We start from the raw sequence: 71150 nt of genomic DNA, 5'->3' as shown, positions 1-71150 counted from the left end.
ACGAACACGCAACCAACCGTATCAATCCTGCAGCTCCCTAAAACAGGTTTGCCACCCACCTTTTCAGGCTTTAACTTTGTTCGAGGCTGGGTCTCCACATTACCTCCCGGCAGTTAAACTTCCCCGAGCTGGTCCAGTTCTTCTTATCGGGGCGCAGGAGGTCTCCAGTCTAGTGCTCGTTTTCCTCTTTTCCAGCACGTCCTCTCTTTTCCAGCACGTCCTCTCTTTTCCAGCACGTCCTCTCTTTTCCAGCACGTCCTCTCACAGCTCCATAGGAATACGTCCTCCTTTCCACGTCCTCCGTTTCGTTAAAAGCAAAAACCAGGCCAGGCTAAAAAAAGAATCCTTTCTATTAAAAATGCGCACACTTTGTCCTGGATCTCCGGGGCTCTCCTGCTTCACCGAGGTCCTACTAAAAACAACAACAACACTTCCTGCTTCCTCTCCCCTTTATAAAGAGGAACTCCAATCAGCCGCTCCCTGTATTCAACTCCGCCTCACTGGCAGCTGGGCTAGAGTAAAATCTCCCCTCCCACACAGGTGCAACAACCGTAAATAAACACAAAAACATGCAATTAATCCAAAACAAACTCAAAAACAAAACCAACAAAACTTAGGGGGGGGGTTTCTCTCCGTCCTTTCCCACCATGCTATACTCCGTAACACCCACCCCAACTTTTTCCTAGCCCGTCCTCGGGCACTCTACTAAGTATATCGAGGTGGGGGCTTCCCGAGATTTTCACGGGCAGATCTCCTTAAACCCTCCTGAGTTGCAGGGGCGGACTTGTTGGAGGACGGATAGTGACCTGGCCCTGGCATCTGCTGTGCCATACTCCATAGAAGTAACCACTGGTCTGAGGCTGTCGCTATATCATGCGCAGCTGCCGTTCCTGGTTCTAAGGCGCCACCTCCTGTTTTATCATTGACGGAAGGCAAGAAAGTACATATGCGCAGGCGATTACGATGGACCACTCTAACAGGCCCATCTTTACCTTCTGGCCGAACTCTGTAGACTGGGTTCATAGGGTTTGGCTGGCCAACTACAATTTGGATCTCTTCCTCCCAGTGTGCTGCCAGTTTGCCCTGTCCGTCCCTTCTTGTCGTATGGACTAGAACCCTTTCCCCCGGGAGCAATGGTGCTGCCCTAGCCCCAACATCATACCTGTCCTTCATCCGGCCTGCAGCCTTCTGGCTGCTCTTTTCCACCATCTGGTATGCCAGCCTCAAGCGCTCATGATGTCTCCTCACCCACTCCTGCGTCGTGGTTGACTCCATGGGTCTCTTCGTCCCCATAAACAGCTCGCCTGGCAGACGAGCATTCCATCCAAACATCAGGTAATGGGGGGTGTAACCTGTAGACGCATGGACAGAGTTATTATAAGCCTGGAGCAGTTCGGGCAAACATTGTACCCACCGAGTCCGCCTCTCTTCCTCTAGGGTGGACAGCATATTTATTAATGTCTGATTGAAACGTTCACAGGCCCCATTTCCCTGAGGATGATAGGCAGTAGTTCGACTTTTCCGACAATTATAATACTGACAGAGCTCCTTTATGAGGGCGGACTCGAAATTAGCACCTTGATCCGAGTGCAGTTGTTCTGGGCATCCAATTGGCTGAATAATATGTCTCAACAACATCTTCGCTGTAGTTGCAGCGGTCTGGTCCCTGGTAGGTATTGCCCAAGCATACTTTGTAAACAAATCAGTGGCGACCAAAATGTACTGGTATGAGTCTGCCGGTCTACCTAATGTCAGGAAATCAACTGCTACGGTTTGGAGAGGTGCGTGTGTAAGAACAGGACTAAGTGGGGCCCGACCGTCACCACGACCTTTATGACGTACACACCGTTCACAGGATGTTGTCCAGTCCCGCACTCTCTTCTCCATTTGAAGCCAATAAAAACTACGGCGCAGCATCGAAAGTATCTTTGCCACCCCCAAATGACCATTCCTTTCATGGAAAGCCTTCCATGTTGGTTGCTGTTCCTCCAAAGGAACAAGGATTTGGTAGTACGCCTCACAGGTGTTGGAATCCACCCCCCTGCGGACCAGAACACCCTCCAACAACTCCAGCCGTGACCATTGTTTCATGTAGTTTAAGACTGCAGTAGGCTCCTGGCGTCTTTCCTCCCCAGATGGCATCTTTCCTCGGGCCATGTAGTATCTCACTCTATGCAGCGTGGGGTCCTGCTCTTGTAAGCCTTGCCAGCATCCTGGATCCCAATCGATGTTCACAGCCTGAACCCATGCTTTTTCGTCCACACTCTGTGGAGGCACCAAATCCTGGGGTTGCACCTGCAATGGCATTCTAGACAGAACATCAGCATTCACATTTTCCTGGCCAGGCCGATACTTAATATCAAATTGATAATTTGCGAGCTGGGCTACCCACCGTTGTTCCACTGCGCCCACTTTTGCAGTCGATAAATGGACCAATGGATTATTATCAGTATAAACTGTGAACAGAGACCCCCATAGATAATCTTTAAATTTCTCAGTCACCGCCCACTTCAAAGCGAGCAGCTCCAGTTTAAAGGAGCTATAGTTTGCATCATCCCTTTCGGCGGGTGCTAAGCTTCTGCTAGCATAGGCTATCACACATTCCTTCCCATCTTGTACTTGAGACAGTACTGCACCAAGGCCAACTTTACTGGCATCCGTATAAAGCCGGAAGGGTAATCTGAAATCAGCAAAAGCTAAAATAGGAGCCTCGAGCAATTTCTGCTTCAGAAGATCAAAGGACTGCTGACAATCCTCATCCCAATTTATGGGGATATTCTGTTTTTTATTCTTCGGTACTCCCACTAGCAGCGAGTTAAGAGGCCTAGCAACACCCGCAAACCCTGCAATGAACCGCCGATAATAACCGGCAAAGCCCAAGAAGGAACGCACCTGATGAATAGTCTGCGGGGCCGGCCACTTCTGTACAGCGGCAATCTTATCAGGGTCCGGAGCCACACCCTCACTGTTCACCAGGTGACCCAGGAACTTCACCTGTTGCTGGAAAAGAACACATTTATCAGGTCGCAACTTCAGCCCATAGCTCTTCAATCTTGCAAACACTGCCTGCAGATGTTCTAGGTGGCTGTCAAAATCCGGTGAATATACTATCACATCGTCCAGATAGACAAAAGCGGACTCTGTGATTTGACTTCCCAAACAACTCTGCATCAACCTTTGAAATGTTGCTGGAGCATTACACAATCCAAAAGGCATTCTTTCAAACTCATACAAGCCAAAAGGAGTACAAAATGCAGTTTTTTCCCTGTCAGCTTCAGAAACTTTCACTTGCCAATACCCACTTGCTAGATCAAGGGTGGAGTAGTATTTTGATTTAGTCAGCATCGTCAAGGTCTCTTCAATTCTAGGTAATGGATGGGCGTCTTTATGTGTCACTGCATTCAACTTGCGGTAATCCACACAAAATCTCAATTCCCCATTCTTTTTCCTTACCAGGACAATGGGTGCTGCCCAGGGACTTGTACTCTCTCGCACCACCCCTGATCGAATCATATTATTCAGCAATTCTCGCACTTCCTGATACATTTTAGGGGGGATTGGCCTATACCGCTCTCTAATAGGAGGTGCCATACCTGTCGGAATAGAGTGCGTAATTACATCTGTGTGGCCATAATCCTCTTCGTCGGCAGCAAACACATCGCCCCACTTCCTCAAGAGACCATTTAACTTTTCCTGCTCCTCCATAGATAGATTCGACCGCCCTTGTGTCATAACTTCAATGTGAGGAGCTTTACCAGATGGTTCCGAGCTCACCTGGGATACGCCCACTTCAACGATGCCTGGCCTGGTTTGCTCAAACGTGACTTCAAAAGGTTCCTGAATGTCGACATTTTCCGTGGAGAATGTAGCCAGGGCCTCATAACGTCGTAACGTAATAGGAAAAGGATTGAGATTCCTTACTTTGATGGGGACCCGGCCTCTATAGACAGTTCCTAGCAATCGAGCAACGGCAACTGTACTAGGCCCTTCCAATGGCTCCACCAAGATACATTGTCCTTTCCTCAGTGTCTGTGGGGCCCTAGCCCAAATCACCTGCTCACTGTGCTCAGGGATCTTCACCGGGTGGCGGTAAGCGGGTCGCAGGGTCCCTACTTGTGGTACGGGGACAGCTGCCTGAATTCTTTGACAGTCCTGAAAAGCAGATGCCCACGCTTGTTGAGCGTCTACAGTCGAGCCAACAGGCCAGGTCTGGGTCTGCGTCTGAGGTTTCAAAAAAAACACATCCCAACATGGAACGATGATGTTCATACCTAATATAGGTAATGCATTAGAATTATTGGGGTCGTCCTTTGAAATCACAATTCCCATATCTTTCAGGGTAATGTCTCCCACCTGTACTTCAGCTAACACATAGCCCACGTAAGGAATAGCCAATCCATTCGCGGCCTTCAGCTTTAGCCAATTAAGATCACTCTCTTTCCCCGGCTCCTGTTCACCAAACAATCTCCTAAAACAGGCTTGTGGCATTAATGTTACATTAGACCCAGTATCCAGCAAAAATGTCACTTCTTTACCATCAATGAATACTTCTACTTGACGGCATGCCCCTAAAAATTGAGGGTGGTTTAACTGAGTTGGACCACTATCATCCTTTCCAATCACCTGGCCCATAGCGACTGGATTTACTCGTTTAAAGCCATCTGAGATGAAGTGCCCCGACACTCTCTTGCCATGTGTCCACTAACTCCACACCTACTACAAATAGGCTGCCCATGCTCATCCCACTTGTGCCGTGGTCGCTCCACTAACCGTGGGGTTTGCTTTGTCACCGGGGGTGGCTCGGACACTTCAACACCTCCCCTATATTGAGGGGAACTAAGGTTCCACCTTTCTCGCTCACCTCTAGGAGCTGAAAACGTCCGTGGCATTGGTGCTGGTCGGACAAATTCCCTCAGCTCCTCCTGAAGAGTATTTTTGAGATCCATAATTTGCTCCTTCATTTCTGCAAGGATCTCCACTTTAAACTTATCTCTCCAATTCAGAGTATCCTGCCACTTTAAATCCCCTCTTACTACAGCACAAGCGGAGTCTTCATGTACGCCATACAGCGCATCCGCTTCCAATTGCAGAGCCTCTTTACGCACCTGTTCAAATGAGAGGTCAGGATCGTGCCTTAATAAACGCCGCAGATCACGCTGTATCTCACCCTCCCTAAGACCCAAGACAAACTGATCACGCAGGTGCAGGTCAGCCCGCCGAAACCCTTGTGGCTCTTTTGTCTGCAGGCGATGGCCCAACTCCCTTAAGCGTAACGTGAACTTTCTAATAGGCTCTTCTGTCCTTTGTCTACATTCATAAAACATGGCACGCAGGGTACCCACGGCTGTTTTGTCCCCATACAGTTCTTTAAGCTGAAGAAAGATTTTATCTGGCGTATCCCGCTCCGCTTGTTCCAGAATAAGAATTTCACGTCGTGATTCTCCTCCTAATGCACTCATTACAAAATCACATTGCTGTTCTATCGACCACTTTTGAGCACGGAGCATTGCGCTAATTTGACTCTCCCAATCTTCATAATTCGTATTAAGCCCACAAAATTTTGGTACCCAGGGCGCACCGATAAAAAATGGTGACGCCATATTCCTGGTTTCAGATAACTCATCCGCCATATTAATCAGTCTAAGGCAGGTAGGTTTGTATACTGGTCACAAATCCTGTCGACAAACGCCAAATGTTAGGGGAAGTCTGTTAAGAGAGCCTCCGTGCAAAAAGAAAAGGAATTCTAGTAGGGACCAGCAACAAACCACCACGCACACACTGCAATGGGTTACACAAAATTTATTTGTTCTTCCTCTAGGCAAACTACCGGCTGAAGACAACCCCGGCCAGGGATCCAAAGCCCAAAGACCACCGCGGTCCGAGTTCTTCGCCTAGTTACAAACAGGGGAGAGAGGGTCACTGCACGAACACGCAACCAACCGTATCAATCCTGCAGCTCCCTAAAACAGGTTTGCCACCCACCTTTTCAGGCTTTAACTTTGTTCGAGGCTGGGTCTCCACATTACCTCCCGGCAGTTAAACTTCCCCGAGCTGGTCCAGTTCTTCTTATCGGGGCGCAGGAGGTCTCCAGTCTAGTGCTCGTTTTCCTCTTTTCCAGCACGTCCTCTCTTTTCCAGCACGTCCTCTCTTTTCCAGCACGTCCTCTCTTTTCCAGCACGTCCTCTCACAGCTCCATAGGAATACGTCCTCCTTTCCACGTCCTCCGTTTCGTTAAAAGCAAAAACCAGGCCAGGCTAAAAAAAGAATCCTTTCTATTAAAAATGCGCACACTTTGTCCTGGATCTCCGGGGCTCTCCTGCTTCACCGAGGTCCTACTAAAAACAACAACAACACTTCCTGCTTCCTCTCCCCTTTATAAAGAGGAACTCCAATCAGCCGCTCCCTGTATTCAACTCCGCCTCACTGGCAGCTGGGCTAGAGTAAAATCTCCCCTCCCACACAGGTGCAACAACCGTAAATAAACACAAAAACATGCAATTAATCCAAAACAAACTCAAAAACAAAACCAACAAAACTTAGGGGGGGGGTTTCTCTCCGTCCTTTCCCACCATGCTATACTCCGTAACACCCACCCCAACTTTTTCCTAGCCCGTCCTCGGGCACTCTACTAAGTATATCGAGGTGGGGGCTTCCCGAGATTTTCACGGGCAGATCTCCTTAAACCCTCCTGAGTTGCAGGGGCGGACTTGTTGGAGGACGGATAGTGACCTGGCCCTGGCATCTGCTGTGCCATACTCCATAGAAGTAACCACTGGTCTGAGGCTGTCGCTATATCATGCGCAGCTGCCGTTCCTGGTTCTAAGGCGCCACCTCCTGTTTTATCATTGACGGAAGGCAAGAAAGTACATATGCGCAGGCGATTACGATGGACCACTCTAACAGGCCCATCTTTACCTTCTGGCCGAACTCTGTAGACTGGGTTCATAGGGTTTGGCTGGCCAACTACAATTTGGATCTCTTCCTCCCAGTGTGCTGCCAGTTTGCCCTGTCCGTCCCTTCTTGTCGTATGGACTAGAACCCTTTCCCCCGGGAGCAATGGTGCTGCCCTAGCCCCAACATCATACCTGTCCTTCATCCGGCCTGCAGCCTTCTGGCTGCTCTTTTCCACCATCTGGTATGCCAGCCTCAAGCGCTCATGATGTCTCCTCACCCACTCCTGCGTCGTGGTTGACTCCATGGGTCTCTTCGTCCCCATAAACAGCTCGCCTGGCAGACGAGCATTCCATCCAAACATCAGGTAATGGGGGGTGTAACCTGTAGACGCATGGACAGAGTTATTATAAGCCTGGAGCAGTTCGGGCAAACATTGTACCCACCGAGTCCGCCTCTCTTCCTCTAGGGTGGACAGCATATTTATTAATGTCTGATTGAAACGTTCACAGGCCCCATTTCCCTGAGGATGATAGGCAGTAGTTCGACTTTTCCGACAATTATAATACTGACAGAGCTCCTTTATGAGGGCGGACTCGAAATTAGCACCTTGATCCGAGTGCAGTTGTTCTGGGCATCCAATTGGCTGAATAATATGTCTCAACAACATCTTCGCTGTAGTTGCAGCGGTCTGGTCCCTGGTAGGTATTGCCCAAGCATACTTTGTAAACAAATCAGTGGCGACCAAAATGTACTGGTATGAGTCTGCCGGTCTACCTAATGTCAGGAAATCAACTGCTACGGTTTGGAGAGGTGCGTGTGTAAGAACAGGACTAAGTGGGGCCCGACCGTCACCACGACCTTTATGACGTACACACCGTTCACAGGATGTTGTCCAGTCCCGCACTCTCTTCTCCATTTGAAGCCAATAAAAACTACGGCGCAGCATCGAAAGTATCTTTGCCACCCCCAAATGACCATTCCTTTCATGGAAAGCCTTCCATGTTGGTTGCTGTTCCTCCAAAGGAACAAGGATTTGGTAGTACGCCTCACAGGTGTTGGAATCCACCCCCCTGCGGACCAGAACACCCTCCAACAACTCCAGCCGTGACCATTGTTTCATGTAGTTTAAGACTGCAGTAGGCTCCTGGCGTCTTTCCTCCCCAGATGGCATCTTTCCTCGGGCCATGTAGTATCTCACTCTATGCAGCGTGGGGTCCTGCTCTTGTAAGCCTTGCCAGCATCCTGGATCCCAATCGATGTTCACAGCCTGAACCCATGCTTTTTCGTCCACACTCTGTGGAGGCACCAAATCCTGGGGTTGCACCTGCAATGGCATTCTAGACAGAACATCAGCATTCACATTTTCCTGGCCAGGCCGATACTTAATATCAAATTGATAATTTGCGAGCTGGGCTACCCACCGTTGTTCCACTGCGCCCACTTTTGCAGTCGATAAATGGACCAATGGATTATTATCAGTATAAACTGTGAACAGAGACCCCCATAGATAATCTTTAAATTTCTCAGTCACCGCCCACTTCAAAGCGAGCAGCTCCAGTTTAAAGGAGCTATAGTTTGCATCATCCCTTTCGGCGGGTGCTAAGCTTCTGCTAGCATAGGCTATCACACATTCCTTCCCATCTTGTACTTGAGACAGTACTGCACCAAGGCCAACTTTACTGGCATCCGTATAAAGCCGGAAGGGTAATCTGAAATCAGCAAAAGCTAAAATAGGAGCCTCGAGCAATTTCTGCTTCAGAAGATCAAAGGACTGCTGACAATCCTCATCCCAATTTATGGGGATATTCTGTTTTTTATTCTTCGGTACTCCCACTAGCAGCGAGTTAAGAGGCCTAGCAACACCCGCAAACCCTGCAATGAACCGCCGATAATAACCGGCAAAGCCCAAGAAGGAACGCACCTGATGAATAGTCTGCGGGGCCGGCCACTTCTGTACAGCGGCAATCTTATCAGGGTCCGGAGCCACACCCTCACTGTTCACCAGGTGACCCAGGAACTTCACCTGTTGCTGGAAAAGAACACATTTATCAGGTCGCAACTTCAGCCCATAGCTCTTCAATCTTGCAAACACTGCCTGCAGATGTTCTAGGTGGCTGTCAAAATCCGGTGAATATACTATCACATCGTCCAGATAGACAAAAGCGGACTCTGTGATTTGACTTCCCAAACAACTCTGCATCAACCTTTGAAATGTTGCTGGAGCATTACACAATCCAAAAGGCATTCTTTCAAACTCATACAAGCCAAAAGGAGTACAAAATGCAGTTTTTTCCCTGTCAGCTTCAGAAACTTTCACTTGCCAATACCCACTTGCTAGATCAAGGGTGGAGTAGTATTTTGATTTAGTCAGCATCGTCAAGGTCTCTTCAATTCTAGGTAATGGATGGGCGTCTTTATGTGTCACTGCATTCAACTTGCGGTAATCCACACAAAATCTCAATTCCCCATTCTTTTTCCTTACCAGGACAATGGGTGCTGCCCAGGGACTTGTACTCTCTCGCACCACCCCTGATCGAATCATATTATTCAGCAATTCTCGCACTTCCTGATACATTTTAGGGGGGATTGGCCTATACCGCTCTCTAATAGGAGGTGCCATACCTGTCGGAATAGAGTGCGTAATTACATCTGTGTGGCCATAATCCTCTTCGTCGGCAGCAAACACATCGCCCCACTTCCTCAAGAGACCATTTAACTTTTCCTGCTCCTCCATAGATAGATTCGACCGCCCTTGTGTCATAACTTCAATGTGAGGAGCTTTACCAGATGGTTCCGAGCTCACCTGGGATACGCCCACTTCAACGATGCCTGGCCTGGTTTGCTCAAACGTGACTTCAAAAGGTTCCTGAATGTCGACATTTTCCGTGGAGAATGTAGCCAGGGCCTCATAACGTCGTAACGTAATAGGAAAAGGATTGAGATTCCTTACTTTGATGGGGACCCGGCCTCTATAGACAGTTCCTAGCGATCGAGCAACGGCAACTGTACTAGGCCCTTCCAATGGCTCCACCAAGATACATTGTCCTTTCCTCAGTGTCTGTGGGGCCCTAGCCCAAATCACCTGCTCACTGTGCTCAGGGATCTTCACCGGGTGGCGGTAAGCGGGTCGCAGGGTCCCTACTTGTGGTACGGGGACAGCTGCCTGAATTCTTTGACAGTCCTGAAAAGCAGATGCCCACGCTTGTTGAGCGTCTACAGTCGAGCCAACAGGCCAGGTCTGGGTCTGCGTCTGAGGTTTCAAAAAAAACACATCCCAACATGGAACGATGATGTTCATACCTAATATAGGTAATGCATTAGAATTATTGGGGTCGTCCTTTGAAATCACAATTCCCATATCTTTCAGGGTAATGTCTCCCACCTGTACTTCAGCTAACACATAGCCCACGTAAGGAATAGCCAATCCATTCGCGGCCTTCAGCTTTAGCCAATTAAGATCACTCTCTTTCCCCGGCTCCTGTTCACCAAACAATCTCCTAAAACAGGCTTGTGGCATTAATGTTACATTAGACCCAGTATCCAGCAAAAATGTCACTTCTTTACCATCAATGAATACTTCTACTTGACGGCATGCCCCTAAAAATTGAGGGTGGTTTAACTGAGTTGGACCACTATCATCCTTTCCAATCACCTGGCCCATAGCGACTGGATTTACTCGTTTAAAGCCATCTGAGATGAAGTGCCCCGACACTCTCTTGCCATGTGTCCACTAACTCCACACCTACTACAAATAGGCTGCCCATGCTCATCCCACTTGTGCCGTGGTCGCTCCACTAACCGTGGGGTTTGCTTTGTCACCGGGGGTGGCTCGGACACTTCAACACCTCCCCTATATTGAGGGGAACTAAGGTTCCACCTTTCTCGCTCACCTCTAGGAGCTGAAAACGTCCGTGGCATTGGTGCTGGTCGGACAAATTCCCTCAGCTCCTCCTGAAGAGTATTTTTGAGATCCATAATTTGCTCCTTCATTTCTGCAAGGATCTCCACTTTAAACTTATCTCTCCAATTCAGAGTATCCTGCCACTTTAAATCCCCTCTTACTACAGCACAAGCGGAGTCTTCATGTACGCCATACAGCGCATCCGCTTCCAATTGCAGAGCCTCTTTACGCACCTGTTCAAATGAGAGGTCAGGATCGTGCCTTAATAAACGCCGCAGATCACGCTGTATCTCACCCTCCCTAAGACCCAAGACAAACTGATCACGCAGGTGCAGGTCAGCCCGCCGAAACCCTTGTGGCTCTTTTGTCTGCAGGCGATGGCCCAACTCCCTTAAGCGTAACGTGAACTTTCTAATAGGCTCTTCTGTCCTTTGTCTACATTCATAAAACATGGCACGCAGGGTACCCACGGCTGTTTTGTCCCCATACAGTTCTTTAAGCTGAAGAAAGATTTTATCTGGCGTATCCCGCTCCGCTTGTTCCAGAATAAGAATTTCACGTCGTGATTCTCCTCCTAATGCACTCATTACAAAATCACATTGCTGTTCTATCGACCACTTTTGAGCACGGAGCATTGCGCTAATTTGACTCTCCCAATCTTCATAATTCGTATTAAGCCCACAAAATTTTGGTACCCAGGGCGCACCGATAAAAAATGGTGACGCCATATTCCTGGTTTCAGATAACTCATCCGCCATATTAATCAGTCTAAGGCAGGTAGGTTTGTATACTGGTCACAAATCCTGTCGACAAACGCCAAATGTTAGGGGAAGTCTGTTAAGAGAGCCTCCGTGCAAAAAGAAAAGGAATTCTAGTAGGGACCAGCAACAAACCACCACGCACACACTGCAATGGGTTACACAAAATTTATTTGTTCTTCCTCTAGGCAAACTACCGGCTGAAGACAACCCCGGCCAGGGATCCAAAGCCCAAAGACCACCGCGGTCCGAGTTCTTCGCCTAGTTACAAACAGGGGAGAGAGGGTCACTGCACGAACACGCAACCAACCGTATCAATCCTGCAGCTCCCTAAAACAGGTTTGCCACCCACCTTTTCAGGCTTTAACTTTGTTCGAGGCTGGGTCTCCACATTACCTCCCGGCAGTTAAACTTCCCCGAGCTGGTCCAGTTCTTCTTATCGGGGCGCAGGAGGTCTCCAGTCTAGTGCTCGTTTTCCTCTTTTCCAGCACGTCCTCTCTTTTCCAGCACGTCCTCTCTTTTCCAGCACGTCCTCTCTTTTCCAGCACGTCCTCTCACAGCTCCATAGGAATACGTCCTCCTTTCCACGTCCTCCGTTTCGTTAAAAGCAAAAACCAGGCCAGGCTAAAAAAAGAATCCTTTCTATTAAAAATGCGCACACTTTGTCCTGGATCTCCGGGGCTCTCCTGCTTCACCGAGGTCCTACTAAAAACAACAACAACACTTCCTGCTTCCTCTCCCCTTTATAAAGAGGAACTCCAATCAGCCGCTCCCTGTATTCAACTCCGCCTCACTGGCAGCTGGGCTAGAGTAAAATCTCCCCTCCCACACAGGTGCAACAACCGTAAATAAACACAAAAACATGCAATTAATCCAAAACAAACTCAAAAACAAAACCAACAAAACTTAGGGGGGGGGTTTCTCTCCGTCCTTTCCCACCATGCTATACTCCGTAACACCCACCCCAACTTTTTCCTAGCCCGTCCTCGGGCACTCTACTAAGTATATCGAGGTGGGGGCTTCCCGAGATTTTCACGGGCAGATCTCCTTAAACCCTCCTGAGTTGCAGGGGCGGACTTGTTGGAGGACGGATAGTGACCTGGCCCTGGCATCTGCTGTGCCATACTCCATAGAAGTAACCACTGGTCTGAGGCTGTCGCTATATCATGCGCAGCTGCCGTTCCTGGTTCTAAGGCGCCACCTCCTGTTTTATCATTGACGGAAGGCAAGAAAGTACATATGCGCAGGCGATTACGATGGACCACTCTAACAGGCCCATCTTTACCTTCTGGCCGAACTCTGTAGACTGGGTTCATAGGGTTTGGCTGGCCAACTACAATTTGGATCTCTTCCTCCCAGTGTGCTGCCAGTTTGCCCTGTCCGTCCCTTCTTGTCGTATGGACTAGAACCCTTTCCCCCGGGAGCAATGGTGCTGCCCTAGCCCCAACATCATACCTGTCCTTCATCCGGCCTGCAGCCTTCTGGCTGCTCTTTTCCACCATCTGGTATGCCAGCCTCAAGCGCTCATGATGTCTCCTCACCCACTCCTGCGTCGTGGTTGACTCCATGGGTCTCTTCGTCCCCATAAACAGCTCGCCTGGCAGACGAGCATTCCATCCAAACATCAGGTAATGGGGGGTGTAACCTGTAGACGCATGGACAGAGTTATTATAAGCCTGGAGCAGTTCGGGCAAACATTGTACCCACCGAGTCCGCCTCTCTTCCTCTAGGGTGGACAGCATATTTATTAATGTCTGATTGAAACGTTCACAGGCCCCATTTCCCTGAGGATGATAGGCAGTAGTTCGACTTTTCCGACAATTATAATACTGACAGAGCTCCTTTATGAGGGCGGACTCGAAATTAGCACCTTGATCCGAGTGCAGTTGTTCTGGGCATCCAATTGGCTGAATAATATGTCTCAACAACATCTTCGCTGTAGTTGCAGCGGTCTGGTCCCTGGTAGGTATTGCCCAAGCATACTTTGTAAACAAATCAGTGGCGACCAAAATGTACTGGTATGAGTCTGCCGGTCTACCTAATGTCAGGAAATCAACTGCCACGGTTTGGAGAGGTGCGTGTGTAAGAACAGGACTAAGTGGGGCCCGACCGTCACCACGACCTTTATGACGTACACACCGTTCACAGGATGTTGTCCAGTCCCGCACTCTCTTCTCCATTTGAAGCCAATAAAAACTACGGCGCAGCATCGAAAGTATCTTTGCCACCCCCAAATGACCATTCCTTTCATGGAAAGCCTTCCATGTTGGTTGCTGTTCCTCCAAAGGAACAAGGATTTGGTAGTACGCCTCACAGGTGTTGGAATCCACCCCCCTGCGGACCAGAACACCCTCCAACAACTCCAGCCGTGACCATTGTTTCATGTAGTTTAAGACTGCAGTAGGCTCCTGGCGTCTTTCCTCCCCAGATGGCATCTTTCCTCGGGCCATGTAGTATCTCACTCTATGCAGCGTGGGGTCCTGCTCTTGTAAGCCTTGCCAGCATCCTGGATCCCAATCGATGTTCACAGCCTGAACCCATGCTTTTTCGTCCACACTCTGTGGAGGCACCAAATCCTGGGGTTGCACCTGCAATGGCATTCTAGACAGAACATCAGCATTCACATTTTCCTGGCCAGGCCGATACTTAATATCAAATTGATAATTTGCGAGCTGGGCTACCCACCGTTGTTCCACTGCGCCCACTTTTGCAGTCGATAAATGGACCAATGGATTATTATCAGTATAAACTGTGAACAGAGACCCCCATAGATAATCTTTAAATTTCTCAGTCACCGCCCACTTCAAAGCGAGCAGCTCCAGTTTAAAGGAGCTATAGTTTGCATCATCCCTTTCGGCGGGTGCTAAGCTTCTGCTAGCATAGGCTATCACACATTCCTTCCCATCTTGTACTTGAGACAGTACTGCACCAAGGCCAACTTTACTGGCATCCGTATAAAGCCGGAAGGGTAATCTGAAATCAGCAAAAGCTAAAATAGGAGCCTCGAGCAATTTCTGCTTCAGAAGATCAAAGGACTGCTGACAATCCTCATCCCAATTTATGGGGATATTCTGTTTTTTATTCTTCGGTACTCCCACTAGCAGCGAGTTAAGAGGCCTAGCAACACCCGCAAACCCTGCAATGAACCGCCGATAATAACCGGCAAAGCCCAAGAAGGAACGCACCTGATGAATAGTCTGCGGGGCCGGCCACTTCTGTACAGCGGCAATCTTATCAGGGTCCGGAGCCACACCCTCACTGTTCACCAGGTGACCCAGGAACTTCACCTGTTGCTGGAAAAGAACACATTTATCAGGTCGCAACTTCAGCCCATAGCTCTTCAATCTTGCAAACACTGCCTGCAGATGTTCTAGGTGGCTGTCAAAATCCGGTGAATATACTATCACATCGTCCAGATAGACAAAAGCGGACTCTGTGATTTGACTTCCCAAACAACTCTGCATCAACCTTTGAAATGTTGCTGGAGCATTACACAATCCAAAAGGCATTCTTTCAAACTCATACAAGCCAAAAGGAGTACAAAATGCAGTTTTTTCCCTGTCAGCTTCAGAAACTTTCACTTGCCAATACCCACTTGCTAGATCAAGGGTGGAGTAGTATTTTGATTTAGTCAGCATCGTCAAGGTCTCTTCAATTCTAGGTAATGGATGGGCGTCTTTATGTGTCACTGCATTCAACTTGCGGTAATCCACACAAAATCTCAATTCCCCATTCTTTTTCCTTACCAGGACAATGGGTGCTGCCCAGGGACTTGTACTCTCTCGCACCACCCCTGATCGAATCATATTATTCAGCAATTCTCGCACTTCCTGATACATTTTAGGGGGGATTGGCCTATACCGCTCTCTAATAGGAGGTGCCATACCTGTCGGAATAGAGTGCGTAATTACATCTGTGTGGCCATAATCCTCTTCGTCGGCAGCAAACACATCGCCCCACTTCCTCAAGAGACCATTTAACTTTTCCTGCTCCTCCATAGATAGATTCGACCGCCCTTGTGTCATAACTTCAATGTGAGGAGCTTTACCAGATGGTTCCGAGCTCACCTGGGATACGCCCACTTCAACGATGCCTGGCCTGGTTTGCTCAAACGTGACTTCAAAAGGTTCCTGAATGTCGACATTTTCCGTGGAGAATGTAGCCAGGGCCTCATAACGTCGTAACGTAATAGGAAAAGGATTGAGATTCCTTACTTTGATGGGGACCCGGCCTCTATAGACAGTTCCTAGCGATCGAGCAACGGCAACTGTACTAGGCCCTTCCAATGGCTCCACCAAGATACATTGTCCTTTCCTCAGTGTCTGTGGGGCCCTAGCCCAAATCACCTGCTCACTGTGCTCAGGGATCTTCACCGGGTGGCGGTAAGCGGGTCGCAGGGTCCCTACTTGTGGTACGGGGACAGCTGCCTGAATTCTTTGACAGTCCTGAAAAGCAGATGCCCACGCTTGTTGAGCGTCTACAGTCGAGCCAACAGGCCAGGTCTGGGTCTGCGTCTGAGGTTTCAAAAAAAACACATCCCAACATGGAACGATGATGTTCATACCTAATATAGGTAATGCATTAGAATTATTGGGGTCGTCCTTTGAAATCACAATTCCCATATCTTTCAGGGTAATGTCTCCCACCTGTACTTCAGCTAACACATAGCCCACGTAAGGAATAGCCAATCCATTCGCGGCCTTCAGCTTTAGCCAATTAAGATCACTCTCTTTCCCCGGCTCCTGTTCACCAAACAATCTCCTAAAACAGGCTTGTGGCATTAATGTTACATTAGACCCAGTATCCAGCAAAAATGTCACTTCTTTACCATCAATGAATACTTCTACTTGACGGCATGCCCCTAAAAATTGAGGGTGGTTTAACTGAGTTGGACCACTATCATCCTTTCCAATCACCTGGCCCATAGCGACTGGATTTACTCGTTTAAAGCCATCTGAGATGAAGTGCCCCGACACTCTCTTGCCATGTGTCCACTAACTCCACACCTACTACAAATAGGCTGCCCATGCTCATCCCACTTGTGCCGTGGTCGCTCCACTAACCGTGGGGTTTGCTTTGTCACCGGGGGTGGCTCGGACACTTCAACACCTCCCCTATATTGAGGGGAACTAAGGTTCCACCTTTCTCGCTCACCTCTAGGAGCTGAAAACGTCCGTGGCATTGGTGCTGGTCGGACAAATTCCCTCAGCTCCTCCTGAAGAGTATTTTTGAGATCCATAATTTGCTCCTTCATTTCTGCAAGGATCTCCACTTTAAACTTATCTCTCCAATTCAGAGTATCCTGCCACTTTAAATCCCCTCTTACTACAGCACAAGCGGAGTCTTCATGTACGCCATACAGCGCATCCGCTTCCAATTGCAGAGCCTCTTTACGCACCTGTTCAAATGAGAGGTCAGGATCGTGCCTTAATAAACGCCGCAGATCACGCTGTATCTCACCCTCCCTAAGACCCAAGACAAACTGATCACGCAGGTGCAGGTCAGCCCGCCGAAACCCTTGTGGCTCTTTTGTCTGCAGGCGATGGCCCAACTCCCTTAAGCGTAACGTGAACTTTCTAATAGGCTCTTCTGTCCTTTGTCTACATTCATAAAACATGGCACGCAGGGTACCCACGGCTGTTTTGTCCCCATACAGTTCTTTAAGCTGAAGAAAGATTTTATCTGGCGTATCCCGCTCCGCTTGTTCCAGAATAAGAATTTCACGTCGTGATTCTCCTCCTAATGCACTCATTACAAAATCACATTGCTGTTCTATCGACCACTTTTGAGCACGGAGCATTGCGCTAATTTGACTCTCCCAATCTTCATAATTCGTATTAAGCCCACAAAATTTTGGTACCCAGGGCGCACCGATAAAAAATGGTGACGCCATATTCCTGGTTTCAGATAACTCATCCGCCATATTAATCAGTCTAAGGCAGGTAGGTTTGTATACTGGTCACAAATCCTGTCGACAAACGCCAAATGTTAGGGGAAGTCTGTTAAGAGAGCCTCCGTGCAAAAAGAAAAGGAATTCTAGTAGGGACCAGCAACAAACCACCACGCACACACTGCAATGGGTTACACAAAATTTATTTGTTCTTCCTCTAGGCAAACTACCGGCTGAAGACAACCCCGGCCAGGGATCCAAAGCCCAAAGACCACCGCGGTCCGAGTTCTTCGCCTAGTTACAAACAGGGGAGAGAGGGTCACTGCACGAACACGCAACCAACCGTATCAATCCTGCAGCTCCCTAAAACAGGTTTGCCACCCACCTTTTCAGGCTTTAACTTTGTTCGAGGCTGGGTCTCCACATTACCTCCCGGCAGTTAAACTTCCCCGAGCTGGTCCAGTTCTTCTTATCGGGGCGCAGGAGGTCTCCAGTCTAGTGCTCGTTTTCCTCTTTTCCAGCACGTCCTCTCTTTTCCAGCACGTCCTCTCTTTTCCAGCACGTCCTCTCTTTTCCAGCACGTCCTCTCACAGCTCCATAGGAATACGTCCTCCTTTCCACGTCCTCCGTTTCGTTAAAAGCAAAAACCAGGCCAGGCTAAAAAAAGAATCCTTTCTATTAAAAATGCGCACACTTTGTCCTGGATCTCCGGGGCTCTCCTGCTTCACCGAGGTCCTACTAAAAACAACAACAACACTTCCTGCTTCCTCTCCCCTTTATAAAGAGGAACTCCAATCAGCCGCTCCCTGTATTCAACTCCGCCTCACTGGCAGCTGGGCTAGAGTAAAATCTCCCCTCCCACACAGGTGCAACAACCGTAAATAAACACAAAAACATGCAATTAATCCAAAACAAACTCAAAAACAAAACCAACAAAACTTAGGGGGGGGGTTTCTCTCCGTCCTTTCCCACCATGCTATACTCCGTAACACATACAAATAAAGTTTTAGAAATTGAAGCCTCTCCTAAAAAAGCAGAAAAACCAAAACTTTTTAGTATTAGCACATGCTAGCAAAAACTTACTATTCTTACTATACTATTTTTATTAGCATGTTCAGGTAGCTTTAATATAAATGATTTATTCATGCTTTACTGTGCAGCAGTGATGTGACGCATCTATTAGGAGAGTTTCTTTTTCCTCTTTTGCAAAGAGCATTCTACAGGGAGTGCAGAATTATTAGGCAAGTTGTATTTTTGAGGAATAAATTTATTATTGAACAACAACCATGTTCTCAATGAACCCAAAAAACTCATTAATATCAAAGCTGAATGTTTTTGGAAGTAGTTTTTAGTTTGTTTTTAGTTTTAGCTATTTTAGGGGGATATCTGTGTGTGCAGGTGATTATTACTGTGCATAATTATTAGGCAACTTAACAAAAAACAAATATATACCCATTTCAATTATTTATTTTTACCAGTGAAACCAATATAACATCTCCACATTCACAAATATACATTTCTGACATTCAAAAACAAAACAAAAACAAATCAGCGACCAATATAGCCACCTTTCTTTGCAAGGACACTCAAAAGCCTGCCATCCATGGATTCTGTCAGTGTTTTGATCTGTTCACCATCAACATTGCGTGCAGCAGCAACCACAGCCTCCCAGACACTGTTCAGAGAGGTGGACTGTTTTCCCTCCTTGTAAATCTCACATTTGATGATGGACCACAGGTTCTCAATGGGGTTCAGATCAGGTGAACAAGGAGGCCATGTCATTAGTTTTTCTTCTTTTATACCCTTTCTTGCCAGCCACGCTGTGGAGTACTTGGACGCGTGTGATGGAGCATTGTCCTGCATGAAAATCATGTTTTTCTTGAAGGATGCAGACTTCTTCCTGTACCACTGCTTGAAGAAGGTGTCTTCCAGAAACTGGCAGTAGGACTGGGAGTTGAGCTTGACTCCATCCTCAACCCGAAAAGGCCCCACAAGCTCATCTTTGATGATACCAGCCCAAACCAGTACTCCACCTCCACCTTGCTGGCGTCTGAGTGGGACTGGAGCTCTCTGCCCTTTACCAATCCAGCCACGGGCCCATCCATCTGGCCCATCAAGACTCACTCTCATGTCATCAGTCCATAAAACCTTAGAAAAATCAGTCTTGAGATATTTCTTGGCCCAGTCTTGACGTTTCAGCTTGTGTGTCTTGTTCAGTGGTGGTCGTCTTTCAGCCTTTCTTACCTTGGCCATGTCTCTGAGTATTGCACACCTTGTGCTTTTGGGCACTCCAGTGATGTTGCAGCTCTGAAATATGGCCAAACTGGTGGCAAGTGGCATCTTGGCAGCTGCACGCTTGACTTTTCTCAGTTCATGGGCAGTTATTTTGCGCCTTGGTTTTTCCACACGCTTCTTGCGACCCTGTTGACTATTTTGAATGAAACGCTTGATTGTTCGATGATCACGCTTCAGAAGCTTTGCAATTTTGAGACTGCTGCATCCCTCTGCAAGATATCTCACTATTTTTGACTTTTCTGAGCCTGTCAAGTCCTTCTTTTGACCCATTTTGCCAAAGGAAAGGACGTTGCCTAATAATTATGCACACCTGATATAGGGTGTTGATGTCATTAGACCACACCCCTTCTCATTACAGAGATGCACATCACCTAATATGCTTAATTGGTAGTAGGCTTTCGAGCCTATACAGCTTGGAGTAAGACAACATGCACGAAGAGGATGATGTGGACAAAATACTCATTTGCCTAATAATTCTGCACTCCCTGTAGTTCTGAACACAAATTTGCATATCCCCATAAAATGGCTGTGAAACAGTCATCAAATGTAAACTATGACTTCAATTGATACAAAAGTATTTATTTGAAATACCACAATACAGCAGTGTAGAGTAGGTGAGCCTGACTCTGTTAAGAGAAAAACAAGGTTGTAACTCTCTCGCCCCCACATGATATGTGGCAGTGGGTAAGTGCTGTGGAATGTTCTTTGTCTCTGTGTTTCTCACTCTGTGTATAAGACAGCGACCATCGTCAGAGACAACAGCTCGGGGCGCCTGACCAAACTGTTCTCTCTGTTAAACTCAGTTAAATGCCTGCTCATCAGGTGTTTAATATATGTTAAAAAAAACCTTCCATGACATATATTGTCCTGCCTCCCTGATGCACAAAGTTACACTTTACTAGATTAATATGTCTGACTGAGGATAACATACAGAGGGTGCAAGAAATGCTCAGCAATGAAATGTGATGCCCTTTAGCATCGCGTTTCAATGCACTCTGCATGTTTTTGACATATTACAACATAAATGTTTAATGTTTGAGGAAACGTGTTTTTTCTCTTTAACTATATGTAATCAAATTAAATTTAACACCTAAATCTGACCAAGTGAGTTTTGTGATTACATCAACGAGTAAAACTGAAATATACAAATCATAAAAAAGGGAAACAAATTAGTGAGTTTAAAAAAAAGCTTATCAGCATGCAAAATACAAAGGTCTCTTGGCTGATATTATAATTACAGTGACTTACATCACTGCCTTGCCTCAAGCCTCCTACAGCAGACCTGGCAGCTTAAGTGGGGTGTTATATCCAAGAGTGCAATATTGCTATGCCTGCCTCCAAGGGACACCTCATAAGGGGGAATGGGAGTTTTTCATGCACTAGGATGAGGATGTGAAATGCTTGTGTTTTCTGCTAAATAAAGATGAATAATAGTCATTATTGTTAGTAACACACAATTGGTTCATAATGGCAACTAAGTGAAATGATGAATTTAATTTCAGCAGACAGATGAAGGGAGGCTGAAGTTATTTATTATACAATATGAAGTGAACCTGGTCATTGAGAAAGACCCACACTAACTGCTGGTGTTGCTGGCACTCTAATTGTGCTTAGCTAAGTTGAAGTTGAAGGCAAGCATCTTCTCCTATACCTGATCATTGGGTCACAGTTATAACTGTACATCTGTGGCTCTGGTGGGGTTTAATCTTTGACTTTAGTGCCACATATGAAAATGATTGAATGTAAACACTTTAAAAGTACTATTCTTCTCATCAGGGAACCATGTAGTATTTTTTTTTATTTAATGAGTTAAGATTCACAAAGGGTCTCCTAGACAGAACATGCAACAACAAGTCTATTCCATTACCAATTCTTCTTGGTTCCAGTTGTGACAGTAAAAGGGATCAGCATACTTATTTAAGGATAGGACCAATGCCCAATTTCATCTCACTATCTCTGTCCCAGCACAGAAATATCCCTTTTTCTTTCTTCTACTAACTCTGTTTTACTCCACCACCATCAAAAATATTGAACTGCACTGCTGTCATTGTCTGTAAAATGTTGTTATTGCCATTTTTCTGCCTCTTCTCTCATAGAGGGTAGCAGGTGTGTGTGCAGGAAATAGGGGGATCAATGGCTCAAATGAGCTTTATTGATTGAAGGAAAGGATACCAAAAGCCCTGAGGCTTTTTGACCACTTCTTTAACCTTCTCTCATTTCTTGTTTGGTTTCTTTTTCTTTTCAGTGTTTTTTTAATCCATGTGCCTTTCTTAACCTATTTTCCCCTTTCTATTTTTGTATGTACAGATATGTCTGACAACATCCCCCCTCACAACCTGTAAGGACCCTTGGGACTTTTCAATCCAGCACTAAGTGGGAGGAGTTACATGAGATCGTCCATCAAGCCGTTTCTGGCACATCATAAAAAATACGAGAGTACCCTGCATTATACAGGGGTGAAACCCAATACCCATGACAAAAACATTTGCAAATCAAATCAAATAAATAATTATTTCTGGAGGTTTTATTGCAGCACTTTCTTTGCAATGAATTAGGGGCTAGGAATATTTGTTCCTAGTGACCAGAGGGTGACCAGCTAGGCCTGTAATACTGAGGCTGAAGGGACTAAATGCTCAAAAAGAACACAAAGTTAATAAATCTCATGCAACTACAAAAGAAGCAAAAATAATAATTATTTATTAGATTGATGTCAAAATACCTTTGCATTTCCTTTTTTGCTAATTCACCCAGTGTGAGGTATATCTCGGATGAAGCAGTCTCGATTAGCACAAGTCATAGCCACCTGCTGGAATCAACCATGAAAGTGAGCTTCGACATGCGTCCCCAGTGGCTGGGACACATATCCATGGCAACATGTTGGACTTAGACCAGAGAAATAAAATGGAATTGCCACATTGTGGTCCTACCACGCACTGGGGAGGAAAATTGGTGGGTGTTTTAACAACTGGAAAGCAAACAAAACTCTGTTAGTGTGCCAAACACTGTCTGCTGCATTAATAAAGGTGAAATAATCTTTTATTACAACCAGCATGAATATTAATCAGATATCTGCATTCATTCTCAAAAAAGCACTATGTAGCTTGTCTAAAATCATTTATTAGACTGGATTTAAATAAATCCTAGGAAATTGGAATTTATTTAAAGATGTGAATTCTTAGGCCTTCGAAATGTAACTACTGGCCAAAAAAAGAAAAATACATGTATGCAGGCCCCTATCTAGAGATTTCAACAAGCACAAGTTTGAAACAACTATTTGAATAAATCACAAATAACCTCTTTAAGTTTAACATCTAATGAAAACCTTGACTGAGTGGAATGAATGTGCATTGTATTAAAAAGCAGTTAATGCTTTCTTTTGGTTTTATTATATATATACTTTATAGTTCATTTAATCATGACAATGTGTTGCTTATTGTTCAGACACTGATATTAAAAGCTGGTATGAGATAGTGATCATATCATGTTTTTAATGAACAGCAACAGATGATGAAGTTAGCAGTGGAATGAAATACATTTACTGCATGGTGAGAAGAAAAACACAACGGCCATAATAAGATTGCTATGAAACTTGAGCTCATTACTCTCCACGATCATATTATCTTTAGTTATATTAAATAAAGAGGTAGAAATGTTTCCAACACAGCATTAAGATTTATAATTTGAATACACTCTAATGGCCGTGAAACAGGCCATTTGAGGAGAATGAAGCAGTGTGAGGCACAGATACACATCAGACAATCACAGTCACTTAAAATTACACAAGCAGCTAAGGCCCACATGTGCTGGCCCCAAACCTGTTTTTGACTTTTAGTGCTTTTGTAGGATCTTTGCTGTACAATCGAAAGTGCTTTGAGGCGGCTGTTGTTGTGATTTGGAATAAAAATAAAACTGAACTGAGCTGAAAATTCATAAACCTACTGTCATCATTTAATAAATAATAATGGATTGCATTTATATAGCGCTTTTTGGGGCCCTCAAAGCACTTTACAATTCCACTATTCATTCACACACTGGTGGAGGCAGCTCCAGTTGTAGCCACAGATGCCCTGGGGCAGACTGACAGAAGTGAGGCTGCCATATCGCGCCACCGGCCCCTCTGGCCAACACCAGTAGGCGGCAGGGTAAAGTGTCTTGCCCAAGGACACAACGACCGAGACAGAAAGAGCTGGGGATCGAACCGGCTTCCCAACCCCCTGAGCCACGGTCGCCCCGAAGAGGTGCAACATCAATTTTACAGATGAAAGATTGTTGTCTTTGCAGCTAGGCTCATTGTATATTTTAGGAGAACACAACATGCAAAGGTTTCACTGAAGAGTATTTAAATAAATCATACATACTGCAAATTGCACCTATTATCAGAAGCACATGCAGAGCTTGCTATTTTCAGATCTGTTACATATAACACATTGAAATATCTGTCAAAATGTAAAAGTTTACAGGGCGCATGTGAAGCAATCAGATTAATGCCTGAATCTAACAATTATTTGTTATTTATTGACTGTCATGAATACCTGCAGCCTCACATGTAATGTTGCTGAAAAAGTCATCAAGTGGGTTCATTTTTCACCTGCTAATCTGCACTGATCTTGGTAGCATGTTGGCCATTATCTAAACTCAACTAGCTGCTTCTGTGTTTACTTTACTGCTCTATTAGCACATTACACTCAGAACTTCCCATCACTTCTATCAGTGTGTTTTTGGGAATACAGCCTCATACTTGTTTGCCCCACTTAAATCAGTAAATCTGTCCCTAATCGAGAAACACACACACACAAGCTCACCACAGCAGTTGCGTTAGACTGATGTGTTGTTCCTGGTGCTGATACAGCTGCTTATCAGTAAAGTCTGCCTGTCATCGTCTCGACAGAGCAGAGATACAGGCTTAAAGAAACACTGAAAGGCTCCTGAATATCAATCAGACTCGCTTTAAATGCAATTCTGTATCTGTATGTGTCTCTTTGTGTGTGTGTGCTTCACAACAATCCTAAAACATCTGTATTTGTAGCACCTATTGGCTCGAAACAGCAGAAAAGGCTGTAAAATTTTTTTAAAAGTATTTCGAAATTTCATTTTCAATCTATGTGTGTGTGTGTGTGTGTGTGTGTGTGTGTGTGTGTGTGTGTGTGTGTGTGTGTGTGTGTGTGTGTGTGTGTGTGTGTGTGTTGGGGGGCTGAGTTATGTGCATCAACTTGGACAGCACTGTGTTTTATCAGCGCTGTTTAAATGTTTCCTGCCACTCATCTTCCTCGTTTGTAGCGATTCTAACCTTTAGAAGACTGCTATTGATACGATCAGACAGAGATACACTGACACAGACAGACTCACATGCTCTTTGTTCAGCTTGTTGTTTCCTTATGAATCAATTTTATATACTTCCATTAACTTCCATTATATGGTTATCCCACATGATTAGCAGGGCATCTTACAGTCATGGTATCAAATAAGTAGATCCCTGTAAAATTACTAATAAAGCCTCTTGAATAGAAGTGTGTGAAGCTGTATTGCCAAGTTTTACAACTGATGAAGTATGTAATCAAAGCTCCAAATGATGTGAAATGCAAAATTTTATTGGACCAAAAAAATGTGTTTTTTAAATCGAAAGGCTGCCAGCACCCGAAGGGTCAAAAGAAGTTAACAAACCTAAATCTGATCAATTTCAACAGGTAATTCTGTCATTGAAGTGCATGTATCTAATTTCAGAATGACTGTGTGAATATATTATTTGTCGGAAAGATCTCCAAAAAGAACGTTAGAGCAAGACAACAGTTTGCCAATGAAAATACAAGGAAAGAGCTTCTGGAGCTTCACACGGTGCAATTCCTCATATGTGTACATGTACTTGGTCAATAAAACTGATTCTGATTCTGAAGACCAGACTTTTTGGAATGATATTCTCTTGATAGATGAATCAAAGTTCATCAAAAAAGTAATACGACACATTTTCAAACACACATCAGATGTAAAAGATCATAAGTACTTGAGGTATGTCCTAGTTGACCAATGAATCCAATGAATATTTTAGCATTTTTAAATCATCAATAATTTGTAATTGAAACAAACAGGAAAAAAACTGCAATATTAAGTCTTCACGATTGGTCAAACTTTCACCAAGTCATGATGTCTAGGCAAAGAAGGCAATACTGTCTTCTGATGGCAAAGCTGCTATCATGTTTTTTGCAAAAATGATTTCTGATGAAAAAAGTTTTTCCTTAGTTTACATGTGCTTTTTGTTAACATATATCCATGGAAGGGCAGGATGGTCCCAGGACAGAGCCATACTGTTAAATTTAAGTTAATACAGGTCAAAATAAACAATAATGAAAGCGTATACATGCATTATAAGTGACTAAAGAGATCTATAATTATTAGTCACCAGGGGTCTATTAGAGGTTTGTGAAAGCAACATGTGTGTATGTGCTTGCATGTCAGGGCACTGTGACTGACTTATGTAGAGCAGGTGCTGCCACACCAGACTGACACATTAAAGTATTGCTACACTGTGTCGGGATTCACAAGGACTGCCTCATCTTCTGCTGTGAGAATCAGTGCAAGTGATCACACAGTGACATTGGTCAGGAACTTAAGGCTACGCACTGTGACACACACGACTCCTCTGGTGTCATTTGTTTTGACATTGATGGTAAGCTGAGGTTTTTCCTCTGAGCCTTTGCTGTCTCTTGTCTTCTGGTTAAAAAGAGTAAACATGTGATTATGCTCAAGATGATTCACCTGAACACACCAGTGGTTAGACTCTTTTCATTTCCAAGTTGTTCAGACTCTGTCACCACATTAAAACTTAGTGGTTATCTGTAAGTGTGTTTTTTTTTTAATTTGCAAAGTTAATATTATGAAAATGAGAATTTCCCCTCCAGCCAGTCTTTATTGCTTATTATGTTAAAAATTGTTTATTGTCTTTTTGTCTCTTTTAATTGTTTCATTAGTCTTTGTTTTCTTTGGACATTTTAGATTATCTTGCCTTTGGATTTTATCAGTAAACTTGGTCAGTCTGCTCCTGCCTTTCAGCATCTTTGTTGCTTTTTCCAGACGTCATTGTCTCAACACTTGGGTCTACTGAAGAAATAATCAGCAACAAAGCACAAAACTCCAAAATGTTCTTTGGCTATTAAACTTGGAAGCACTTTTTTTAAGTTAATCACTGTCATAGACTGTATTATTGGACCTTATGTTTACGCTTGTTGCTCTGGGACACATTTCTTATTTTATTGAGACCTGTACAATTTTAACAAGCTATTCCATGCTCTGGTGTAGTTGGACAAAAAATGTATCCAACCATCTGTGTAAATGACCGCAGTAAGCTGAGAAAAATCGGCTGCACTGAAAAGAGAAAAGTGGGATTTTCTAGAAGTAGTGACAAACTCTGCTTGTTATTGTAAGAGAATTTTAACATATTGTGGAAAGAATGACGAACACAATCATATATTTGCATTCTTTCAGCACTTTTTATTCCCAGTTGCTGCTCCTTAAACCCTCGGCTGCAGCTTTTCAGCTGCCAGCCACACATATACAACAACAAAGCTTCTTAGGTCCCAGCACGTTTAATAGGGGAGGTGTGATGAGCTGATCAAGCTCAGGTGTGTCCACCTCCCCCGCAGCCGCGCCACAAACCACGCCCCTCCACACATATCATTGTAATCGACTAGTAATATAAAATATTTATTATAGCTTCTTTAATTAGGATTGATTAGCAAATAACTAGCCCCACACCTTTAATGTTAACTTGCTAATCAATACTGGCCAAAGATATTATACGGTAGCTCAATATTACACCCACCATACAATGGGCACTTTCTGTTTGTGTCAATATCTTGAAGTCTGCCTGTACATTCCTTCAGGACAATGTAATTTTCCAGGTCATTTCAGTTTCATTCTTTGTCTTTAATGCTGTCATAAAATCAGCTTCTATCCTTTTTTCCCATATGTCTCATTTCGTAGATTAAGTTGGAACTTAGTGATAAGGGTCACTGGCAGTGTAAACATATCCTCCTGGGTAGACACCTACACACACACGCGCACACACTCTGTGGTCAGTAATTGCCTTGCCCTTTTAGCAATGCATTATCACAGGTAATATTTGTGGAAGGAACTAAGGTATGTTAGCTTCCCCAAACAAACCTACATTCTCCATCAAGTGCACACAGAGTAAGCTATTGGCTACTATGTTTGCTCAGCGAACAGAGAAGGGTTGAGTGCAAAGATGTTTATACAGCTTTCATTGACTCTGTGTGAATGATAAAGAGACAACAGAGAGACGGGCGAGTAAGCTGGAGAAATGAGTTCCAGTCATTCAGTGACTGGAATGACACACACACACACACGCACACCTTCATATACGTCACTACCAAGAACTTATCTGTAGTATCTCACACACACCTTCAGACACCAAGCTACTTTTTGCACAGTACTCAGTGTTTTGCACATTTCCATTGCACTGTCTTGTGTCTGTATCGTCTTGTCTTGTTTTTGCAATTTTTGCACACTGCACAGTATTGATAGGATTTTGTTAAGGATTTTTACAAACCAAACACAAATGTCCTTGATTTATGTGTAAAGTTTATTTACACATATAGAGATTTATATTTGAGAGGTGACTGAGAAATTAATTAGCACACATTACAATCAACTACATTCCAATTCCTACACCTGGAAAATAAAACACTTCCTTCAAGATTAATTTCTTACCTTCCAGGCAGTCGTTTGTTTCACTTCAAGCAAAGAAAAAAACAAAATTAATCAAAAACCTGCATAAAGTGTTACATCTTTATTTATTTATTATATTCTCTCAAAGCTGTGTCATAATGCAGCAGACTCATTACATTTGATTTTTTATGGATTTCACACTTTGCACTGACAACTAATGTTTGATTGTATTTTTCACTTCTTATGTTTCAGTGGCATTGTGTTACATTTACCTTACTCACCTCAGTGTGAGTTCAACAGAGTAATTCAAGCTGGACACAAAAGGCACACGGCATAATAAATAAGTGGTGGGGTTTGACAACTGATATCTGTCAAATTAGTTATATTTCAGTAATATGTAATATCGCTCTGCTTTCACAAAATCCTCCTTAATATAAAAATGTGAAATGTGGATTGTTCATTTTATTTCTGTGCAACATTATCCACAATGAGCCTTATTAGAAAACAAATCTACCCCAAACCAAGAGTCCTTCATCAGTGCTAGTCCACATCTAGGCTCTTTTTGGCACATTGTTGTTTTACAAATCAAGTTCAAAGTATTAGGTGTTTATAAAAGTGACATTCCACATTGAAGTTGCTCTGATCAGTGAACAAACTTGAAGATCTTAGTCCACCAAATCTTCATTGTCACCAAAAGATCCTGAACCACAAGTTACTGACAGTTCCTATGTGGGACGGCTTTCAGAGGAAATCCTTTTGAGTTCCATCTCTGCTGAATTGAAAAATCTGTGGACTGGATTTCTCCCCTAGCCTGTCACAGAGTGACGCTGAAAAACTAATTCAGGCATTTATTAATGCTAGGCTGTACCACCATTCATTATTATGCAAATGCACTAAAAACTCCCTGAAAAGCCTTAAATTACACTCAAAATGCTGCAGTGAGAATGTTGACAAACTGGAAAGAGGGAGCATATTTATCCCATATTGGTTTCTCTTCACTGGTTCTCTGTTAAATCAAGATTAATATTTTCAATCCCTCTAAGTAGAATGGGAGGCAGAGCCTTCAGCTTTCAGGCCCTCTTCTGTGGTACCAGTTTGGTTTTAAGAGACAGACACCATCTCTACTTTTCACGATAAAAAGCTTTGCTTTTTGCTAAAGCATATAGTTCAGGCTGGATCAGGTGACACTAAGCCATCCTATAGCTGCAATAGGTTGCTGGGGGGCTTCCCACGATGCAGTGAGTGTTTCTTCTTCACTTGCCTCTTTTTATTCTCTGTTTATACACCACATTGCATTTAATAAACAGTTATTATTAATTATTAATCTCTGGTTTTCCTTCACAGTGTGTCTGTTGTCCTCTCTCCTCAGACCCACATGACTCATCATGGCAGATGGCTCCCCCTCCCTGAGCCTGGTTCTGCTGGAGGTTTCTTCCTGTTAAAAAGTTGTTTTTCCTCCCCACTGTCGCCAGGTGCTTGCTCGGGGGTCATCTGATAGTTGGGGTTTTCTCTGTATTATTGTAAGAAACAAAAAACTAACAAAGAAAAACAAAAGTCACAATAAAACACTGAGTAGCCATGCACCTAGTTTTGCACCATGTCTCACAATAAGATATAACATTTATATCAGAAATTCAACAGTGTTGTCCTTAAGGTGCAAACCACAAGAGTACAGTTTAGAGAATCATGTGAATAGAATACATTCTAGAAGAACAAACAAAGCAAAGAGTTCTTTTCCTTGACAAGCAAGCTCCTTTTCCCCTCCTAAACGCTACTTCACATTCCCCTTTGTCTTTGCAGATGCAACCAGCGGGATCAGTAAGGCCTGAAAGTCTCTCTTAAGCATGCTGGTAATGTTCTTGTCAGAAAGCTCATTTAGCCCAGTAGGTCCACAATGTGTGAAAGTGCTACAAGCATTTGAGCCCCACTCCATGTCTCATCCATGACATTTTTGACTTAATTCTCTTCACTCCCATGTGCATGGCCTCTTAATTGGTAGGATAATGACTGCAAACCAACTGCTCTGTAGAGAGGACGATCAATAAGTGCTATAGATCTATATGAGGAAGTTCTCCACTCAAGCTTATCTATTGAATTTAAACCCTCTCTTGCTTTCAGTAAATCCTGTCCACTCTGTTTTGGACAAGTAACAAGGCTCATAGAAACCTTTTTAAAGCACTTTGAGTGGTTAGGAAGAACGTAGATGTAACTCTAGTCCATATTTCCACTAGAAGATCATTTTATTTAAGAATAAAATAATTATGAGGGTAAATGCACTGTGATGGCCAAACCCGTGGCCACACTCTAAATTCGGTAACTTTTGTATTTTCATTCTTCATTTGAACATAGTAATACATTTTAGTTGCCAATAATTTCATTGATTGGTTTGGATACATTTGTTCTATTTGTAAGCGCGCACATTTAGTTTACTTATGTATTCATACTACTTCATTTCTTTGCTTTCTGACTAACCTTTGTCTTTTTATTTCTTACCTGCCATCATCCCTGGGAGTTGCTGGACAAAAGATGGCAGCCAGGGTTTGAAACCATTAAATATGAAGAAGATAATTGGACCACACCACCACTTCCTGCTGAAGGGGGAATGTCCATCCATCCATCCATCTTCATCCGCTTTGTCCGGGGCCGGGTCGCGGGGGCAGCAGCCTAAGCAAAGAGGCCCAGACCTCCCTCTCCCCAGCCACCTCCTCCAGCTTATCCGGGGGAATACCAAGGCGTTCCCAGGCCAGCCGAGAGATATAATCTCTCCAGCGTGTCCTGGGTCTGCCCCAGGGCCTCCTCCCGGTGGGACATGCATGGAACTCCTCACCCAGGAGGCGCCCAGGGGGCATCCTTGTCAGATGCCCAAACCACCTCAGCTGGCTCCTTTCGATGTGGAGCAGCAGCTGCTCTACTCTGAGCCCCTCCCGGATGGCCGAACTTCTCACCCTATCTCTAAGGGAGAGGCCAGCCACCCTTCGGAGGAAGCTCATTTCTGCCGCTTGTATCCGCGATCTCGTTCTTTCGGTCACTACCCACAGCTCGTGGCCATAGGTGAGGGTAGGGACGTAGATCGACCGGTAAATTGAGAGCTTCGCTTTTACACTCAGCTCCCTCTTCACCACGACGGACCGGTGCAGCGTCCGCATTACTGCAGCTGCAGCCCCAATCCGTCTGTCAATCTCCGGCTCCCTTCTCCCATCACTCGCGAACAAGACCCCGAGATACTTGAACTCCTCCACTTGGGGCAGGAACTCATCCCCGACCCGGAGTGGGCACTCCACCTTTTTCCGGCTGAGAACCATGGCCTCAGATTTGGAGGTGCTGATCCTCATTCCCGCTGCTTCACACTCGGCTGCGAACCGTTCCAGTGCGAGCTGGAGGCCCTCACCCGATGAAGCCAACAGAACCACATCATCTGCAAAAATCAGAGATGAGATTCTGAGGCCACCAAAGCGAAAGCCCTCCGCCACTTGGCTGCGCCTAGAAATCCTGTCCATAAAAATTATGAACAGAACCGGAGACAAAGGGCAGCCCTGGCGGAGCCCATCACCCACCGGGAACGAGTCCGACTTATTGCCGGCAATGCGAACCAAGCTCTTGCAACGGTTGTATAGGGATCGAATGGCCCGTAGCAATGGGCCAGACACCCCATACTCCCGCAACACCTCCCACAGGACACCCCGAGGGACACGGTCGAATGCCTTCTTCAAGTCCACAAAACACACGTAGACTGGTTGGGCAAACTCCCATGCACCCTCAAGTATCCTGGAGAGGATAAAGAGCTGGTCCAGTGTTCCGCGACCAGGACGAAAACCGCATTGTTCCTCCTGTATCCGAGGTTCGACTAACGGACGAACTCTCCTTTCCAGCACCCTGGCATAGACTTTCCCAGGGAGGCTGAGGAGTGTGATCCCCCTGTAGTTGGAACACACCCTCCGGTCCCCTTTCTTAAAGATGGGGACCACCACCCCGGTCTGCCAGTCCACAGGTACTGCCCCTGATCTCCACGCAACATTGCAGAGGCGTGTCAACCAGGACAGCCCTACAACGTCCAGAGCCTTCAGGAACTCGGGGCGGACCTCATCAACACCAGGGGCTCTGCCACCAAGGAGTTGTTTAACTGCCTCAGTGACCTCGCCCCCGGATATTGGCGGGTCATTCCCCTCATCCCCAGACTCTGCTTCCTCCTCGGAAGACGTGTCAGTGGGATTAAGGAGGTCCTCGAAGTATTCCTTCCACCGCCTGACAATTTTCTCAGTCGACGTCAGCAGCGCTCCGCCAGCACTATACACAGTGCAGGTAGAGCACCGCTTTCCCCTCCTGAGACGTCTGACGGTTTGCCAGAATCTCTTCGAGGCAGTCCGAAAGTCTTTTTCCATGGCCTCTCCGAACTCCTCCCACACCCGAGTTTTTGCTTCAGCCACTGCCCAAGCCGCATTCCGCTTAGCCTGTCGATACCTGTCGGCTGCCTCCGGAGTCCCACAGGCTAACCAAGCCCGATAGACTCCTTCTTCAGCCTGGTGGCTCCCTTCACCTCTGGTGTCCACCATTTGGTTCGGGGATTACCACCACGGCAGGCACCAACCACCTTGCGGCCGCAGCTCAATGCAGCAGCTTCGGCAATGGAGACGCTGAACATGGTCCATTCGGACTCAATGTCCCCAGTCTCCCTTGGAATGCTGTTGAAGCTCTGCCGGAGGTGTGCGTTGAAGATCTCGCGGACTGGGGCCTCTGCTAGACGTTCCCAGCACACCCTCACTACGCGTTTAGGTGCACCAGGTCTGTCCAGCGTCCTCCCCCGCCACCTGATCCAACTCACCACCAGGTGGTGATCAGTTGACAGCTCAGCGCCTCTCTTTACCCGAGTGTCCAGAACATATGGTCGCAGGTCTGGTGATACGATTACAAAATCGATCATCGACCTACGGCCTAGAGCGTCCTGGTGCCACGTGCACTTATGGACACTCTTATGTTCGAACAGGGTGTTCGTTATGGCCAAACTGTGATTAGCACAGAAGTCCAATAACAAAGCACCGCTCGGATTCAGATCAGGGAGGCCGTTCCTCCCAATCACGCCCCTCCAGGTCTCGCTGTCGTTACCCACGTGAGCATTGAAGTCTCCCAGTAGGACAACAGAGTCTCCAGGTGGAGCACCCTCCAGCACCCCCCCCCCCCCCCCCCCCCAGGGACTCTAAGAAGGCTGGGTACTCTGAACTGCCACTCGGCGCATAAGCGCAGATGACAGTCAGGACCCGTTCCCCGACCCTAAGGCGCAGGGAACAAACCCTCTCGTCCACCGGGAAAAACCCCAACGTACCGGCAGCAAGCCGAGGGGATATTAGGATACCCACCCCAGCCCGCTGCCTCTCACAAGGGGCAACTCCAGACTGAGACAGAGTCCAGCCCCTCTCCAGGAGACTGGTTCCAGAGCCCAAGCCATGTGTAGAGGTGAGCCCGACTATATCTAGCCGGTACCTCTCAACCTCACGCACTAACTCAGGCTCCTTCCCCACCAGAGAGGTGACATTCCATGTCCCTATTGCCAGTCTTGGCAGCCGGGGGTCAGTCCGCCAGTGCCTCTGCTCCTGGCCGCCACACGGTACACAATCCACCCGACCCCTATGGCGCCTCCTGCGGGTGGTGGGCCTGCGGGAGGATGGGCCCATGTTTCCTCTTCGGGCTGTGCCCGGCCGGGCCCCATGGACTAAGGCCCGGCCACCAGACGCTCGCCCTCGGGCACCCTCCCTGGGCCTGGCTCCAGGGCGGGGTCCCGGTAACCCTATCCCGGGCAGGGTAAACTGTTTCCTCGGTGTCCTTTTCATAAGGGTCTTATGAATCGCTCTTTGTCTGGTCCCTCACCCAGGGCCAATTTGCCATGGGAGACCCTACCAGGGGGCAAAAGCCCCCAGACAACATAGACCCTGGGATCCCTGGGACACACAAACCCCTCCACCACGATAAGGTAGCGATTCAAGGAGGGGACCCAAGGGGGAATGTGTGTTTTCTTTACTTTAAAAACAAAGTATTTGTATTTAATTAAATATTTGAGTTTAGGGTTTAATGGGTTTTTTTGATTTTCTTCTTTAGTGTTTAGTTTATTAACAAACTAGATTGTACTGCATCGTTTGTGATTTATGATTGTGTTTTGTTTGTTACCCCTCATGTGTCACAATGGTCTGATCAGCCATTATATATACCCTTGTATGTCATTTCATGTTTAGGTCAATTATGTATGTTTGGGCAGTCATTTGGTTTGTTAAGGTTGCAGTCTTTGCCTGAGTTCAGTTTTGTTTCTTTGACCTCTTTTATGAGCTCAACATTTATTAGTCTTGTAAATATAATTTTTGGGGGTTAAATAAATGGAAACTATATTTTTCTAATAATTCCTGGGCTCCTCCTGTTTTTCAACTCGGTCCATCACATGCACATTATTTGCTTGTGCTGATATTAGGAAAGAAATAAGAGTGACCAAAGCAATACCTTTATAAAAATATAAATATATATATAAATGTTTTTATTTGGGTATCTGGCTTAAAAGTTAAGTTGATCAGTTGTACTAAGAACTGAGAAAATTAAAATTACTATTAATATTCACTAAAATCTATTATTGAAAAAATCTGTTAAATCTAGTTTTCAGGTCCCTTGAAGTCTCTGGCTATTTTTTTTTTTTAACCTGGCAAAACATCCTGACATTTGGTCAGTAAAAGCTCCACAATCCAAACCAAATGGCACAGACAAAGTACTACCACGAAACACAGAATCAGTGACACCAATGTCAGTAAATCTGGCCTAAAAATTGAGAACTCAACTAAACCGATTATTATGTGTCACATTCTGCAAATGGCAGAAATACCACTTGTCACCTATAGCTGTTACCTTGGGTGGCTGTGGATCAGGTGGAGCAGGTCATTTACTGATTAGATGTTTGGTTGTTCAATTCTTGGCTGCTTGAGTCTGCCTGCTAAAGTACAGGCAAGATACTGATCCATATTCCATATGTGGCTTTTGTGAATGTATGTGTGTAAATATAAAGCGTGTTCCATAATTTTACCTCTGTTGGTTCAACACTCAAATTGTCTGAGAAAAAAATAATTATTTTTCTTTCTTTAAATAGACCGTTTCACTGAATTAGCCACAGGTAACAAAACAAACTGAAGGCTCATGCATTGTGTTTGACATTACAGTTTTTCTGTTAAATGTTTTTGTGCTTTGTTGTTAGAAATATAGAAACCCTGCCTCTAAGCCTGAATGTTTGTTATCACTTGTTGGATATTAAGAGATTTAATACACATAAGAATATTTAAGCACATTTCACAACACGTGACTGTGAACTTCAGCTGTTTTACACAGAAATAAAATGCCTCTAGCGTTCTACTAAAACCTGCTACAGAGAATTTCTTTCTAATCGAAATCTTCAAACTCCACTTGTGAAGGCCTAACCTCACTACTGGCTGTGCAGCTTATTCCATGTTTGAATATTTCTTTTTGTTTTTGCCTCTCCGCACTCAAAAAAATAAGTCATTGGATGAACTCAATTGGACTGATGGCAGGTTTTCCACGTAATACATCTATTTTGGTCCAACCTAATCTACATACATCATGACAATTCAATTAAATTGAGTCAGTAGAACACAATTTCGTAAATACTGCTAAAATGAAAAAAAGTACATTAAAATGATGTGAAAGGTTTTGGTTGGTCCAACTCAATACAATGTCATTCACTTGAGCTAGATTTTCATTGCATTGAAATCATTATTTTGAGTTCAACTAAATCATAATTTTCATTACCAGAAAACTAATTTAATTATTAAAATAATGACAAAATGAATTTGTTTTTACAACTCAGGTTTATTCACTTGAATTAAAAGCAGAAACAGAATATTTTGTAAATAAACATACATGTCACATGGTCAAATCAACCTTAACAAAAATCAAAGTGCTCACAAAAAAGTGCTGACGTACATTTGTAATGAATGTCAAATCTGAATAGCACACACCTCTGTACTACTAGGCAATACTGAAAACAAACTGGAATCTGTAAAATCAGATTTCACTTCAGAATCATTGTATATATTTATAGTGACACTTGCAAATTCACAATGATAACCTACTAAACATTTCAATTCACACCATAGTATGGCAGTCACTGAAGATTTGAAACAACCCAACAATACATAAATACACACACATATACATAAATACACACACACACACATACACATATATATATATATATATATATATATATATATATATATATATATATATATATATATATATATATATATGTATGTATATATATGTGTATATATATGTGTGTGTGTGTGTGTGTGTGTGTGTGTGTGTGTGTGTGTGTGTGTGTGTGTGTGTTTTCATGACGAACATTTTTCTGTTACCAAGGGGGAGGTATTTTAATAAAAAAAAAATCTTTCAACTTTACTTCTCCAAAACCAATTACATGTAAACATTTACAAGCTTATAAGAACGGGAAGACCAACTTTAAAACACTGGAAGACACAAAACTTGTCAACATTTTTCTATTACCTTTGCAAATCCCAAAAGCAATCAAAAAGAAAATGGTGGTTACAACCATGAAACTTTTTCTGAGCTAAATCCCCAGTCTTTTCATCCATCTATAGTAGTACAGATTAAAGGTCACATCACTCACAACATAACAGCAGACAAAAATAGACAACTTCCATTTGGCCAAAAAAAAGAAAGAAAAAAAGGTCACAGTTTGAACAAAAGATATAAAAAGGCCAAAATCAACTTTTGTGCTGGGTCTTGTTTGCCTAAGCAAACATCTTCATTTTCATTTGCTGCATCTTTGTACTGAGCCTTTGTCCATCCAGATTCATCAAAATCTTCTGACAGAACTCAAAAGCGTACTTGTGGTCATTTGGATAGCTCAGATCAAGTGCATAAATCAGTCCAAAGAGGACGATGAATGCCATGATGACACTACCGAGGTTGTTCATAACTGTAGTACCTTCAATGACAACTCCAACATCCTCTGGCTCCTGAATCCCTTCTCTTCTGATGGTGTAAATACAGTGACAGTTGCTGCAGTGGACCTCAACCGTTCATCCTCAGTGGAGGAGGTCTGAAAAACAGGTTGTTTCAGGTTTAAGGGCTCTGTCACTTGGAAGGGGACATATTATGCAAAACTCAGCTTTTGTATCCTTTTGTGCTGAAACATAGGTCTCTACCGCCTCTATAAACACTCCAAACATAAATAAAACCCGTCAATCTGTTTCCTATCAATAGTTTGGGTTCAGGTATTATGTACCTCCCTTTGGGAGGGGCTTGATATAGAGCAGGAGCTCCTCCAGTGTCTATCAGTGTGTGTGTGTGTGTGGGCTGGGTCAATTTCCCTTATTTCATCACAATTGGGAACCTTTTGAAACAGCTTGTTTTATGCACATTATTCCTGAAACCAGGAGATTGCTGTAATGGCAGTGACACTAGTTAGTGTCTTGATGCAATCTGCTGTGTTCCTTATAATGAAGACTTTTTACTAATTGGCATAATAAACTGAACTCCATTGGAGTGTTTACTTTCTGAAGTGCCTTGAGATGACTGTTGTTGTGATATACCGCTATATAAATAAACTGAATTGAAACACTGACAGAAAATGGATGAATGTTTTGTCCACATTTACTGTGTTTATAGGGGCAGTAGATACCTACATGGCAGCACCAAAAGAATGAACAATTGAATTTTTGCTGAAACTATCCCCTTAAAAAGTGCTCTCCAGTGCAAGTTTCAACAATGACTATTAAGAATAATACATATTTCACAATTATATTGTCTCTTTTGAATATATGAGGATTTTGTGTGCGATGAACCTAACTCAAATTGAATCTAGAAAAGAAGGTGTGATAAGCGTACCAGATACTCCTTGAACAGTAGGTCTGGATCTTCATTAAAGTAGATCACCAGGCTTTTAAGAGTATGCTCCCTCTTTATGTCGATGTCATCATACTAATGCAAGGGTGGAAAAAAAATGGTGAAAAAAATGGAATTGATTGATTGCATTTAATTGATGGGTTTATCATTAGTACCGACCAAACTACTGATCGCCATGATATCCTTGATCTTTTGGCCCTTTGCTCCTTTGCTCCCCTGAAAATTTTGCATCAGCTTGTCTGTTAAATTGTCCAGCTGAGCCAAGAACTTCGCCTGCAGGGGTTTTGTAGTGATCTGCAGGAACTCTGCATTCACCTGGAAATAAAACATACACAAATATAATAAACTAGAAGTTTAAATACAGACTGCTGAATCAACACACTGAAAGTTGCTAAACATTTGAACCATCAGTGAAGTTTGTCAAGACCTAAACTGTTTTTAGCTGAGTTTAGGAATATATCGCCACCTGTTGCTTTGGCATGTTCCTAGCAGCGTTTTCCTTCATTTTTGCGTTTACCTGTGGACGGGATTATTTTTTAAAACGAAAACGGAAAATCTCCGTTTTCAAAAATACCTGTGTAAGTGTGGACGTAGCCGAAATCTTTTATAATAATAAATAGGTTTGAACGTCATGGGAGTGCGCATTGTGCTGCCTGCAGTTACTCTTCCGGCCACATGGTTCGCTTTTGGTAGCACCCTCAGTAAACTATGTAGTGCTTTTAAAGACACCTCAAAACGATACTTTCTACTAGAAAATGGCATTATATAATAATAAACACAGAATACCATATTTTTAGATTATAAAAAGAAAACAGTAAGAAAGAAGTTAGCTATAGGACATCATCTTTCATTGAGCACAATGGCTAGCTGCTAATAAGCTAGCACACGCTCCGACTTAAAAGTTGGCAGCTACACAATTTCTCCTCTAAAACAAGGCACTTTTGAAAAGACCTGGCTATATTGTCAAAAAAAAAAAATAGTATTCAAGCAGAGAAGAGAATGGTAGCACCACCAAAAGTTCAAAAAACAACTGTTACAAGCTTCTATGATAAATAGCATTATAGATTTAGCTGATAAAGAAATACACAATTGGATATATGGAAAAATAATATGTTACCTTACCTGAAGGTGTAGTTTTATCCAAAAAGTACAGAGAGGCGAAGAGCAGCTGCATTCATTTAGGTGATCCTGAAAGAGCGCAAAATTTTCAAAGAAGGCGGACCGTTGTGTAACTCAGTAACTTTGTGTTCTTGTGACAAAGACTGCTTTGAGAGAAAATAATTTAGGTTCACCACACGAATAATAATTGCAGTAACGCTGGAGTGCTACATTTGCGTTGAATGAGATTAAAAATAATGTTTAAGCTTAAAGAGGGGCTTGAATTGATTTCTTTGAGTTTACAAATACTTAAGTGCAAAAATGTACTCCTCCTACCCCCAGTGCCCCAACAAACTCATTCATTTTGTGTTCAGAATCAGCCTCTGCTGGTTTTGAATAATTTTAGGTTTACACAAAGAAAATCAAATTAATTTGGTATTTTTTAATTGCATTTGTGAACAACTAACATAATTTGCATGTGTTCTTTGAAAGGAGGACCTGAATCTGTTTTTTGAGTGCGTGGTTATTGCAACGGTCTCAAATAAATGAATTCAAATGTTAAAAAAGTACAGAAGTGATGGATTAACCAGTGAGGAGACAATGACCAACTGTTTAATGAACTACATGCAAACATGTCAGATGTAAAGATGAAGCAGGTCTTCAACCAGGAAAAGAAAACAAAGCAGCAACTCAGGCCTGCAGCAAAACACGGATTTCATCAATAAAACGGGAAAAATTCACAGGGGAGTGAAGGCGATGGGGGAGAGGGCTGTGGGTATGCATGACACGTAAAGCCATATCGTTCAGGTGCTCATACGTCACAGCTTTGGACTACTGGGAACCTGCGTCATCACGCTTCTTTATTGACGCTGGCACAACTACTTTACGGTGAAATGACTTTTTGTCCGTCTGTCTGTCCGTCAGCCTCACAGTTGCTCACGTGGCTCCGCCTGGTGGCAGAAATCGCAACAGTTTGAGTCACAGAGTGAAAGCATTCCGAGCAGACTGACGTGCAACGAAACACAATAAACGTTTTTAGCTAAACTTCAGACACAGTGGTGTGCACGTGGTTAATCTCCACAGATCAGCCAAAACACAAAGATTTCAGTTTGACTGGGAATATGTATTCCATAACCCAGAGTTGATTCACTGCTGCCCCGAATACACGGAAACCTCAGCCAGCAAGAACGAATCACTTTGTTTGGACAACTACTGGTTTCCATTTGGACATGTTGGATCATATTTGACTGATTTCTCGTGAGATACATATCGAATGTAACAGGTTGCTTTACTGGATAGTTGAGCCAGGACTTCTGGTGGCCAGATAAGCCCAGTCTGGGTTATGCAGAGCTTTGAGTAAACAGATGGAAACTCACTAAACATTCTTTTTTTTTCTTTTTGCACTGATGCAGCTTTTGAGTGTCATGGCCCAAAATGTCATCAGAAACACAAGACTGACTGCGTGACCGACTCCTTAGTAATGTCTCATCATCATCATCACCATCGCTATCTGACTCATTCGGCCTCTACTCCCACCCGTCTCCCTCACACACTCACGCGGTGTAACCCCTCCCTTCTCCGCTGCTGCTAAACTGTATAAATAACCTCTGTCGGAGTTTGGAAGCAAGGTACAGCGACCTGCAGAGTGAAAACAAGACACCGAGGAGGAGAGAGAGTAAACCCTCTGCTGCTGCGAGAGACCACCTGTGGCTGCCACGTCTACCTGTAACCTCCAAAGTCTTCTCAAAGTAAGTCTCCACACTTCTCACACAACCCGTGCTTTAACTTTCTTTGACTCCAATAGGGATTTGTTGATTTGTTTATATACCGGTAAATAAATAAATCAAAATAATCGCAACTTTGCTGAGCAAAACGTACTTAAAATAAAAGGTTTCTTCTGCTCGCTTGCCTTTAAGCGTTAATTGGTGTCCAGTAGCTTGGCTGAGGTGACATCTGGAGCGCGTTCAGTACCACGGACAGCTCAGCCTAGTTTTACCACACAACACATGCCATCGATTTGCCTCAGAATCCACATCTGTTTCGTCTAAAAAGTATTTTTTTTTAAAGCAGAACTTCAATATAACCGATTACAGCAGAAATGTGCGCAAAGGTCACTGTTGCTGAACTTGATCAGATCTGCTCTAAATTCTGAAGATCAGCTTTATAAGACCTGCTGAAGGAAGGAAAAGGACTTAGAACAAAATCTAGTGGCCTCAGTTGCTATTTTTTTTAAATAATATTTTATATTTTTCAAATGAATAAATACATAAAAGGAGGATATACGTTTTTCTTATTTATTTATTGAAGCAACTCCGACTTTAATCTATAATTCACCCCATGCAATTATTTAGAAAAGGACTGGAAAATACAGCAAATAAGCAAATAAATAAATAGCCGGGCTGCAGGGTGCGAGTGGGGGTAGAGAGCAGAGGTTTCTGGCACACTTTCATCTGCTCCCACACATGCACGGAGAATAGGAAACGTGCTGGAGAGGTTCACACTCCAGCAACATAGTACTCATGGTAGGTGAAGGCCACATTCACATAATACAGTTATTCTACCAAGAGTCTTGGTGGAGATTTACTGCTGCAAATGGAAAATGCGAAAAAAGTCGCAAAACGCAAATAAATAAATAAACAAACAAATAAATGAAATGCTACAATAATATTTTATTTTAAGGATTTCACAAAATATTGCGGTTCTTTTTTGTTTTTAAGTTGTTGGTTAGACAAGATTTACATACAGAGTTTTAAAAGACAATTAGATTGTAGACTGCTAGTTCTGGCCTGATTAAATAGTGTGGGTGTGCGATCCGCAGCTAAATGTGGCACAGCATATAGACCAAAACACCCAGAAGGTAAATCCTGAAGCAGCTGGTGCAGCTTGTCAGATGTGAGCGTCTGTTAGTTTCATGGTTTTCTGTAAGTCTGAATGGAAAAAAAAAAGAAATTCAATTTAGATCTCTTTTTTAAAATTCAATTAATTGTGAAACAAATTAAACAGTGAAATGGCCAAACTAATGCAAGTGATAATTAAGCTCCTTACTGCCATTTTCAACAGCCTCTGGACATTTCCACCGCAGACTCCACAGTCAGACAGAGGACAGAGGGATTTTTTTTTATGCTTTATGTTAGTTGTGCAAATTTACGAGTTTGCAGTTTTTAAATCTGTGCAGACCTGGTATGGAGCAAACCAGTGACTTCTGGGGAAAATGAACATGCAGTTACTTTATCTGACTGTTAATCCAGACATACACAGATTTATAGTTTGTTGTTGTAAAAAAAATACTTGTTTAGTTATCAACAAGAAGTTACAGCAAGATTTCTCTCTTTGTTGAAAGGCTTTAATCCAGGATTCTAATTAATAATTGTAACAGCAGGAGCAGATTTGGTAATGGTATGATGTGATAATGAAATAATCGTCATAAAGCTGATACACTTCAGTGGAAATCCAGTTCCTCACACAGCATGCTAGTTATTATTATTATTAATGCAAATTAAACCTTTCTGTAAACTCCATTAAACCCACAGCCTCCGTGAAGATGCGTGAAATCAGTTTCCTCCTCTAGAGACAAATCCATTTTCTTCATCTTCTTTCAAAAGACAACAACTTTCAGGGAAGAGCTGACAAAAAATCAATCACAGCCCAAAGCCCTAAAAAACATTAAAGGTATATATTGACTTGTTTAACCGCTTTACACACCTCCGTTTACTCATCAGCCTGAGCAGATATTACAGATGAAAACAGATGACATTTGCACCCCTCAGGAGAGGTATGGTACGGGTCGAAGGTTTTGTCATTAGACAGGAAAGGGCAATAGCCTTTATTAGACTCAAAGCATCTTTTTTAATGTATTTATTTATTTGTAAGATTTCATTTAGGATTTATTTATTATTTCCTTCTTTTTTGTTATTTTTCATTATGAATCAATGGGAAATTAGACTTCAACAGTGGTTAGATTTCCATAGCATTTATGTGCCTTGTTACAGATGGTTGTGATACTGAAACCTTGGACAGTGCTGGTGGCCTTAGTGCTGTGTGTGCTGGTCTGTCTGGGAACACTGGCTGATGCCTACCCCCCCAAACCCGAGAACCCAGGAGAGGATGCTCCTCCTGAAGAGCTGGCCAAATACTACACTGCCCTGAGACACTACATCAATCTGATCACCAGGCAGAGGTATGACCACACACACATACACGAGTGTGTGCCCAACAGGCACCGCTGTTCAGGACAGCCTTGAAATGAATGTGGTGCTCAAATGACATTTAGATTTGGTACCATGAGAAAATGACTGAACTTGAAGGAAAATGGTGATTTCCAAACAAATAAAGAAACCATTTTCATCTCCTGCATTAAATTTCAATAAGGATATCAAGGTAAATTTAACAAGGTAAAAAACAAGAAAAAAAGATACAGCACAATCTGCTTCATCACCAATGAAATGACGTGTGCCATATTTGAAAATGTGGAACGAAAAAACAAAAAAGCTTGAATTAATTTTTTTGTTCAGTTTTCTTCCACCAAAAATTCCTGCAAGGCAGGGCACCAATATGAATATTTAATGGTCCCACACTAATAACCTTTCCCAAGTCTTTAAGTATTGTTTTTACTGTTGTGGATGATCCACATGAAGCTGGGCATGAAGAAAGTATGTGAGTTAAATCACTCATAAACAGCCCTTGAAAAATCCCCTCAAAATTAATGACCCTGAGCCAACTGTAGGTGTTAAGCTAAATGTGTTAGTGGGGAACTTGAGCCTTTTCTTGCTTCTTTCCTGCCGATCTTACTTTAGTCCAGACTTCATTTTATCTTCCTTGAGTCATTAAAGCAAGCTGGTTCATACATAAGCCTGGAGCTCTGTCAATGTGTGATGTACACCCTCTTCCTCCCCAACACTTCACACAATGAGATTATAGATTAGATTACTGTCCACTCTCCGAAACCTCCAGGCCTCGAAATGAGCGGGACCAGAGCAATAAAATCGGCGCAGACCGACCCAAGAAAGAAGCCCAAATTCAGTTAGCAGGGCCCAAGCTAAAGCCTGCTGCTCTCAGGTATAAAGATCACCAGTATGGAATTGTCAGAGGGTGTTTCATCATTGGAAACAGTCACACTCGGGAGCTATCTGTTCTCATTCATGAAAGTCAAATAGGCCATTGGTATTTAAATACATCCAGTGCTATAGAAAGTTTTTGCATTTCACTAGAGAGGTGCACATTATGGTTTTCACAGTGGGTGTGAGTGTTTGTTAGGTTTAGACACACTAGATACAACTGATAGATCTATGAGGTGTAACCACAAATGAACAAAAGAAAACAAAAGTAAAATTTGCATAGTTATTATATCATATGTGCTATATTGTGACAATGTTAATATTTAAATATTGCATTTATCAGTTACCATCACATGTAGCCACGCTTTTCAGTGTAAGTAACATTTCTTACTACTCCAAATTATATGGAAAATTATACACAAATACATCAAAAATCCCAAAACTAACAAAGACACGTTCATCCCCAACTGGCTCAAACATTTCACAGAAAGCTGTTTTAACACATGAAGGACTGTGAAGATGTTAAAGAGGATGGATTTTAATTCTGGTGACTTTTGTCTTTTTTTTCTTTTTTACAAATATCCATACAACTAATCAATTAAAAATTAATTCAAAAGAACACTCAATCCTTAGATTGAGCTTTAGATGTAAATTAAGGTCCCACAATTGTAGGAATTGCAGGCGTGAGCCTGTGAACCTGCTTGATCATTTCAGTGCAGCACTAACAGAAAATGTTGAAAGTATAATATTATTACATTTCCTTAAGTAAGAAATCCGAGCATTTCTTTCACCACTGGGGAGAAGAAGACACAAAAGGACACATTAAGGCTAAAGAAAAAAATATTGGTAGATTGGTAGGAAGATTGAGGTATCAACCAGCGGTGAAAACATTTTATATCCTGATATGTTGCCAGCTGTGTGACAGCTGAAACAGTACATGTGCGCTTCTTGATTGCTTACCTGCAGGGAAGCACACACTGAGGAAGTAACGGAGCATAAGATTGGGTGCTGAGGTCATAGGGGAGGTGGAACAGATGTTTGATGGGAAAACAGAAGAACTGCAGGCCGCTCTGCGGGACCTGAGATGATTGTTTCGCACACATAAACACACACACACACACACACACACACATTACCAAGTAAATTTTCAGTTAAACGGCTCTGTGATTTTACATTTGCAAGCTCTTTTGGAACCCTGGTTTCCCATCAAGGGAATGATAAAAACCCAGCCAGACTTGGAAATGACAGCCTCGTACACACATTAAAACAAACACACACTCTTGAATTTGAATCTGACTGTGACATTAAAGCATTAGCAGCAAACAAAAGGGAACAGCTTGGAAAGGTAGAGGTAAGAGAAGACAGGTGACAGATTGACGGACAAGTGTGATGCACCAGAACCAAAAGTCCAAAAGTCATGTGTTTGTTGTGAGAGGAATAAATGTGGTCACTGGTTTGAATCAGGATGCTGCACACTGCTGATGATTTCGAAAGGAAGGACACAATCACAGACAGAAACCTGCCAACAATAAGAAAAAAACCAAAAAAAAAACCTGATTAACACAAAGTGTCCAAAGTGACGGCATGACAAGCACATCTCAAAAAAACAAATATAGTACCAACAAAAGCAAACAACATACAAACAACCTAACAAAGTCTTAGGGAACAGACACTTAACACACACCAGGGAACAGGATAACAAACCCCAGGCAAACTGAATCAAACACTAACAAGGGTGAGGAAAAAAAGGAAATAACTTTCAAAATAAAACAGGAAATTGTAAGGTTGATCAAGAATGAACTCTAAACTCTAAGCGGTGCAGAAAATCACAAAGAGAACTTTCAAAAGCGCAGTGGAAGAGAAAATTTAGAGACAGACAATTGAAACTGTGTTGTCATAAAGACAGTGTCGTGAAGATGTGCAAAAGTCTTGACTTCTCATTTTTAAAAAGTATTTTTCTACACAAATGGAAAATAGGTGCAGCGTTTTATTAAAATGTGTACATACATACATGAGAATGCATTGTATAAAGCTACATTTTAACAAGCTTGAAAGTCAAAATTTGGTATGGCCAACTTTATTCTATAACACAGATTGCTGTAGACATTCACAGTTTTACCTCTCGTGAGCTCTTCTGTGCATACTCATACAGAACTTTCAAATTTGGTTTATCACTCTAGAAGACCTACTGGCACTGGTTGATAATTTGGGCTACCTTTGTCCCCATTTCCCTTCCTTAAGCATGGTTTCCTGACAGCCACCGTTTCATTGAGACCATTTCTAATGCTTCAGCAAACAGTAGATGGATCATGCATCTCACAGGTCTTCATTGGATGTTTTTCTATTTCTTAAGATCATGAAAGCACACTTTCATGTTTAGCTGTCTGTATATTTTTTGGCCTGTCACTGCTTTGTTATTTTCTTCACTTATCCAGTTTCCAAAGACTTTTAAGCACGTGGGGCACATTATATCCAGTTTTCCGTTAATAACTCTTTCTTTCGGAATCACTTTTTTTGGAGCAGCTATTGGTGAAACAATGTTATCTTTGGCATTATTCATAGATCCAACTAAAGAAATGGAAACATATATGTTTATGCAACAGAATGCTAGTAACAAAGTACCTAAAGATACTATTCAAACTGTTTTGATAAAACTAATCCAACCCTTGAATTGTGTGACTTGAATCATCCTTGAATCATTGATGGGTCAGTGTTGGTTGTCTTCACAAGACATGAAAGAAAGAAACAAAAAAACTCCTCTGTAAACATTCACTTACACATAAATGAATGAAAAGCAGTCAATGGCCAAAGGAAAACTTCAGAAATATTTCAGAAAGCCTGGAGAACTCTTATTCATGACCACATATATAGAAATGTGGGGTGACTTAAGACCTTTGGACCACCTACAATATTAAATATACCATATAACAGTTACAGGAGCGGCATGGTCATGAAAACTCATGCTATGAAGTTCCCAGTGCTCATATTCTGCTGATGTTTACGTCAGATGATTGTTGGTACTTTAGTGTACTTTTACACATTATGCGCCTCAGGATTTGACAGCTCCAATCTAACTTATGGGTGCTGTGATTTCTAAATGCATACACTTTGCAATGATACCACTTACAGTTGACTGTGGAATAGCTAGGAGGGAAGAAATTTCATGAACTGACAATGGTGACATCCTATCACAGTAACAGCAGAATGACTTATTAGTTGTTTGTAAAGGCAAACTGCATGGCTACAGGCTTGATTTTATAAACCAGTGGCAAGGGGACTAAAACCACAGTGCGGCACAATGTATTAGTGTATATACAGATATACAGTGTATATCTCAACAAAAGACGTGCGTGTTTCATCGGTAGCCAAATGAGGTTAAACTTATTATGGTTTCTAAGTCATGAGTAAATGGACTGATTCTTATATAGCACTTTTCTACTCTCCCAGAGTACTCAAAGGACTATATACAACAACCTCATTCACACCCACTCATACAAGCACTTCTAAACTCAAGAGCAAACTAAGCAACATTCACACACATTCACACTCCGATGAACGCATCAGAGGGCAACTTGGGGTTAGTATCTTGCCCGAGGATAATTGGCATGCAGACTGGGGAAGCCAAGGATCAAACCACCAACCTTCCAGTCAGTAATTGATCTGCTCAACCACCTGAGCCACAGCCAACTCAGTGATTTTCAGCCTGTATGAACAGCTGTATATTTTTTCCTGTGGCTCTAGAGATTAAATTTTATCTTGTGTCAGATAAATAATCCCTACAATAATATAGAGGATGTGTGCAGTCATGAAAGATGTATGCTGTAGAATCATTCCACCTGAATGCAATCGTGTGCTACAAAAGGCAGGAGAAAAGACTAAACACCTTATCTGCAGATCTCATTTCATATCAAGCTTTGAGGGGCGTGTGTTTTCATATTTGTAACTAAATTCTTGAAAATCTGTTAAAAAACGTGGATTATTATGGATTATATAGAGACCTCTGTAGCAACCACCAATGTGGCATTCATGGTTGTATCATGGGTAATTTAGGATCCAGTCTTATAGAAGGATTAAAGGTCAGTGTATAAGGGATCCTTGCTGCTTCTATTTTGACTCTATACCAGTGAGCTGCACTTTGTGTGACTGATTTACAATAAAAGCAAATCTGTTTTTGTAAAGGAGAGTGAAACAGCAGCATTAGGAAGTGTTTGGATCAGCAGTCGTTTTGAGAACAGAAAATGCACTGTGGTGGTCTGAGTCGAGGGGGAGAATGGTGAACCTTTCCACTAACAATGATTATTAAACAACAGAAACATTTACAGAGGCAAACTGTCATGAATATCTATTTTTCCAAAATAATGCCAACATTAAAGCATAAAGACTGAGCTTTAACTTCATGAAAATGATCACAATTGCAATTTACAATAAAAAAAATGTCTTCTTCACTCTCAGGTATGGAAAGCGTTCAGCTCAGGAGGACGTGGTCGCAGAGCTGCTGTTTGGTGGCGATAACAACAGAGACCAGAGATCAAGGTAAAGATCCTCAAATGTAAAAACTGAAGATGTCACATGAACTTAAAGAATTTACACTCTTCTCTCATTGCCACATTATTTCCTCTCTCTGTCTTTCAACAGATATGATGACTCTTACATGTGGTGATTCTCCTCCCTCCTCATCGGACATTCCCTCCGGGTACATCCCAGAATGCACCTGGAGGGGCCGACATGTGCCTCTTCTTCCCTGTACTCTAAACCCAACAAAAGAGCATCTCTGACGGATCACAACCTCCCTCTGTTTCTCCTGTTGTTGTTTCACATCTCTGTCACTCCAACAAAACTGTACATAATTTATTATTAAAATAAAATATATATGTATATGAAATCACAGAAGGTGGAACTGTGTCTGTGTGTGTGCGTGTGAGCTTTGGTGTCCTTCGACTGTCCATCAGACTGGAGGAGATTCTTGTTTTGCTGTTTGTATTGTGAAAAGTAACATCATAATATGTGAATCAAATGTTTTCTGTGAGAATAAAAGTTCCCAAGGACTCATGATCTTTTCTTTTGTGGCCTTTTATGTTCATTTATAACTCCGTATTTTAATTCTACCCGCTACTATAGCTTTGCCTGATTCAGAGTTCAACAGACTTCTTATTGATCTTACAGTGGGACTTGCCTCTCAACTGATCCTTTGTCTCCAATAAGGTATTTTAACGTCCTCCCCAAAAACATTTCTAAACTTAACTAAGAGACTGACAAAAAACAATGGCTTTGTCCAAAACATCAATGTATTGTGTTGAAGAGATATATTTAAAAGATAGTAGTAATCAGTATAGTGTCCATTCTGCACAGGCTCCAATTAATGGCAAGGGAAATGCTGCTGAACGCTTAGATATGGAGGAATAGGTGCTCTGCTGAATGAAACAGCAAAGAAGCACCAGCGCCAACTTTGGGAAATAAACCACGTTTAGATTTATACAATAGGAGCAAATTGAGGATGTGCACTGAAGTCCGACTCGTAGACAGCTCTTGGAGAGTAAAGGATGATTCTGGCGGTAAACTGACATTGTTTCTTCTACATCGGTAAGAACAAAGCTTTTAATCTAAAGGTTTTAGGAGCTGCTAACAGTGCAGAAAAGCCCAAACACCGTTTAACTCCAGAAACTCCAGAACAGTAAGATGACCACATTAGCCACGGCATCACCCAGATCTCAGGACAGATATTGTATTATTTGTTTTTTAAAGGAGTTGGCAACTACACTAACACTTTCTGGTAAAACACTGCCTCCTGGTGGTGAAACTTCGGGTTAAGTTTGCAATATGTGAATACAAAAAGTACCTTTCAATCAGTTTTCTTCTGACATTTCTAAAAAATGGCAAGGATAGAGTAGCAAAATCAGGAAAATTGTTAAACACATACCTTTAATCTTGAAAGTGTGATTTGCACATTACTCTGAACTCAGAAAATTTGAAACAATAGTTAATATAAAATAATGATATAAATAATACAGTATAAATATAAATAACCCGCAGCAACAGCGGACACAGCTCAGAAAATTAGGTTTAGCTTTAGGCCGAAATATTTTAAAAGGAAAATAATTAATAAGACCCCCCCACCCCACCCCCCTCTCTCTTTTTTTCAGTTTTTCTGAGTGTTAAAAACTCTAATGAGGAGAGTTATTGATATTAACACAATCTATATCTCTTACTCTTACTGTGTCACTTGCTCTGGGTGAGAATAGATAATGCACTGAAAATGCAACTATATAGTGTTATATTTAAATAAAGACTGAGGTGCTTTCTGAGACATTTATAGCTGGTTTATACTGTCATGTTTTGTAATCTGTAATACTGAAATGTGTCTGGCAATTGAATAGTCCTTGTGGAACTGAGTCAAACTGCAATGTGTGTGTGGGTTTAATTGTTCTTGGACAACAAAAGATCATTATGGTGTGGATGAATAAGATGCATCAATGTGTCACAGGATATGCTGACAGTAACAAAATATCAAGCTTAAATGAAAGTTATCAGGTTATATGCTTAGGGAAACATACAGGGTTAATATGCAGTGCACAAAAGAAAGAGGGTTTACTGTGGGGACAGAAGATTTAGGAGTATTGAGCTAAAACACACAAACACAAACAGCTGCAGTAATGGTAATTTCCTCAGAGACCAGATCTTATTTTATTGTTGAATTTGGGGGGCATGAAGCAAAAGAAAGGAAGAATTAATCCCAGAGCACAGTCATGCTGAAGGCAAAGATGGCCTAATAATACCAGGGAGAAAACCAACATCACATTGTCAAAGGTATCTTTCTCACTGGTATCATTATGTTTCTTTTTATGTATTTTATTTGAGTATTTCTAGGACAAACTGTGATGGAAAAACAAAAGCTCTCACACTTACACATTCTTCTCATAGCTCATGTATTAATTATAACAATAGAAAAAAATGTGAAAGCAAAACAAGCACTGGCCCTTTAATGCACCTCTACGTAAAGCACCGGGAATATGGTCAATTCAACCGGAAGTCTCTTGATTCTAAGCGTTAAAGTATTACATTCCCATCCCGCTTCTTGTTTACCTGCATGCTTTATAATTTTTATTTCAGTGGCAACTCTTACTTTTATATAAATATAAAAATATAATGCTTTAATAATTCAATTTTATTGTAGCTTTATTCGCTAAATGCCCTTTATTCTGAAGTTTTCTCGGAAGTTGTGTATTTTTCTGCCTCTTCCAGTCACAGAGGGAACCGAGAAACCAGACGACAACAAAAAGCGCACGAGACATCACAGACGGCAGGAAGCGTCTCTTGTTGTGTTTAAAGGTGGGTGAGTTTGTTTTTATGTGTCGCAAATATCATTTTATTAACAGACGACGTCTTATCATTAAAGTATCCTAATAAAAGGGTTGTTTATTTAAGGGAGCAGATACACTAAAGCTAGGTTGACAAAGGTGCGCGCGTGTGCGCGCGGTTCTCTCAGTGTATTTAAATAACCGCGCGCCACTAGCGCTACATTTCATTTGTGATGTTTGGTTAGCATCTTCCTTTGTCAGACAGGCTATCTGCATGTCTTTCTGTCCCCCTCTCCTTTTGTGTTTGTGTGTGTGGTGCTTTGTTATGTATGACTCCTGAGATTAATTAGTAGACTTCTCTGCTTGCACTGGTGTATTTGCACCTGTGTCGTTTATTGTGTGTTTGCTGAGGGATTCATTGGTTATGTTAATGGTAGTGTAGTTAGGCTACCAGTTAAACTGTTTTAAGACTTAGAGTCACACTCACCCTGACAATTTTATGACAGTTTGTCAAGCTAGACTCATCTGTCCTAATACTTGACAAATATAGCTTTTTTAAAATTGCTTAATAAAGCCATAATATTAAATACCATAAATCTCTTAAAGTTTTTTCTTTTTTATTATGTATTCTAACAATTCAATAACAATTCTGAGTAATTCTCTTGCTGTTGAAGTTTAGTAACTGACATGATTTGTGTGTTTGTTATCATCTCAGAGACTCAAAATAATAATAATGATTAGAAACAATAATCACACTACATTTGTCATCAGTTAAGTTGTAGTCCAGCTATTATATCTGCTTGGTTGGGATTTTCCTTTTGAAATGGTAAAATAGTACAAAAGAAAATGAGGATAAAACAGCACTTTAGCTCAAGTCTAAGGAATAAATCGTTTGAAATAACCAGCTTTACTAAATACAGGATAACGACACAGTTTAAACCATGTTGGCATGTAGTACAGCACACAGCCAAACAGCTTTTGCCGGCATGTGCTTTCTACAATTGTTTCTTTACATACAGCAGGCCTGTCCTGGTGTAGCTAAGCAGATGGATGATGGTGGGGGGTGAATGGAGGAGGGGCAAGGATGTTGCATAAATAAGGGAGTAATAGAGAGGAAAGGATGGGAGGAAGGTAAGAAGGAGGGGAACATCATTAAGGGGATCTGCAAGCAAGAAAAAAGGATTAAAAAAGCAGAGGGGAGTGAGACAGCAGGACAGAGTGCAGAGCTGAGGAAGCTGTGAGGGAAAGAAGTGTTAAAAAAAGTGACGATGAAGCAGGAGGACGAGGAGGGGTGTTTGTTGGAACGTGTGAGGAAGCAGAAAGCAAATGGACTTCACAGCATTTTAAACACAGTCATTAATGTGTCTGTGTTGGGCTGTTATTGTAGTTGACATGTACAGTAGCTGAGCAGCCTACTTCATCCACATAGAATGAGTCCACGTCCTCATCAGTAATATCAACAAAAGAGAAAAAGTATTGTACTCCCATACTCATTGTCATACAGCTCAGTGAAGTTATGCTGCTACTCACGATGTGCATTTATTTGATGAGTCATACATACACAGTGTGAGTTCAGTTCAGGCGCACCGTCCGTGGTTCTACTTAGATTTGCAACATCTGTTTTTTGTTTTTTTCACACTGAGGATATACACACACACACACACACACACACACACACACAAACGGAATAAACTAGGTGACTCATAACCAAAATAATTTAGTTGGATAAATGGTACTACAGACTGGAGTAAAATGTAAATATGTAAATATGATTTGGGGGTGCCCCTTTTAAGAGCAGTGGGCAGCCAGTAGGCTAGTCCCTTGGTCAGGGGAATTAACCTGACGTGTTTTCAGTTTGGGAAGAAACTGGAGCTACTGGAGGAAACTGGAAGAACAGATTGAAAAAGGAAGGCGCAGGTTTGAACTTTAAAAAGTTTCACTGTGAGACAACAGTGCTAAGCACCGAAGCATCCTATGCTCAGTCAGTTTCTCTCTTTTATGGTGTTCATTATTATTCATGGAGTTTTGCTGTCGCCAGTCTAGACCCAAACAGGTCAGGGTAGTATCCAAGATTAAAATCTTGTAATGTTTTCTTTCACATTTGTTGTCATCAGCTTGGATAAAATGTGCATCAAAGCTGGATGATGGTGTGAATCTCATCTTTCAGACATTATACTTTACATCCAGTCCATCCCGTTCCACACGTCTCACTCTTACAGCTTCTCCTTTTACGTCATCCACTTTTGCCTGAGGTGTTGTGTAATGCCTACTCTAGTATAAACAGCAGGGTGTGTGTGTGAAGGCAAAACTGAGGGAAGATGAGTTTCCATGGCAGCCACAAACTGCAACAGCAGCTTGTCATAGCAACAAGCATAGATAAATGCATAGATAGATAGAAAGCATTAAAGGGGATGTGTGCCTCTTTGTTCCCTTCTCACTTTCTCTGTATTGCCATTGTATCGTGTGTGCTGTCTTGGCAGTGTATAGATTAGTCACACCCACATGCCCTCCCCCTCCCCTTTTGCCAGGCATGTTCAATTCCAGAACAATCAGTGGAGCTCCACCCTCAGTCGCTGACATCACTGCACCCTGTGTGTTTGTCGTGCTGCGTTATGGCGGGGAGGGGGTTCAAAAACACGAGCATACCGTATACACCCGCAAACATTCCCACGTGCAGCAACTGAGCAGTGCAGTTTTATCTCATGCTAATTTATAGCACACACTGAACCCAGTCATCAGTTATTATCACGCGGTTGTTACTCTCAGTCAGCAGGATGGCAGCATAAGTCTCGACAGAAAAGGATGATTAAAATGTTTAACATGAATATTTTAGACTGCTGAATCTGCTTTTTTAAATCATGCTATAAAAATAATTACTAAAATGTCAGAACTGAACAGAAAAACATGTTAAAGCCCAGATTTGGTTCTTCATATATCTATGATAACTGACAACTCTCCAATTTTTTGGTCTCATATCCACTTCTGTCAGATGATCACTAAAAAAACTCAGAGCTGTAGTGCATGTGAGATATATCAGCTCAGCTATTTAGCTTCAGGCCTAAATGGATAAATAGCTACCCTGGCTGTAGTGTTTATGTTTCTATGCCAGTACATTACTTGCAATTGTGCTCTCCTCTTTTTCTTCTTCCTGCAGCCATTTATAGGAGTAAAAAAGCCTGGTAAAATCATATAAGCTCAAAGGCTGTTTTTAAAAAATGTGTATTACTGAGGCTGTAGTGGTGTACTGCACTGCGTGTAAGTGGTGCAGTGGCCTATATATTAAGAGTGTTAACTTGTCCAATTGGTTCCAATCTTGAGGCTTTTATTCATGTGAAAGTGTTTATCTTTGTATTGCAAATTGCCCAGTGAGTTTAAAAGCAGGTGGTTTGCACGGCATGAATAGAGGACATCATCATTTGTACTAAATCATCCCCATCTGAATGTAGCAGCGAAGGAAACAAGCTTTTTTAAAATGTTGGTGTTCATTGAACGTCTTTATCATTATTGTCAGTGTCTTATTTTCAGACCTGCACTTACATTTATTTTGTTGATCATTCTTTCCGTTTTTTTCTTTCTGTCCTTCTCAGATTTACTGCAGCTCTACCATGCCCGTGGCCTCCACCAGGACAGAGCCTGGTGAGACCAAACACTATACTCCACATCAGCTTAGCATCGCCACATGATTGTTTTTTTCTGTTTTCTTTATTCACAGCTCTCTCCTAAAATCCAGTTTCACAAAAGATTAAAAACCAGAAATATGAGAATGTGTTACTAATCTGAAAAATGGTGGTATTTGCTCTTTGTAAGCTAATTAATGATAACAGATGTTTTAGAGTTACAGCTACACTGTAGAATATCCTCCAGGAAAAGACTGATGCCCCCAAATACCAATATTTATGATAGCGCTGTAGTATATATATATATATATATGATGCTGGTTTGCTTACACCTGTGGCCTTTGATTACATCTGGTAATATCAAATTCAATAATATGAAAATACTAAAATAAATAAAAATGAAAAAATTACATAATTGCAGCTTGTTACATTGTAGCATACTTCCCTTGAATATGACTAAATATAGAAATTCTTAAATTCACTGCAGTTTTGTACATAACAGCACTGCTGTAGGCTGTATTTATGAGTCATAATCTAGTTTTCTTTCATTTTAAATTTCAACTTTAAACTTTAACCTTAAGGCAGCATTCCGGCTAACAAGCTGTGCTGGCAAGTTGAAATTTTCTCAAACTTCCAAAGCAAAGCAAAGCAATACATGTACAGTTCATTTCTCTAGCACATGATTTTAGCCTGCAGCTTTCTGTTTTCTTCTCTTTGTTCAATGTTGTCGTTCCTAAAGCCAAAAATGCATCCAAACAACAGACCGTGTGCCACCACACTCGGTAGTATGTTTTAAAGGAGACAGTACACACTGGGGGGAGTATTAACTGAATTTAAAGACAAAAAATGTCAATTTGAGGTCCTGAATGTCGGTTTTGATTGATTTGTCAGCCCTACAGTATCCCCTACCTGACACAACACACAGTCTGCAGCTTTTTTAACCCATGCCATTAGATTAATATGGAGTTATAAACTCATACTCGCGTAAGTATCTATTTTTGAAACTAAAAGGATGTTGAATTCCAATGAGGAATTTCCCTATAATGAGCAGAATTCAGACAGTTACATCACAGCTTTGTTAAAACCAGGAAGCCAGGTGCTTGTTTAAAGCAGAGTTACAACTATAGACACAAGCTCTGTGTCATTTGTTACTGTCTCATTTACCATGTTTCCCTTACTTAATGTTGTTCTTCCCTTCACTGTGTGTGTGTGTGTGTGTGTGTGTGTGTGTGTGTGTGTGTGTGTGTGTGTGTGTGTCACAGTGCCCCAAGTGTTGGACGCAATGAGCGACAGCACGGCCAGCTCCACCACAGCCAATGACCTGGACCTCATTTACCTCAAAGGCATCATGGAAAGCCCTCTGGTAGGCTTCACTCAGATGCACTCGTGCACACACATATTTTAAATTCAATAAATTTTGCTGCGCTTCTGTCATTCATACTTGCACTTGCAGCACGCTCTCATCTTTGTAACCGTGTTTGTATTTGTGCGTAAGGAGCAAGAGGAGAGCCTGAAGGAGCCACGGTTGTCACCCGTGAGGGAGAATAATGTGGAGCTCCTGCAGGAGATCCTGAGAGACCTGGACCCATTCACCAATCGTTCTGACACCGCAGCCGAGCTTGCTCGCATTCTCACGCAGCCTCACTTCCAGGTGTGGAACACACAAAGTCACACACACAGTGTTTCCCACTTTGTGTTTTCACTGTATTCCAGTCACAGAGGTGGTTAATTGAAGGAAAACGAATATTTCATGCATGATATTTTGTGCCTCAGTCTCTGCTGGAGACACATGATTCAGTGGCAGCTCAAGCATGTGAAAGTCCACCTCCCAGCCCATGTGACTTTGTGGATCATGAACCAGAAGACAGCCAAGCACACAACCACCTTCCACCTGATGCCATCCGCATGGTGGGCATACGCAAAATAGCCGGGGAGCATCTGGTAGGTTATTAGAATTTGGACTGTTTGCACCTTTTGTGTTTCCCATTTAAAAACATTCAGTTTGTGAAATAATAAATGCTTGTGTGGGTTGTATGCTGGTGCCATTTGGGTTATGGATGCAGATTTTTATTAGTGTTAATGATGGAGATAATAGCCAGTAATAACTGTATTCCAGGGTGTGACATTCAAGGTGGAGGGTGGGGAGCTGGTGATAGCTCGTATTCTTCATGGTGGGATGATAGACCAACAAGGGCTGCTGCACGTCGGTGATATCATCAAAGAGGTGTGTTGCTTTTTTCTTTTTTGTTTGTTTTTTGTTTTCCTTAGTTTCATTTTCAATTATCCTCTAATTTATTGGTTTATGGTGGAACCTTGCATTTTTAGTTCTATAGGATAGTTGTTTACTTTTTTCAGTGAGTTAGTATTTGATGAAGAATATACTTTTTGGTTTCCTGCTAAGACTATCCGTCCTATGAATGCAAGAGCCGACAGAAACATGTAGACAGCTACTGCAGACTGTTCAGAGGTAACGTCTCCAAAGCTCACTTTGTAAAGCATTATATTTCCATTGTTTCATCTACATTAAAATGTGTCTCACTGTGAGGTTAACAGGAGACCAGCTGAGACTCCAGGAAATCAGTGCACCTGGCCCACTGTCCCTGTGATTCTTGAGAGTGAAGCTATTTTTACAGCAGTAGCTGTTTCACATGTCTCCAGTTTTTTTTATGCTGTTCTGAGTTCCCGCCTGATTTACATATGAAGCTTACCGATATTACCGTATTACCGTATCAATCGTCTCGTTAAGCATTTACTTATCGACTCTTGTTCTCTTGTGTTTATTTCTTCTTGAGTGTCAACTTGTTAACCGCTATGACTCAAGGTCAGGCTCAAGCATGAAATGCCCCGGATTATTTGCGTACCTCCACAACTACCATAAGAAAAAATCTGTTGTTTATCGGCTGTTTATTGATCACGGCGTTCTGAAAGTCTAAATGCATAAATCTGTGTCCATACTATTGTTTAACCACTAGATGGCGAGGTAAACTATGTGTTCTTATGAAAGCATGGGGCAGAAACCCACAGCAGTTCAATCCCAATACTGTGCAAATGAATAGATCAGGAAAAAATAGCAAAAGTAAGGATCATTTGCTAGTGAAAGTTTGTTTTTTTGACATTTTATTCAGGGGTTTTTGGTGCTGCAGTTACTGGAGTTTCACTCCTGGAATCTGTGGAACTTTATTCATTTGAGTGGATGTTTGAGCAGATACTTACCTGTGTTTAAATACTCTGTGGTGTAGCTTGCTTGCACTGGGCAGGTCTATCCCTCCTGACAGGGCTATTGGGACCTGTTCTGGTGCTCTGTAGTGGGCTAACACCTTAAGAGTACATTTTCAGTTGTTCAATTTGTCCGTCATCTGCATAGTCCACAAGAGGCTTTTAATTTTTACATGCTTCAAAGTTCTGTAAATATTTAAGCCAACTGATCGAATTTGCAAATTTAAATGTAAAACTCTAGTCAGCTGTTTAAAACCCTTTCGCTTAACCTTTAAGACATGTAAGGAATCTTTTTTGTCATTACTCTTGTTGTCTACTTTACTGACAGGCGAATGGACGAGAAGTGGGCAGGGACCCCAGGGTTTTACAGGAAGAGCTGCAAGCAGCTAGTGGAATTGTGGTTCTGAAGATACTGCCAAGTTATCATGAATCCATACCACCTGTACAGGTGACACATAAACACACCACACACAGAATAGGCACATGGGGCTAAATCTATTCTCCTTATTTGTCAGGGTTTCTATTTATTTATTTATTTTTTGGTTATTAACTGAATTTCATTGTTAGAAACTTATTTTCATTAACACTAGAACCTTGTTTTGACCTCTGTTAAATTAAAACCACGTGATCTCATATTTCATGCCGTTTTAAAAATGGATTTCTTCATCAAATACTGAATTTTGGGGTGTTTGGGATCAAAAGAGAAAAGAAAGTATAACCATTTTTACATAGAACCACCAAGGATGTTATTTCGACCGCATAGAAACTGATGTAAAATCACTGTTGTGCCACATTGGGCTGCCTAGCAATACGATTGTTTACACACATTTTGACTTAAATGCTGCTGTTACATGAGTCAGAGCTAGCTATATGTGATTGATAAATAAATATGTAGGGGAATGTAGTTAGATGAAACATGAGTAATTGCTGCTGGGCTCAGGGTGGGATATTGAGCTGGGCAGACTGTGGGACCGAAGGCATGGAGAACCAGGTATGTAACTTGCTGTGTAGGGCAGCATAGGGAACTGAAATGAAAAGAGACTCCAGAGTGTGGGGAACTAATCCAAATAACTAAAGAGTGAAATCAAGAGAATAGCGCCCTGCTCACTTTCAGGCCTGAGCAGCACCTCAGCAGGTGAAGCTGCGGACTGAGGCAGGGTAGTGTGCAGGTTTGGTCTTAATTATATTTTTTAAGTGTGTAAGCTGTTGTGGTAGTTTTGTCCAGTCTTTGTTTATTTATTCTAAAGTGTGTTTTAAACTTTACAACCTGCAATTAAATTTTAAAACTCATTGATGAAACCATTCAAATCCCTCAAAATTCACCTTAAATCCTTGTTTTGCCAAATCTGACTTAAAATTAGAAAAATTTGATGAAATAAACAACTTAAGTGAACTTAAAAAATGGCATCTTTGCCATTACTGCAAGCAGCACCTCAGTAATGGCACCTGTGGTAACATGAACCCCTCCTAGCAGTTCTAGTCTTAAAGGGATTTTAACTTGGGATGCACCACTGAAATAAAGATGTGTACCTCTATGTATTTCTCCAGGTATTCTTTAAGTGTCACTATGATTATGACCCAGCCAACGACAACCTGATTCCTTGCAAGGAGGCGGGGTTAAGGTTTGAGACCGGGGATATCCTGCAAATAGTCAATCAGGATGATGTCAACTGGTGGCAGGTGACAGAATAGTATTTATGTGAACATGTTATAGCTTCCTGTGTGCACATTTTCATATCTTTGGATTGCTTTGCTAATTTTTTCTTCATTTGTTGTGCAGGCACGTCATGTGGAAGGTGGGAGTGCTGGGTTAATCCCTAGTCAGATGCTTGAGGAAAAAAGGAAAGCTTTTGTCAAGAGAGATGTGGAGCTGGCACCTGCAGGTAATATGAAAGAACGAATAAGGTTGTGATGATGGTGACTTTATTTTAACAGAGGGCCTGGATTCTAATCAAAGCATGGACGCAGTGTGTGTTTTGGGCCTTAATGAAATCATCTCACTATGGATGTAAAATATTATTAAAATACTGGTGGTTGCCAGTGTTGCTCTGCAGCCTCCTAGTGGATGGTATCAGTTAGATAATCATAGGTGACTTCCTCCTTGAATTATTGCATCACAAGATTTTCAGGAAACTTGAAGAAACCTTGAGGTCAGTGTCGCTGAGATTCAAACTCATCTGAAATTTTAGTAGCTGCACCTTCAAAATCCAAAACATTTCAAAATCCCACATTGGCACATTTTGGAGTTATAGCATTCACAAACGTGAGTGTCCAAGCTGCTGCCCTGCAGGGTGACGACAGAACTCCATCAGCCTTTTACAGCTTTGGGGTAAAAGCCAAAAATGTTTCATGAACACAACAGAATATGACCCATTTGTATTGAACTATATTAGCATATTATACTGTAAACAGAAATATAAATCGTTAATAAACATATGGCAGCAAAAAAAAAAGACTTCTGAAAGTGTTAAGTATTAAGTAGGTGTTCATTAAGGAAGGGCATTATGTTCACATGTCTGGTGTGTGTTGCTGCAGCCCATGGTTTATTGATTATTTGTCACTGCCGTGTGGTGGTGCACAAACACGCCAGGTACATGAAGTTTGCTCACATGTTTAAATTTCACAATGTGCCAGTGCACTGGTCTACAATGTTTTAAGAATATTTAGACTTAACTTTTTATAAGAAATATTTTCAATATAACATTGAGCATTATAGCATGAACCTGTATTAGATTACAAGAAAAGAAGTTTGAACATACTCCCACTTTCATATGTGGGAGTTACCCCAGTTATTATGGCATATAAGAACCATCGCTCTCTGATGTCCAACCTTTGTAAAAGAAAAAAGGTTTTCTTTGCTAAACGTTACCAGTCAATGATGTGTCATTTTTTACACTTCTGTAAATGTGAGATTTGCATAAGCATTCGAACAACTGCTAATTCAGTTCGAGTTCACAGAAAGGGTTTTGTTCTGTAAGGGAGCTCTTATCAGTAGATCCAGTAGATCTAATTCCCCTTTTAGAAGCACAAACATGAATATTAGAACTTAAAGAGGAAAAATTAAATGTGTATGAGACATAATATCTGGCAGAGACACATGCATGAACATGACTGATCATTACAAGCCAGCTTGTGGGCAAATGAGTACAAGTTAGTAGTTGTGAAACATGACTGATGCTCATAAATTACTTTAGTTTGAAGTTTGGCTTCAGTTCTCTGCCTACACTAATGCTGTGCTCCAACAATGCAACAGGAAATCTGTGTACTGGTGTTGGAGGAAAGAAGAAGAAGAAGATGATGTATGTGACCACCAAAAATGCAGGTAATAAAACAGGGCCAGGATCAGTTTAGCTCTGCTGGGGTAAAATATTCCTACTGCTTCGTCCTTACTTTCTGCTCTTTGTTCACCCTCAGAGTTTGACAGACATGAGATACTGCTCTATGAGGAGGTGGCCAAGGTCCCACCTTTCAAGAGGAAGACTCTGATTCTGATAGGTGCTCAAGGTGTGGGGAGGCGGAGACTAAAGAATAAGCTTCTACTGAGGGATCCACAGCTCTTTGGGACCATAATTCCATGTATGAAGTCTGATATATTCCATTGCCTTATTGCTTCTTATTGCTAAAGTAGCTAGAATTGTTTTTTTGTTATATTGAGTCGATCGGTAGGCCCACAAACCCCTATGCAGGAAGTTGATTTCGGCTCTCTGATTAAAAAACATCTTGATCCCTGATCCTCTGATCAGTCCCCTCTGCATCATCTGAGTCTCAGCCAGTAGATGGTGCAGAGGGGACTCGCTCAACCTGACTGCCTTCATGTCCAGATGTCTTCCCTGCTTCCCCTGATAGGAAAAAAGCTGACTAACTTTGCAGGTCAAACCTTTTTGATTGCACCTGTTGTGGCACTTGTTATCCTGGGATGGTTTCAGAGGCCTGTACAATAGGCCCCAAGGGAAGATATTACTGGGAAAGGCTAGAGCAACCTATTAGAGCTATTTGGACTAATATAGATCAATACTCACCTTTAATGTTTCTCAAAGGGTTGAAAAAGGAATGGCCACAGTTTAGACTTTAATAGCAGAAGATTTTATTAAAACAACTTTTCAGAGTGGGGTCTGCTACCAAATGTGGCAGACAAACTGACTAAAATGTCCACCATCCATCTAAAAATTTTTACATTTTGGGTTGGAGAGCTATGTTAGCTGGCTTGAGCTAATAAACTGATCATAGTAACTTCCCTTCCTTGTATTTGCGCAGACACCTCCAGAAAACCCAAAAAGGGAGAGCGAGAGAGTCGGATGTTTGCTTTCACTACCCGCAGCAAAATGGAAACAGACATCAAGAACGGGCGCTATCTAGAACATGGAGAGTATGAGGGCAACCTGTACGGCTTGAAGATCGACTCCATACATGAGGTGGTGGAGGCAGGGCGGGTCTGCATACTGGACGCCAACCCTCAGGTGTGCACATACAAGACTTTTCTGTTTTAGCAGTAATCATAAGCAGCAGCATCTTTACTGTCTTGTGTGAAAATTAGGGGCTAATTTGACAGAATCCTGTATACATTACACACATGCTTCTAATAGTTTCTATTGCCAGTTTATTAAAGTGAAATGCTCTAACTTACGTTGTGCTTGAGATGCTGAATCAATGTTGTTGTGCTATTGTGGTAAGCTGATTCAGCTGATTCAGATCACATCGTAATCCCATGACTACTTTATCTTAAATCTGTTTGACACAGTCAGTCCCATTCAGTCAGCATAGTGTCATGTGCCTCACTCAAGGGCATCTTATTAAGAGTACTGATAAAAGAAAACAGTCTTTCACTCTCGTCAGTCGGTAACTTGTGGTGGATTAGCCCAGTGGGTCAAAAAGTTTAGAGCCTGCAAGAGACTCTTTCAGTCTAATGTACTTGTGTTGATTTTGCTTGCGTGTCTTAATTTTAGTCTCTCAAAGTTCTGCGGACCTCTGAGTTCTTGCCCTACATCGTGTTCCTTCAAGCTCCAGAGTTCGAGGTGCTCAAGGCCCTAAATCAGTCAGCTGCAGAGGCAGGGGTCGTCACCAAGACGCTGATGGTAGGAATTGCTCACAGTACAACAATATGCACATAAAGAAGATGAATAACTCAGGAAGCAGCAAATAATGAGAAATCAGTCAAAGCAGAAGTCCTGTGATTAACAGCCCTGCTATCTGTTTTCCTTCACAGGATGAAGAGCTGCAGAGGACGTGCGATGAGAGTGCTAAAATCCAGACAGCTTATGGTCACTACTTTGACCTCAGCATTGTCAACGACAACCTCGACGAGACATACCGCACCGTCAAAGCAGCGCTGGAAACGGTTTCCAAAAACCCCCAGTGGGTCCCGGTCACCTGGGTGTTCTAGAAAGAGACGTGCTGGACTGAGGAGGGACAAGAAAGGAAGCAGGCACTGAAAATATTCCACTGAGTATAAATGATGGGTAATAACTTTACAGGATAACTTCTCAAATTTCCATAATTTAAACAGGATATATTTTCCGTGCTGCAAAGAAAGCGTGGAATTGAAGAAGGAAAGAGATGAACGAGGAGGTGGAAAAAAACCCTTCATTTCAAAAAGTGTGCATATGCATGTGTGTTCCTGTTTACATAGAGACTTCAGAGCAAAGACATGTGCCATTACTGATGATTATCATCAGATATTGTCATTGTTTACATTTTTTGCATTTAATCAGTGCCATCTCAGTGCAACTCAGTGCCATTAGGAACAAGCAAGCTCCATCTTTCACTTTTGTAAGTGTACAGTTTCTCATCATGAAATCAAAAATAGTTTCCCACTGCCTTCTACAGTAAATGTGGATGTTTTGCATAAAGGTTAAGTTGTATAAGGTTTCCTATCAATCCCCTCAATTTCCTATCAGTCTGGTGAGGCCGTCATAATCTTTAAAAAATGTCTCTTGTTCTGGAGTTGGTTGAAAAGTGAAAGGACATCTCTTTCAGGCTTTTAAAAAGATTTGATTTCAACTTTTATTGGTTAGAGACACTAATCACTGAGCAATAGCATCTAAATGGTACATGACCATCAGTGGCAATAACAGATTCAATTTGTTTGAAAAGTCAAAGTTAACATCACATCCAGACCAGGGGTCTCAAACTCCAGTCCTCGAGGGCCGGTGTCCTGAACCACGTATACCTGTTGCAACACAACTGAATACAATTAGTAGGTCATTAGCAAGAGTATAGCACTTGACTATAGAACTTGACTGCATGCAACCCCTAACCCTACTAAATTTGAGTAATGTTGTTTGGAAAAATGTACTTCTAAAAGTACTTTTATTGCTCCATGTTCATTCACTCATGAGCTGCTGTAACGTGAATCAAATAGCTGAATAGCCACTTCAGTCCTCAAGGACTAGAGTTTGAGACCCCTGATCTCGATCAAAACCTAGCATGAAACCTCTCAGCCAGGTTTAAACAGAAAGAAACATTTTTTCTAGATATCTTCACCTATCATAAAAAAACAGCTCGTCACATTTCACTATAATCTCATTTTAACTTTGTTTCAGTGTGCGGCACAGTCGCTTCATTAACAGTTTTTCAATAAGTAGCATACTGGGTGGGTCACATGGATTAAACTATGATTTAGAGAACAAAAAAGAATCAACGAATATCCTCTTCATCCTATGGAGCAGGTGCTGAAAAAAATAGGACAAAGAAATAAATGAGAAGTCTGGAGCTCTGCATTCAGCTGTTAACTGTTTTTCTTAAATCATGATTTACTCATAATGCTGGCCTCTTCTCATGGTTCTGTTACTAAACCTGAAGCCTCTTTAATTCAGTTCCATGTCTAAATGGGAATGTGGCCACTATTAAGAGCAAATCATAGAATGAGTCTTAGGAGATACACTGTTCATTTAAAACAGAACTCCAGGCCTCAAGAGCCGGTATCCTGCAGGTTTTAGATGTCCTTGATCCAACACCGCTGATTTAAATGGCTAAAATCAACATGTCTTGAAGTTCTCCAGAGGCCTGGTAATGAACTAATCGTTTGATTCAGGTGTGCTGACCCAGGGTGTTGTCTAAAACCCTACAGGCCTGATTTAAAACATCACCATTTACTTGATGATTTTCTATTTGATTTCTGTATAGGTTTCTCATCATATTCCAAATTTAATAATTGTTCGCAGACACTGAAAAATTCCTGTAAGAATTCAGTCAACTCACTCCGTAACATTTTGACAGCTAATTTTGAGTTTCAGTCTTTTAACCATTTAGTTGTAGATGTATTTTAAGCTTCTAACCTCTTTTAATTTTAGTGTAGTTTTAGTCGACTAAGTATCATAAGAGTACAGTAGGCTAATCCTGAAGTTGAGTGACTTCATTTAAATATAAAGTGTAAAAGTATTTTACCAGTAAGAGTTGCTCCAAATGGTTACAAAGCATCTTATTTTCCTCAATATCCACTTTATGTCTATGTCTCATCTTCTCTTCTACTCAAGTGTTGACATTTTGTTTTGTTTTCATGACAAACAGGGAGCTTCCCTCCAACTTACCCTGTTAGTCAGCAGCAGATGAAATACGCACAACTAACCTGACCGAAAAAGAGAGAGATTATTTCTAATTGGATCGCCTCCTTTCTGCCCAGTATATATTCAATGACAACAGTGTCAATACACTTTGTCATAGTTTTTCTCCTCGAGCATTCTTTTTTATTTAGTTGTCATCATGTTTTAGGAAAACTATGATAGAAATTATTGGTCATAGAGATAAACAAATACAAATTTTATTTGTCACATACACAGTACAACATATAGTGAACATGTAGTGATATGCTTGTGTCCTGAATGACTGATATTTAACTGTGCATCATTTATGCTGATAACTTCTAGGACCAAATATGTTTGGTTGTTATAGGTGGATCTAGACCTAGAGTTCAACTAAACATACAGAGTGTCAAGAATATGGAATAAAAGTGCACACATCAGGAAGAAATCAAACAAACACAAGCTGTGAAACCGTACATTGAAGTCATTGTACAAAGCTTTCTTTCACCAGAATGAGTTATTCTGTTTCACTCATCCTGTCATTCTCAGTTAGCACTTTTCATTTTGATGTGTCTGTGATTTTTTTGTTTTTGTTTTTTGTATTTCTTGCGTGAGCTGTAAAAAGGTTGTAGATAGAATGTAGATACACAATCATATAGAAGGAATGATGCTCCCCCCTCGTATTTACAGTATGAGACATGTCAGTGGTAGCCTCAGAGTGAAGACCACAGCAGCTGACCTACATCAAAATAAATGTAAAACAGTATTTTCACCATTTTGATGTCAACACAGTGTGTTGTCTTTTGTCTGTTTTTTGTTTTTGCCCTTCAGTTGTAGTGTCACTCTCAGGCCACCGTACTTGTCACAGTTTCCACAGTGCCAACTGAAGTAAAACAAATCATTGTATTTATTTTTTAATTTCATGTGTTTTTTGTGGCAGCTACTCAGTATTTTGATGCACAATCGCTTAGCGATATAAGAAAATTTGGTGTTTAACAGTGAACAGAGTCTGGTTCTTTAGGCTGTGTTAGGGGAGCAGTTTTTAGTCAGTCTTTGTAAATAACATTTATATTTATGCTCTAGTTTTTAAAGATGGCTTCAGAAAAGCAGATTTTTGCCTGGCAGCTATACATGTGACGTCTGAATATGCTGGAATAAAACCATCATTACTCTTGAGGACATTCCAAAACCTCACTGTGTGCTTTTTTCAATGAAATGTCATGAATGCAACGGTAACGATCATCAAATCACAAAAAGATTTGATGATCTTGCGATAATAGACTTTCCTGAAGGCAAAACAACAAAATCTTTGCAGTCATGCATTGAATTAGACGGTGAATCAGTGTTGAACCTTGGAATTATTTTGTAAGGCTGCTATTAGTGATGCTTCTGTCTCTACAGAATAAATGATTCAATTATAATTATTTGTGATTATTTTTCTTCTTTCTGCATGTTTTTAGGTGCTTAAAGCCTCAATTATTCATGTGCACTTTTATATTTAATAATTTTATATTTGATAAGTTAAGTATTATAAAAGACACTTTGGAGTGGCATGATGGATGCAAGGCATTTTTCCCTCAAAACAGTTAAACAGGAACCAGCCAATGATATTGGTAATTAATGTAACGTGTGTAAACCATTACTTTTTTTTTGTCTCTCTGGCTCCTCATTTCCTCCACATAGAGATGAAAACATAAAAACAATGTCCAGCACTGTCAAGAGCACGCCAAGTCAACCCTAACCATGTAGAAATGTTGGCCAACTAGAAGCCTACCAGCAATTTATTGCACAGTCTGACATCATAAAGGGGATAATGGCACCGACCTTTGACACTGCAAGCCAGTGTTTATTTTTATTTACCACAGACGTTCTGAAAACATTCAACCAAGAAAAGCATTTTTCCACCGTGGCTGTAGCTCAGGCGGTAGAGCAGGTCATCTACTGATCGGAAGGTTGGTGGTTCGATTTCTGGTTTCCCCTAGGCTGCATGCCAAATATCCGTGGGCAAGATACTAACCCCAAATTGCTCTCCGATGCATCCATAAGAGTATGAGTGTGTGTGAATATTACTTAGAAAGCACCTAGAAAAATGTGCTTGTGCGAATGGATGTGAATGGGTGAGTGCTCAGAAGAGTAGAAAAGCGCTATATAAGAACCAGTCCATTTAGCATTTACTTCCAGAGGTGCAGAGAAGAACACACACCCCCATCACCATCAACAGTGCTACTGTGGAGAGAGTGAGCAGCCTCTGTTTCCTAGGTGCACATCTGGTGTAGGATTTCACATGGTCAGTTCACACGAACAAAACAGTGAAGAAGGTGCAGCAGTGCGTCTTCTTTCTCAGGAGACTGAAGAGATTCGGCATGAGCCCCAACATCCTCAGGACCTTCTACCGCTGTGCCATTGAGAGCATCCTCACCGGATGCATTACTTCTTGGCATGGCAACAGCACCACCTACAACTGGATAGCTCTCCAGAGAGCGGTGCAGTGTTCTGAAAGGTTAATTGGAGATTATATATATATATATATATATATATATATATATATATATATATATATATATATATATATATATTATTTATTTATTTTTTGATAATTGGTGCCATGAACCCCGATTCTTTTGCGGCTGAGAGGACAAATGTGGCCGAAGGTCGGATCTGAAATGAGGTGGACAGGAGACCGGTCTAAAAAGATTTAAAGGTAGGCACAGCCTGTTCAAAAAAGCAAATTGTGCAGATTGGATGAATTCTAAATTATCTGTTAGCCGAGTTGATGAGCTTGACCGTTAAATTGGCTCAGTAGTGGTGAAAATCTGTTAAGTAGATTTCTGGTGACATGTCCATGGTGATTTTGGGTAATTTGTGACAAATAAAAAGTAAAGTCTGGGGAATATTTGATGAAAGTTTATTCCTGTCAGGGTTGGGGGAATTTTAAAGTTGATGTGTTGTGTGTTTAAAGTTGATGTGCTGTGTTTAATGTAATTGTGTGCTGTCGGCCAAGTGAAAAAGTTTAGACTAGGGCATTTGGTTAAAGGATTGTTACAAGACAATATATATTGTTACAATATATATATAATTAATCCTTATTTTCTGTTTATATTGTTTTATAGAGGCCAGTGTAGAAAATCGCCCTTGTGAGTTAGAATATGTGCCAAAAGTCACAGAGTACTAGGAGACTGCATGTCTTGTGCAGAGAACAGGAAGTTAGTGCAGAGCTGCATAGCATATTAATAAAACACAGGAAACCAAACAGAAAAAGTGGAACTAAGTAAACTGTGTGTGACGTATAGCAGAACTATGTATAACCATAGTCTGTTCTCGGATTGGATAGTTAAATTTGTGATTGACATGACATTGGCCAATCAGATGAAAGGAAGAAAAATAGGGTCAGAATTTGTACTTGTAACTTAAAACTTGAGTGTAGAGTTTCACACCTATTTTTTGGCTAAGTCCACACACAAATTCTTTTTACACATACATATACAATACTTGAAATGTGCAATTCACTTGTATTTTTATTTTTATTCCTATTTATTCTATTTATCCCCTTCGTATATTTTATTTATATATGTCTCTGTATTTATATGTGTCTGTGTGTGTGTGTGTGTGTGTGTGTGTGTGTGTGTGTGTGTGTGTGTGTGTGTGTGTGTGTGTGTGTGTGTATATATAATATTCTGTAACTCTGTAACTTCTGTCGGTGCTGTGCTTTTGGAAACCGAATTTCCCAGAGGACCCACCCGAGGGATTAATAAAGTTTTATCTTATCTTATCTTATATCCTGATTTACAAGTACAAAATATTTATGACCACAATTTGAGCCCATACTAGGGCAGTAACAGGAGAGGCGAAAGTATCACCTGTATTTGGCAGTGAGTAGAAAATCCTTTGTCCATCTGCCACCATGTGCCCCCATTACATTTCTGTCTGCCACCTCACATACGCCTGTCTAGAACCAGTCCACTGTACTACCAACCTTCTAATTAAAAGATCACTAGCTTTACCTTCCTAAGTACAGACACGCTAAACAACTAATATATATTTTTTGTAGTCCACCATTTATCCATCACCTGTCATAAGCTCAATACAATTAAAGAGAATCACAAGACTTTTACACAATTTATTGTTTACACAACATGTATTAGGTTTACAGATGAAATGCTGCTTGGCTAAACTTTCTAATAAATTGTAATGACATAATAAACACACATCTTGCAGTAACTAGTATAACATTCCCAGTAAAATAGTGCATATAATAGTGATCAAAAGTTTGAAGTAATTTATAAATATCTTTAAACAAGTAGTCAAAATTAAGTAAGAGCCATTGCAAAGAAAATCCTTATATACAAACATACAGAACTTGAGTAAGTGGCTTTATGGCTTTATGTAACAGAAGAAGTTCCTTCTCTGCTGACAGTTTCTTATGCCATAGGATGCAGTCCCACTCTTCTCGAGGACGCCACAGAAGCCATTAGTCGGGCAGCTTGGAATATTTTCATATTGCATCTGTCCTCCACCCACCCACAGCCACTCACCAGCCAGGTTACACAGGCCCGTCCACACCTGACAACATTGAACAGAGAGACAATTGTAAACATGGTGTATGAGTTTCTCAGCAACACGAATAAGCTGTAGGAAACTGTCCAACCTCATCAGTGCTAGCTTGTTGTGCTTGTCATTACAGTCTAAATATAAAGCCCACTCTTTAAAAACATATTTAATAAAATCTAAAATGATGTAATAAATTTCCAGTTTTTACTTGGCGGAATAACCTTCTTATTTATTAGCTTAATTATTTATTAAATAAATCTTATTTATTTATTTAATTATCTCACAAACAAACTCAAATGAAAATATTTTTTTCGAAGGTCACTGATCCTGTCATTCAGGATCAGTGACCTTCGAAAAAATATTTTCATCAAAGGTCACTGATCCTGAATGACAGGATGCAGCACATGTTTTGCCTGTCACTGAGGCATGGATGTATTTGACTATATGGATACATCAACATGCAAAACTGGCTGGTAGAG

At 41.9% G+C, this 71150-nt stretch overlaps 4 protein-coding genes across 7 annotated transcripts in view; 2 read left to right on the top strand and 2 right to left on the bottom strand.

The window, feature by feature from the left end:
- Nucleotides 1–18387, bottom strand: part of LOC309705306 (uncharacterized protein) — an 18528-nt gene extending 141 nt beyond the window's left edge. The window contains exons 1-7 of the mRNA XM_082531040.1: nucleotides 15621–18387; nucleotides 14739–14846; nucleotides 9698–13198; nucleotides 8816–8923; nucleotides 6027–7275; nucleotides 2893–3000; nucleotides 1–1352 (exon numbers count right to left, since the gene is read on the bottom strand). The exon at nucleotides 1–1352 is cut by the window's left edge and continues 141 nt beyond it. Of these exons, the coding sequence (XP_082387166.1) occupies nucleotides 13178–13198; nucleotides 14739–14846; nucleotides 15621–16478 (987 nt within the window). The 5' untranslated portion in view covers nucleotides 16479–18387 and the 3' untranslated portion in view covers nucleotides 1–1352; nucleotides 2893–3000; nucleotides 6027–7275; nucleotides 8816–8923; nucleotides 9698–13177. The remainder of the gene's footprint in view (nucleotides 1353–2892; nucleotides 3001–6026; nucleotides 7276–8815; nucleotides 8924–9697; nucleotides 13199–14738; nucleotides 14847–15620) is intronic.
- Nucleotides 18388–36730: 18343 nt separating this feature from the next.
- LOC309705771 (uncharacterized protein) lies at nucleotides 36731–40189 on the bottom strand. 3 transcript variants are annotated; one of them, XR_014276602.1, is made up of 4 exons: nucleotides 38901–40189; nucleotides 38486–38641; nucleotides 38309–38401; nucleotides 36731–37520 (listed from the first exon to the last, which is right to left on the bottom strand). XR_014276602.1 is itself a non-coding variant. In XM_082531757.1 (4 exons), exons 1-4 carry the CDS (start codon nucleotides 38829–38831, stop codon nucleotides 37392–37394), a joined length of 417 nt encoding a protein of 138 aa, XP_082387883.1. In that variant the 5' UTR covers nucleotides 38832–38852; the 3' UTR covers nucleotides 36731–37391. The 3 variants fall into 3 exon arrangements, 1 of the variants encoding a protein (XP_082387883.1); XM_082531757.1 differs by lacking the exon at nucleotides 38901–40189 and adding an exon at nucleotides 38793–38852; XR_014276603.1 differs by having other exon boundaries at nucleotides 36732–37520; nucleotides 39449–40188.
- On the top strand, nucleotides 38858–49310 carry pyya (peptide YYa). The gene is made up of 5 exons (XM_082531758.1): nucleotides 38858–38904; nucleotides 40837–41172; nucleotides 43414–43601; nucleotides 48931–49011; nucleotides 49114–49310. The coding sequence occupies exons 3-5, from the start codon at nucleotides 43414–43416 to the stop codon at nucleotides 49136–49138; spliced, it is 294 nt and encodes a 97-aa protein (XP_082387884.1). The 5' UTR covers nucleotides 38858–38904; nucleotides 40837–41172; the 3' UTR covers nucleotides 49139–49310.
- A 2196-nt stretch (nucleotides 49311–51506) lies between these two features.
- Nucleotides 51507–64482, top strand: mpp2a (MAGUK p55 scaffold protein 2a). 2 transcript variants are annotated; one of them, XM_082530063.1, is made up of 14 exons: nucleotides 51507–51804; nucleotides 55361–55409; nucleotides 56653–56753; nucleotides 56886–57041; nucleotides 57164–57331; nucleotides 57507–57614; nucleotides 58935–59054; nucleotides 60155–60286; nucleotides 60387–60489; nucleotides 61860–61928; nucleotides 62021–62182; nucleotides 62861–63063; nucleotides 63550–63678; nucleotides 63810–64482. In XM_082530063.1, the coding sequence occupies exons 2-14, from the start codon at nucleotides 55379–55381 to the stop codon at nucleotides 63984–63986; spliced, it is 1659 nt and encodes a 552-aa protein (XP_082386189.1). In that variant the 5' UTR covers nucleotides 51507–51804; nucleotides 55361–55378; the 3' UTR covers nucleotides 63987–64482. The 2 variants fall into 2 exon arrangements, with proteins under 2 accessions (XP_082386189.1, XP_082386190.1); XM_082530064.1 differs by having other exon boundaries at nucleotides 63605–63678; nucleotides 63810–63900.
- The last annotated feature ends 6668 nt before the right edge of the window (nucleotides 64483–71150 follow it).

The sequence above is a fragment of the Aulonocara stuartgranti genome, assembly GCF_965226115.1.
Source record: "Aulonocara stuartgranti genome assembly, chromosome: 4".
Classification (NCBI taxonomy): Eukaryota; Metazoa; Chordata; class Actinopteri; order Cichliformes; family Cichlidae; genus Aulonocara; species Aulonocara stuartgranti.
The sequence above is the reverse complement of the archived record's forward strand: the minus strand, read 5'-3'. Positions and strand labels throughout refer to the sequence as shown.

What these genes read in the sequence shown, in the direction of transcription:
- LOC309705771 (XM_082531757.1), bottom strand. Translation starts at nt 38,831, where the DNA reads ATGAAGGAAAACGCTGCTAGGAACATGCCAAAGCAACAG. An exon ending in GGAACATGCCAAAGCAACAG is followed by an intron (nt 38,642 to 38,792) that starts GTGGCGATATAT and finishes TTTTATTTCCAG; the next exon opens with GTGAATGCAGAGTTCCTGCA. An exon ending in TCATGGCGATCAGTAGTTTG is followed by an intron (nt 38,402 to 38,485) that starts GTCGGTACTAAT and finishes CCCTTGCATTAG; the next exon opens with TATGATGACATCGACATAAA.
- pyya (XM_082531758.1), top strand. Translation starts at nt 43,414, where the DNA reads ATGGTTGTGATACTGAAACCTTGGACAGTGCTGGTGGCCTTAGTGCTG. An exon ending in AATCTGATCACCAGGCAGAG is followed by an intron (nt 43,602 to 48,930) that starts GTATGACCACAC and finishes CTTCACTCTCAG; the next exon opens with GTATGGAAAGCGTTCAGCTC. An exon ending in AACAGAGACCAGAGATCAAG is followed by an intron (nt 49,012 to 49,113) that starts GTAAAGATCCTC and finishes GTCTTTCAACAG; the next exon opens with ATATGATGACTCTTACATGT.
- mpp2a (XM_082530063.1), top strand. Translation starts at nt 55,379, where the DNA reads ATGCCCGTGGCCTCCACCAGGACAGAGCCTG. An exon ending in AAATAGCCGGGGAGCATCTG is followed by an intron (nt 57,332 to 57,506) that starts GTAGGTTATTAG and finishes ACTGTATTCCAG; the next exon opens with GGTGTGACATTCAAGGTGGA. An exon ending in TCGTCACCAAGACGCTGATG is followed by an intron (nt 63,679 to 63,809) that starts GTAGGAATTGCT and finishes TTTCCTTCACAG; the next exon opens with GATGAAGAGCTGCAGAGGAC.